The sequence below is a fragment of the Mytilus galloprovincialis genome, chromosome 14 (assembly GCF_965363235.1).
Source record: "Mytilus galloprovincialis chromosome 14, xbMytGall1.hap1.1, whole genome shotgun sequence".
In the NCBI taxonomy this organism is placed as follows: domain Eukaryota; kingdom Metazoa; phylum Mollusca; class Bivalvia; order Mytilida; family Mytilidae; genus Mytilus; species Mytilus galloprovincialis.
The window spans coordinates 38,281,448-38,342,395 of record NC_134851.1 but is presented as its reverse complement, the minus strand read 5'-3'; the positions used below and the strand labels follow the sequence as shown (position 1 = coordinate 38,342,395).

The window sequence follows — 60,948 nt, the reverse complement described above, 5'->3', positions numbered from 1 at the left end:
AAAGTGTGTCTCATTGGGGTCTAAGCGTGATGCGGGATTGCCGATTGTTTGTAAGCGTGACACGTGAAAGTCAAAGCATTGTGCCGTGAAAACGGGAAATGAAGTCTTGCGGGACACGGGAAATTACAAAAAAAAATGAGAATTGCTTATAGGTATATATAGTGTAAGCGGGATACGGGAATCTGTCAAAACAGTAAGCGGGATCCGTGATCAGAACCCCCCAATGAGACCCCCTTGAAATTGGAACCGTTTACTTAGCATGTCGATTGTTCATAATTAAGATTAGATTTTTGTATATATGCAAAGGATTTTAAGACAGTTTTGATGCTGGGCCTTTTCTGTCAATTTCTTTCTTTCCTTGGGATATTTTGTCAAAGTCTTAAAAAGTTTACTTGTTAAACGAAAACGGGAAACTTCGATACATTATAAAAAATAAAGTATTCTTAATATTATTTCTATTATTTTTTTTACATAACAATCAATATATACTTTGGATTTTACAAGTTGAAAATATTTCTCTCCTTTCTTACTCTTTACATCTTAAATATTCAAATCAATTATTCGAATGCATATAAAATTACCCAAGGTGAAACATATGGAACAATTCAATTGAAAAACATAGCGGCCTTATTTATAACGAAACTATTTACGAAAAACAAATATGTCAGACATGAACCAACGACAATCATTGTACTATATACACTTGACTTGGGACATGCACAAATAAAATTTTGCGGGATTAAACATGTGTGTGCATGGGCTCTCAACCCACCCTAGCCAACGTTAGGTGTGTAACAGTACATTTAAATTCGGGTAAAGTTGTTAACATTAAAATTGTCTGATCTAAGTGTTTCCAACTTTTGCGATTAATCCGTGCCGTACGACGGCCTAGCAATGGAAAATCCGACCAATAACTAACCATAAAAATCAGTTGAAAAGAGCTGGTTGTGATAGTTATTTTTTTTTTACTTAATCTGGGCCGTTGTAGTTTTTTAGCCTTTTATAGCTGAATGTGGGCATGGGATTTGCTCATTGCTGAAGGCTGTACAGTAACAGTTTTTAATTAAGTACTGTGTCAGTTTGGTCTCTTGTGAAGCCTGAGTTATCTAATTGTCAATCATATCACATATTCTTTTTTATATTAACTCATCAGATGAATACAATAAAAATGATATACTGATATAATATACCACTCATTATTTACCAATTGTTATCAATCCCCGTATTTAGTTTCAAAAAGATAGAAAACTGACTCGATCACTTGTGTCAGCTTATACTAGTTTTACCAATTAGTTGGAAATCCTAAAATGCGTTTATTTGAATGTTGCATGCTTTGTTTTATTTGTTATTGTATATGTTTTTATATTCTGTGAAAAGCATAAATGAACTTTACATGTTAAAGTAATCTAACTGTTAAAAGTTTTTTATTCATTTGTTAAAAAAAAATTTGGAGGAGATATTCCGGATACATTACAGGTCAGTTCCAAGAAAGTTCATGCGTTATGTACGATGCGTAATTTCCGGTATAAAAAAATGCCGCGAAATGAGGCATAGTTCTGCACACAAAAAAAGAATCTTACAAGTGGTAAATATAGGGATAAAGTTACATGAACACCTTTCAAAACCCACATTAACATCAAAGGTGTCTGATCGACACGTTTTAATCTTCATGATATACATGTACCAAAGTCGTACGACGGCCTAGCCCTGGGAAACCGGCCAGTAAAAATAGTGTTTAGAAATTTTTTCATGAAAAAATTGAACAGAACCGTATAAATTGAAAGCAATTTTATGAAGTACTGCTTTTGTTGCTTTCTATTCTAATTGTTTAACTCTGACATCACAATGACTTCTTGTCACAGTGTCCGAGATTACTAGCTAGTTCAACAATTTGCCAGACAAATGAAACTTGCATATTGTAGAGTCTAAGAGATAAATGATAAATGAACAAATTGAGGCTAGATTTATATGATCCAAGGCCGCCAGTCTGTGCTTGAAGCGGCACATTAGTTTTGGACGGGATAAATTATATATCCATTGGGTATGTTTGTTTAAATAAGGAGTCTGAAGGTATTCCAATCAGTTTATTCACTATATTGAATTTGAAGTGCAGTTAAATTAGCCATTTCTATTGAAATATACAATTTTGCTATTTTAAATAAAGATTTTTAATTAGCCGCTAAGGCTACGGTTTTTTTATTTGTTGGTTTACGGATCCGCCGACCCGATTTTGCCGATTTTCAGAATAAAAATAAAATTGACTTTTCATGCTTTTTTATTCCCGCCGACCCTTATCAATGCAGTATCCCTGAAAAATAATTAAAATTTCTTTTTTTATAAAATAAAATGCATTAATCATTAACAAAGTTGATAACACTTTCTGTTGTGAAAAATAAAACTTCCAATTTACGTTTCTAAAAATAGACAAATCAATTATAACTGACCTTGAAATGTCTTTTGCGCAAATAATTTTGCGGAACGAAACCTGTGTTGAAAACCTATTACAAAAATAAGTTCGTTTCCCTTATTTGTCATCAGTCCGTAAGATGCATCATCTCAGAGAAATAGACTTGTCCAAATGTTGACAGGTGGAATAACATCAATTAAAGTACTGAATATTAACAAATCATTTGAAATTTTCTTGTTTCATATTATCAATCATTGGGATAAAAACCGGATTGCATGACAACTGATTAACCCGATATTGTCGTTTTTCCAGTGGACGAGTCTATTACGTTTTTCGACACGTGTGTTGAAACTTATTTTTGTACGACGTTTTTACATTTTTTTTTCTTTATCAGTTTTTGTAACTGAAGATCATTATTTACCAAGTTTTCTGGAATTGATTGAGAGCTACGGGAATCTGTTTTTCTTGTTTGTGAAATGACGATTTAATTTCGTCTTTGTCCGTGCAACCCCTCTTTTTTACAGGAAGTTATTAAACGATGTCCTGTGATGTTCATGATCACTGATCAATAATATTTCATCGAACGAAATGTTAAGAAATGATTACAAAACAGCAAGTAAGACAAACATTTTGTTAAGTAAGGTGAAATATATATTTATTTTGCATATTTTTCTGTTTTGAAAGATATTTTTTTTCTTTTTTTTTCCGACCGACCGACCCGACTTTTTTATGAGAAAAATCCGTAAACCAACAAATTAAAAAACCGTGGCCTAAATATCATACATGTATTTTCTATTTTGCCAAAAAAAATAGTCACTGCCATTTTACTAATTAACTACCCCAGTTGACCTGGGTTTGTTCAGGGATGCTAACCATTATGCTTTTCCAGTAATTTTTACGATTTTCGATCAAAACTTTAAATTAATTTTGTAAAACACAGATTTTTATCTTTGCTTTTGTGGATTTTAGAAAAACAACAATGTAATGATTCTGGTTTCTCAGGAGTTATCTACCTATCGTTTGGTAACAAACTGACTTCCGAGGGGGCAAACACGCATTTTATGAAGTGGCTTTCCCCCTTTCTCCACTTCTCCTTGACAAAATGAAAATGTCCAATTCAGGGCCGTCTGCACCTAAAAATTAAGAACAACTAATGAATGGAATACATACTACAAATGTACATGTTATTGCACATCACTTTGCAACCATTCTTCAGTAATTTTTTGGTAAAAATGGTAAATGCACGTTTTTTGAAAAGTTTTCAAAATTACTGAAAATTTGATAGATTGTTACTGATTGTGTCAAAAGGGGGTTGGCATCTATGCAGACATATTAAAAATGCACCAGAACATGCATTCTATAAAATTGAGCATATCATGAATGGAAACATTTTATTGACATCGCATTGTCAGTAACTTCTTTACTGCTTTGATCAATAGTCTTTATGAGTACCTTTGTAGCTGAGGAATAAGTTGGGAAAGGGGGGGGGGGGGGGGGGGACTTCATGTTCAACCAACATGACAAACATTAATTCAGGGGATTTCCAAATATAGTTAATTACAGAGACCACATGTATAAGATTTGAAGTTGGGTGTATTCATCATTATTCTTTTGATTCCGGATTTCCTAGATTTCAAGGTTCAAAGAAATATGCATTTTCTGTAAATGGGCTTGTAGATAGATTTTGGCATATTACTGTACACAATCTAAAATATTTACAAACTTTTGCTAAATTCACAAATATTTGTTTCCATGAAGATAAATGAATCTAACATATTAAATGTTATTTGTATTTTACATTTACAGAAGTAATGCAGTTAACGGAGGCATCAAGGGTAGAGTGTAGTGGGAAAGTCAAGTATTCTGGAATTGATACAGGAAATGTTATGTGGAAAAATGGAACTCTTATTATCCAGCTTCATAATGGGCGATGGAGCATGAATTTAGAGTATGATGTTAGTCCAGGCAATTCACATAAATGTATAGCTGTAAGTGGAAGGGTTTAAATCAGTATGGGTCATATAGAAATAAAAAGATGTAGTATGCATGTCAAGGAGACAAATTTCCATCCAAGTTTCAATGTGTAAAAATTAAACAATTATAGGTCAAAGCACAGCCTTCAACACAGAGACTTTGAAACTTGTTCACATGGAACATCAAGCTTATTGCTATCAAGGGCCAAAAATTGACTAGGGTAAAACAATTGAAACCAGAAAACCAAGGATCTGATCTATTAAAAAAACGAAAAATGAGAAACACTTAGGCCAAATAAAAAAGTATGTGTGGTTCCAGTTACATCTGAAAATAAGTTAGGGTAGATAGGTAGGGATTTTTTTAATTTAATTTTATGTTTTTTTTTTTTTACATTGAGTCTATGGGAGCAACATTCTGACTTTTAACAGTGCTTAATGAAAAATGACAATAAAATCTTTAGGAAAAAGTAGGGACGGTAGGGTTACTGGAACCACACATATATTTTCATTTGCCCTTATGAACTGCATCAACAAATGACAACAACTGTTCAACAGACTCCTTACTTTGGAAAGGGATAAACAAATGCAGCAGGTTTAAACCTTAATACATTTGTCAGTTATTAATAACCATACTTGGTCAGTAACCTTTATTAAACTCCAAATTTTATATTATCATCTGATCATGTAACCTTCAATGATCTTTACAATTATTAATTTACATCTAACTATCTTATTAAACTCCTATCTTTCTTTCTTATTTTCATTTAAATGGAATGTTGTGATCTAATATTTGCCTCCCATTTCCCCTTCTTGTGTTTTATTTTACAATAGGCCTTATATATCATGTATACAGTACGCCCAAGGAGTTTGTAATCCCAAACTCCATACTCCGATATTTTTCCTGGTGTAACACCAGGAAACTCCGACATCCCTCCCAAAATTCTCGGAGAAATTTGGGAGTATTTCCTCCGACTTCCGCGTAAATCCGCTACCTTTTGTTTATTGTATTAGCGACATCTCTCCCAGTCTGGTGTGACGCGGTGTGACACCAGGTAAAAAGTAAAAACACAAAATTAATTGCCCTAATCCGTCTGATCTATGCCGGCACGCGACAGTCAAGGTATGTGAGATTTCTAATGTAATTAAACAATTGTATTTCCTGTCTATTGATTATCAGGTTATATCTGATTGCTTGAAACAAATGAAAGATTAAAATAAAAAGCAAAACATTGTTGTTAATTCTTTCAATTACACTGTACATTTTAATCAAGTTTTTAAACAACTTTATTTGATTTTGACTTCCGTTTTTTTTATCAGTGAATAAATATTTAATTTACTAAAAGAGATATAATTGTGCAACAATAAACGGAGACTAACGCTGAATAAATGAGGGCAGTTTAAAGAAAAATTACACGTCTCAAAGTTTTTTATACTACAAGTAAAAAAGAAAATATTATTCACTATCTGTTATGCTAATAATTCTCTATCTGTTATGCTAATAATTCTACGCCATTTCCATTTTAAGATTACAAAATAAAAGTTTTAAAATCCAAAACGTTGTTGTTAATGCTTTCAATTGCATTAAAGTTTTATAAAAAAAATCTATACTTGATTATGACCTCGTTTTTTATTTATCGGCAATTGATATAACTTACGAAAAGAGACATACTTGCGTGAAAATAAACGGAAACTAACGCTGAAGGTATAAAATGTGAGCAGTGAGTTTAAAGAAAATTACGTGTCTTAAAACTTGTATATGCAAGTAAAAAAGAAAATACTATTCACCATTCGTTATGCTTAATAAGTCTACAGCATTTTCTCTTCACGATTAGCATTACTTTAGGATATAATACATTTCGGCTACAACAGGAATACTTCTATAGCTGCATCAACTCGTCGTTGCATAATATTCATTTACGCACAATGAATGTAAACTTTTGTGTTGTATTTAGAACAGTGATCTTTAAATATTTTTAAAACAATTAATTGCCGTGGGAAGACGACACGCATCTCAGTGATCAACAGTGCGTGGTTGAACTTGAACTTGACTTCGCTCACAATATTGAATGCTAAAAATAGTGACATCTATTTTGTCCACGAGATTTTTATTTGGCGGGAAATAGTATCATGTAACAGTAAACTCAGGTGACCTTTCTGGATAACCGTGGGAAAATTCATTGAAGGTTTAAACTTGCTTTGTAATGATTGACATTTGTGTGTGTTAAGATTGAGGCTCTAGAAGGTCCTTTTACAATTGATTAACCGGATTCTAAATTTTATTCCTTTTCTGAATAAACGAACATCAGCCTTTTATTTATACGTTTCTCAGTCAACAGAGGACATAAACCTGGACATTATTTATACTTCCATAGTCAACACTATACATTAATGGTAGATGAAAACAGGATGCATGTCGTTCAGTTCCTGATGGGCGTTGGTAGAGATCCTCTGTGAAAATGTGTCGATCGTAAAAATCCGATCCACATTTTTTTTTACATATTTCTTTCTTGTACGATATAATTTCATTTTAATATTCTATAGTATAAATTGTTGAAATACTTCTTTTTATATTTCGCCGAGGACTTTTAACGAGCAGTAAAATACGGATTGCGCCAATCCAATTTTATTTTAAATAATAAAAGATCAATAACAGATCATAACAGATAAAAAACACATGATTTTATTTCTTCATATAATTAAATATGGTTGTGATTATTGTGTTGTGTCTGGGCGGGGAATTATCTCAGTATTTATGAATATAGGGCTGCCACATTGCATACAAAACTATTTGTCACTTTACAGTTTCTTTTTTTAAATTCAAATATTTCAAGTCGGTAATCTACCGAGGTAGTGAAACATAATATTTTACATTTCAAAATAAATTGAAAGTAACAGAGTTCACTTGTTGGTCCGATAAATTAACTCTAGGGTTTGATTTAGATTGGACAAATTACCGTAAAAACATCATTTTGTGTTAAGCCAGTTGATATTAATTATATAATATTGAACTATTAATGAACCGGATATTGCTCACTGAGTAGGTCATAAAAGGTTCTAATTGTGGTAAAATCATCTTTGTTGAAACTTTGTTGAAAAAACAAAAATTATGACCTGATCGGACTATAATGAAAATACTAAATAAGTGTTTTATTCGTATTTTTATACGTTTTTACGTTTTATTTCATATGACAATGACATGGGCATATACATACAAGAATAATTATCTTATTTTAAATAAAAATGTCACACTTTTATCTGACAATGAATGGACATTTAAATAACGTATTTTAAAGCACACAGGTGCAATCAAGATCAATTAAATGTACAAAGGTAATAAATCTGGCTAATCCGATTATGTTGTCACGCGTCATTAATTTTCAGTTCATCCGATGGGCAATAAACCAATTAACAGCCACGCGGTGTTGGGAGAGAATCTTTGGAGGAAATTGGGAGTAGAATCCGTGATTCGCGGTGTCACACCGCTACACTCGGAAATCGGTGATTAATGTTCGCGATTACAAACTCTCTGGGCGTACTGTATATCATTTCCATTTTTTCTCAGCTTTCTCCTGGTGTCATCAAGAAGTTGATTTGTAAGGCTCAGCTCGTTATTGAGTTACAGACTGGTAGTTCCTCCATGAATTTTCATTTGAAGCCACATACTCCTAAAGATGATCAGGATATGAAAAGAGTTCATGAAAAATTACTTAACATTCAGAAATTAAGGGATGGTTAGTAAATTAAAAGCATTTATTTATTACAGTATTGAATACAAGAATATTTTGATATACACCAATGAAACAGCTACCAAAAAAAAAACACATTATAACCCAAAAAAGACATTGTGATAGACAAGTATTTCAATCTCTGCAATGCTACAATTTCTACAAAGTTTGAATTAACCAAAAAGAGAATACTAAAAGTTTTAAATCAGTGCCAATTTCTATAGTTGTTTTAATTCATGTAATTTCCAATATTTAAATTGTATTTTAAATAAAATGCTGATTAATGGAAAAAAAGACTTCCATTTGATGAAAATCGACATTTGTCCTTCAGTAAAGGTTATTTTCTAACACAAAACATTTTCCCCTCAAACATCAGATTATTGTCCTAGGAAGGTTATCTTAACCTGACTGGAATAATTAAAATGAGAGTATAGATTGTTGGGTACTTGTCATTGAGATCAATAATTAAATGAATTAAAGGAGTTGCTAAGGATCAAGGTCACTGACTGCAACTCAACAACACAAAAAACATATAGATCAATATGACTGCAGCTAAACAGCAGAACACTGGCAACAAAAAGTTCACTATGACAGTCACTCAAAAATACAAAATAACAACAAAAATAAAGATCTAGAGGGCAAAAACAGCAATAAACAGGTATCCTTACAATATTTCAAGCTCTAAATCATATTGATAGTGAAAAAAGTATAAAAAATTTACCAGAAACACTAACAATATACACCTAGAAAAGTCAATGCATGGCTATCATGATTAAAGATGAATATTGTATAAAATTTTACAAGTATTTAAGATTTGTGATTTTAATTTGAAATATTATTTTATATTTATACGACCGCAAAAATTTTTTTTTTTTTAGAACCTGGTATAGTCAAAGCAGAAGTAAAGATGACACCAACCAAACAAGTCATTAGTAATTACCATACAGACCATCACATATCACCGGATACATTCACAAGGTACAGGTAAATTGTTTCCATATTAACTGTTGTACCTTATTACCGGATACATTCACAAGGTACAGGTAAATTGTTTCCATATTAACTTGTACCTTATTACCGGATACATTCACAAGGTACAGGTAAATTGTTTCCATATTAACTGTTGTACCTTATTACCGGATACATTCACAAGGTACAGGTAAATTGTTTCCATAGTAACTGTTGTACCTTATTACCGGATACATTCACAAGGTACAGGTAAATTGTTTCCATAGTAACTGTTGTACCTTATTACCGGATACATTCATAAGGTACAGGTAAATTGTAACCATAGCAATTATATATAACTACATGTTGTACCATGCTGATCAAGGTCTCCTGAATTATTCACAGGGTTCTGAATTTTCTATGAAATAATGGAATATAATTAATGAATTAAAGTTGTAATCTCTTTTTTCAAATCAATACACAGTGTTCTCCCCAGGGCCTTTTAGCATCATGGTAATGTGATGCTATAATCTTAAATGTGATGCTATCTGAAGTGGTTTTCTTATAAATTATGTTATGGATTTGATGCTATAATTTTTAGAAATCAGATGGTAATTCAATTTCTCCTGTTTACCAGGATGCTAAATGAAATATTTGGGGAAAACACTGATACATTGAGAATTATTTCAGATTTTTATGTTTTTATTCTTTAATTATATAACGTCAAAGGTATATTTAAAGTATGTTATAAGTTTTATCTGGAATTAACATTATTTGGCCATCAAAATAGTATGTGTTTTATAAGCATATATAATTAATGTCCTTACATCCGTGGGATGGAAATCAGTCTTAGTGATTCCGCTGTTTTTATTTTTTAACAGCAAACTGTGTAGCCAGCTGCTGGACGGACAGATTAGTTTGAAAAATATAGTTAGGTTGTTCATAATGAAAATGATTTTTTATTTATTTTCAGCGTGAAATCAAAAGACAGAAAAAGATCATTAGAAGATGATTTTGAAGAAGATGGGAAGGAAAATAGGTACAGTAGTCTGCCTCCACACTTTTACATGTATGAAGAGGTTACTCCTCATGTCTGGATGAAGAGATATAAATATTTCATTGTTTTTTGGAAAAATCTTTTTATGAGATACATAAATGTATTAAGTAAGATCCAACTTCATATTGCACATCCATTAAAAAGGGTCCAACCTTATAGGGTGTCTAGAAATTAAACATTATTGTTGAGGGGCCAGCTGAAGTCACCTTCCAGGTGAAGGATTATTCCACACATTCCTCATTTCCATTCTATCATTAGTTCTTTACCAAAAGGTTGTAACTCTGAAAGGAAACATGCAAAAAAAAATTTTACCTGTCAGAGAGTTCATGGCACTTAACAATCATTGTTTATATGATTTATGTACGTAGAGGCCATTAAATTGAGCAAATCTGACTGCATGTACAATTTTGTATTTATTCATTTGGATGCACTAAAAGACTAATTTCACAATCAATTAAAAGGATGTTTTAAATGTGAAATTAATCCGGTTAAAAAAAAGTTGTGTGAAGATACATAGCAAAAGATCTCAGTTCTAAAGTTTTCTGCTTTATTTAGATGAAAAAGTCAATGGAATAAAAGTAAAATTTTAGAATACAGGGTATGTGTCAAAAGAGACACTAACATGACCAAAGAACAGGCCACAGCCCATTGCCACCAAATTGTTTTCAACAAAGCGAGAAAATCCTGCAGTCAGAGGTGGGCTTTAGCTTGCCCCTAATCGAAAATGTTTACTAGTTCAGTAAAAATGGATGTCACACTAGACTCCTAAACCTATACATGAAAATATGCCAATTATTTTAAAAAAATTATGCAAGACAAACAAAGGCCAGCAGGGTCTCCTGACGTAGGATTTTACATGTTTTGTGAGATCTTAACCCTCCCCCTATACCTCTAGGCAATGGAGATTAACCCTTTGGCCGATGAGTCCCGGTTTACCAGCTTTCACCCTTAAGACAGCTATCGGTGAAAGGGTTAAGAAGACTACTTTAGGCATTATTTCATAAATAATTTATGCCGTGAAATGATTGTTAAAACAATTTTCTGCAGTATTTCTTAATTTCTTTCAGAGCAAGAAATAACAGTGAAAAGTTTTTAGAAAGAGCAGCTGAAAAGTCAAAAATGTGGCGGTCATCAGAAACCACTCCAATAAAGTTTTATGGTCACAGTTCAACACAATCAACTTATGGTACACCATTTAGGTATGTATTGGTAAAGCTGGGTAGAAGCAGGAAAACAATACTGTAAATTCAGAATTTTTTTCTGATGTTTTTTTGTCGAGCCTTCGACTTTAGTCGAAAAAGCGAGACTAAGCGATCCTACATTCCGTCGTCGTCGGCAGCGTCCACAAATATTCACTCTGTGGTTAAAGTTTTTGAAATTTTAATAACTTTAATAAACTATACTGAATTTCTACCAAACTTGGACAAAAGCTTGTTTATGATCATAAGAAAGTATCCAGAAGTAAATTTTGTAAAAATAAAATTCCATTTTTTCCGTATTTTACTTATAAATGGACTTAGTTTTTCTGCGAGGAAACATCACATTCACTCTGTGGTTAAAGTTTTTAAAATTTTAATAACTTTCATAAACTATCCTTGATTTGTACCAAACTTGGACAGAAGCTTGTTTATGATCATAAGATAGTATCAAGAAGAAAATTTTGTAAAAATAAATTTCCACTTTTCCGTATTTTACTTATAAATGGACTTAGTTTTTTTGCCAGAAACAAAACATTCACTCTGTGGTTTAAATTTTTAAAATTTTTATAATGTTCTTAAACTATCCTGGATTTCTACCAAACTTAGACAAAAGCTTGTTTCTGATCATAAGATATTATTCAGAAGTAAATTTTGTAAAAAAAAAAATCACTTTTTCCTTATTTTACTTATCATGCTTATAAATGGACTTAGTTTTTCTTCCAGTTAACATTACATACAGTCTACAGTTAAAGTTTATAAAACATTTATTAGATTCATAAACTATCCTGGATTTTTTACCAAACTTGGAAGCTTCTTTCAATCAAAAGACAGTATCGAGAGGGAAATTTTTATTGATGTTTTTCATCATTTTTGTTGAGTCTGCGATTAACAGCAAAAGTAGGCGAGACACTGGGTTCCGTGGAACCCTTACGAATTTTTTATAATTGCAATGCAATATATATATATATATATATATATAGGAATTGCAAAAATTGAAATCTCACAAAAACATTCTTTAAAACATAATTTGCAGTGGCGGATCCAGGGGGAGGATGATCAATGCATTTGAATGGGGACATATAGTTGGAACCCCCCCCCCCCCCCCTTTTTTTAAATGGCTGGATCCACCCCTGATTTGTATGCATCATTTTACTCTGATTGCAATACCTAGCTATATATATATATAGACTTGCTTTTGTTTCAATTGTCCCAACAAAAGCAGTAATGAATGCATGCATTGATTTAAAACATTTACACATGTTACAGTATTAAAATGTATTTACAGTGTATGTTTTATATGGGCTCTCTTCCTATATAATGGTTTACACAGACGTTAACAGAGGTAATAAATATTTCATTGAGTAGAAATTTATACATGTCAATTTTCATCTTCTGTTAAGTTGTTGTCAAACCTGTGTTTTGATCTTTTCCAATCAAATACTTTTTGGTGGTGATTATTTAGGAAAGACAAAAAAATGAAAGACAGATGGAACATAAACAAGTTTTTTGCATGCTGAGATAAAATAAAAATTGCCTTTAAACCCCCAATTTTATTGGTATCCTTTTTTTTCTGCAGTAGTGGTAGAAGACCTGGATTGATGCCAGATCCAACTCCATCAAAGATACCCAGACTCGGTAATGTTAATTACAGCTGGATGAAACCAAAGTTAACAGCGCCATCAGATACCACTCAACAACAACCAAACTTTCATGGGTATATTATTTATAATAATAAACATATATTGCTGAATAAGTCATTAAACTTATCCTCACCACTGTCCAGAATATACACTTTTATCATTTCTATAAATAGATAGGTTGAAAGTTCAATTTGTTAAAGAAGTCTATTTTTTAGTTGTTTTTAATATGAAAAAAAAACTTATCATCAAGAGGTTTCAATCGAATAATAAAGGCTTGCAAATTTTAATGGTAAGAGTTGACAAAGATTGTACATAAAAAAAAATCACAAATTTGAAGCAGCATCGATTTAAATTTAAGGTCTCCACCTCTAACAATATATTCTGATTCATAAATATCAAAATTCTGTTTAAAATGTCATTTCTAGTGTCAAATAATAGCTCATTGTATGCTGATTTTTATTTTGAAAATCATATGGTTTCCATACAATTTTGTTTGAAATAAGGGAGGTAATTTATGACTTCTGGTTAGAAATATTTCTCTTTTGTTCTATAAACTTTTACATGAAATAAGTATAAAATATAGATACTTCCTGTTTAAACATGATCACTTAAGGTTTGCTTTTTATACATATTGGTATCATGTTGTCATTGTCGGCATCGTCAGCGTCGTCGTCGTCCGAAGACGAATGGTTTCCGGATAATAAATTAAGTATAAGTAATAAGAAATATATAAAATTTTAACACAATGTTTGTAACCACAAAAGGAAGGTTAGGATTGATTTTGGGGGCTATGGTCCCAACGGTTTATAAATTAGGGACCAAAAACAAGCATTTATCTAGTTTCAGGACAATAAGTTGTGTATAAGTATTTCAATTGCTCTGATACTGTACCACAATGTTCATATCATAAAGTAGAAGATTGGGATGTATTTAAAGGGTTATGGGGCAAACAGTCTAGGAGTAAGGGGCCAAAAACAAGCATATTTGTAGTTTCGGGACAATAACTTAGTATGGATCTCTCTGACATTGTACCACAAGGTTCCATATAACGAAGGGAAGGCTTCGATTCAGTTTGGGGTTAATATCCCTGCACATTTAGGAATAAGGGGCCAAAAAGAAGCATTTTTCTAGTTTACAGACAATAACTTGGGTTTAAGTGTATGGATCTCTCTGAAATTATACTGAAAGGTTTCTTACTACAAAAGAATGGCTCGAATGGGTTTTGGGGTTCTTGCTTCTAGTGGGGAGGGGGTTTCAATAAGTGAGGGGCCAAAAAAGGGGCCCAAATAAGCATTTTTGTAGTTTTCAGTCAATAACTTGTGTTTAAGGGCATACGATACAGTTACAGGGGAGGTAATGATGTTGCTAACATAAATTTTTATTTTCGCAACATCAAACGGCGACTTATCGGGAAAGATGCAGTTTTCGGCTGATTTTTATGCCCCACTTACGATAGTAGAGGGGCATTATGTTTTCTGGTCTGTGCGTCCGTTCGTTCGTCCGTCTGTGCGTCTGTTCGCTTCAGGTTAAAGTTTTTGATCAAGGTAGTTTTTGATGAAGTTGAAGTCCAATCAACTTCAAACTTAGTACACATGTTCCCCATGATATGATCTTTGTAATTTTAATGCCAAATTATAGTCTTGACCCCAATTTCATGGTCCACTGAACATAGAAAATGATAGTGCGAAATTCAGGTTAAAGTTTTTGGTCAAGGTAGTTTTTGATGAAGTTAAACTTACATCAACTTGAAACTTAGTACACATGTTCCACATGATATGATATTTCTAATTTTTATTCCAAATTAAAGTTTTTACCCAATTTCACGGTCCACTGAACATAGAAAATGATAGTGCGAGTGGGGCATCCGTGTACTATGGACACATTCTTGTTATCATTCAAACTGATTTAACTTGAAAACAAGATCGTGGACCCCTCTTTTTTTAATTGACATTTGGTTTGATTACATAAGAAGATTATGTGTACCAATTTTCATGAAAACGTAAATAGTGCAAATTTTTTAAATTTGATTAATATACAGCAAAAAATGACCTTTTTTTCCCTACATTCATGAACATTTGATAAATTTGAGTTATTTGTAAAAATAAAATGTACAAATTCATGCAATATTTATATAACAAACAAATTACAAAAAATTTATCAAAAAACAGATCGTGTTTATCTTTTAAAACAAAAAAGTTCTGTATTTCTATCGAAAGGAAAAATACATCCACAAATCCGTATTTTGGGGAAATATCTGAAATTTGAACCTCAATTTACTCAAAAAGTAGCACATAAAGGTATATTTTTTATTACATATTTGATTTAATCAGGTAAAAAACAGACATGCAAATTTTCATCAAAATTTAAATATGAGATCAAAACTGTATCATATGCCCGTAAGTGTATAAGTCTCTCTGAAATTATACCGCAAGTTTATATACTACAAAGGGATGGTTATGAGGGGGTTATGGCTCAAATCATTAAGAAATTAGGGGCAAAAAAGGAGGAAAACAAGGGTTTTCTGGTTAAAGGACAATTTAGACAATTTAATAGCAGTGTAAGGGAGGTAATGCAATTAAAATTTAAAGAATACTGTTTAATAGATGTTTGATTACTTGATTACCTCCCTTACACTGCTTGTTTAAAAAGTTTCAAGAAGAAATCTTCAATTGCACAGTATTGTGCAATAGATTTGTTAGAACTTTGACCACATTTATATTGTGACAAAAACCTATATGATCCTATATTATGTCAAAATTTGATCACAGTCCAAATTCAGACAGTATCAAGCTTGAATATTGTGACCAAATTTGCCCCAACTGTTCAGAGTTTGACTACTGCAGTCGTATAAAGCTGCACCCTGCAGAGCACCTGGTTCAAGGTGAAATGGCTTGCAACCTAATGCTTAAAGTCCTATGACTTTATGATGCAAATATATGATTTGAAGGCAAAGGTCAAGATCTAGAACGTCAAATGTACCTATGATCTTTACCTTAATTTCAGGGTCATACAGGAAGTACCTCTAATAAAAATACCCTAGGTCTACTTTATATGGTTAATAATTTTTATCACCATACAGCTAGTTTTAAATATTAGAGAGGAGAAAACTCCCATTTTTTGTCAAAGTACCTGTTCAACCAAAAGTTATGTTGCATCTAACAATTTTTTTTAACTTTTTATGTCAATATCTTAGAAGTCTTCTGAAAATAGGAAATAACAAGCCAAAATCAAAAGATGATGAAATGATATATTGACTTTGTATTTTTCAGATTCTCTAACCTTGGTAATACTTGTTACATGAATGCAATACTCCAATCCCTTGTCAATCTGGATACATTCACCACAGATCTACTGTATGGAAACAAAAGAATTCTTAGGACGTTAGAATCTTCTTCCTTGTATAGGTAAGTCCAAAAATGTTCGGTCTTCAAATGAGATTGAACATATTTTAGCACTTGAAGAATGCTGTCCAAATTAAGAAAAAAAAATAGACAAAAATCTACACAAAGTACTTGCAATATGCTTCAGTGCATGTATGGAAAAGGTTGCAGGTTGCATCAACATGATTAAAAGTGAAAGTCAAGATAAAAGTAAAAAAAATAAAGAAAAGATCAAGGAATCAAGATTCTCACAGAAAGTTTACAAAAAACCTGTTTTTCGTCAAAACTGCATTTACAAGTCTTTGAACACATTTATACTGAGTTCAAAGGTTATGTCCCTCTCCAAAAAATGACCCCACCTTTAAACAAAATTTTTCTGAAATATATTTATGAAGATCATGGATTACATCATTAAACTTTACTCAGTTTTAAGTAAAGTTTTATGAGGTTGAAACACCAAATACTGTAGATTCATTTATTTTCCTGAGTACTAATTTTTTTGTGGATCAAGGAAAACTTACATGTTTAGGGATTTTTGATGGAATCGGCATACAAGGCTTTATAAAATTTGTTAGTGGTTAAATATTTATTTCTGTGATTTACCTGTATCCACAAATAATTAATATCCAACGAATAATAATGAATCCACACTACAGTATTTTGATTGGTTGATGTTTGAGTATGAAAATCATGCTCATTAATTTTATGATGCAAATCCAAATCTTTGTGTACACCAAAATGTTAAAAGGCAGCATGTTTATTTTGTCTTGAAATGATAAATTTGTATTTTACAGGTGTATGGTCCTCGTCTTCAATTCAAGATTGAAAAATGTTACCGATATCAGTAAAAGAGAATATCTGAGAAATTTAAAACAGGCCATTTCATCATCAGCTAAAAGGTTTTCTGGATATCAACAACATGTAAGTTCACCAATAAAAAAGACTAATTGTTTGTTTGTTGGTGAATAATTTTTGGGTAAATTATGGAAGTTAGTTTGTATTGGTGGAGGAAGCTGGAGTTTATTGAGAAATTCAAACCACTAGGGCAGGAAAACTGACAATCTTAGTCTATTAAGATAGAGTCAAAAGTGTGTGCCATGTACTGGGTCTGCAACCTCAATGGTAGTGTAATAAATTTTAGAAAAAAAGTAAATAGTATTAAAGTATAATACATTTACACTATTGAAGCAAATAATAGTTTTTTTACAAATTTTTTGAACAGGTTTAATGTGCTTACCATTTTGAATGATTTACCAGGAACACACATTTTTGAGGTTTTGACACAATATTATTCCTGTATTTTTCATTAACCTTTGATTACATTTTGCAGGATGCTCATGAATTCCTTGGTCAGTTGTTAGACCAGTTAAAAGAGGAAGTGACCAAGATATCCAAATCTACACCAAGTCCACATCGGGATAACGAGGAAACAGATAGGACTCCACATGAATGTGTTAACCCTACTGTACAGAACTTTGAATTTGAAGTACTTCATGGGATCAAATGTGAAAAGTATATATATACATATATTTAGTTTAGAGGGTTTGGATGGGGTACGGTGTACACAGTAAAAAATAATTTGCAAAAAATACTGAATAATGAGCAAAAAAGACGAGTAAATATAACCATGATAACTGGACCAAAAAGAATAAAATTTTAGAAAAATGGGCCTAAATTAGAGAAAATAAAATAAATAAGATAAATGAAGACCGCAATAGTTTATACATGAAAAAAACATAATTTGCTAAAGTTTGGGTTGTTTTGGGCTTTTAGTGATATTTAAGTTATTGCTCTATGTTATAGGTCTTTCTATGAAATGAACAAACAATTCAGTTATTATGTCAATTGTAATTGTGGTGTTAAATGTCATAAAAAATCTCCACTATGGATAGTTTTTCAAGGATAGTGAAAATGAAGAAGAAATTTAAAAATTGCCATGTGTCATTACTACTTTTTTTTTTAAATGTTTTCATGAATGGAACAAACCTATGATAATGAATAAGGCCATAAAAAAGAATAGGTTTGTTTGCCCAAATCCTACCTACCAAGAAAAAAGCTTCCTACTCAAATTCTTTTATTGTCCTGATTTGAAGAAGTTTTTTTTCAATCATAGATAGGCATGAGGACTAATGAACATCCGATATTTCAATTTCTTTAAAAAAAATTTTTTTTTAAAATGCCTACATACCTACCCACTGTCTCAACCTTGGGTAGGGTTTGGGCAAACCAAAATATTTTAAATTTTGGCCTAATTGATATTTTCAGATTTCAGTCTTTTCGAAATACCGATGAATAATGTAGTTTTCATTTTATTCCGGTTACATTTTGTTTATAAAGTATCAAGAATAGCAAATACCTAAAAATAATTACCTGATTTTATATGATGTGGTTTGTTGTAGCCAATATGTAAATGGTTATATAAGTCTTAACCATCATATTTAAACATTTCAGCTGTGGAGAGCAGGTGACCAAAGAAGAACAGTTTAATGATCTATCTGTAGATATGCCTAGAACCCGGTAGGTATTATCAAAAAACAAAAATTCTCTGCACTCTTCATTTCAAAACCTATAACAATATTTATCATTACATTCTAAAGTGTGATGATAATAAATGTTAAATATGAATGAAATATGGTTGGCATAATTTTTACTCAGAAACCATCATATTTGACATGTTTGATGTTTGATATAGGAATAAAGAATAAGAAACTTATCACACACTTTGTAAAGATTTTATTTGAAATTCATGTTCCTCTGTCAATATATTATTTATTTTTGTTGTACTAAGGAAACACATTTGATAGCTATGCATAAGTTTCTGAACAAACATTTATTGCAAAAGCATAAGACCAGGTTTGATAGCCAAAAGTTTAAATGTTTAAAGCATCAACACCAAATGGAACAGCCAAACTATTTAAAGTAACTTAAACTGATGTTGATTTACTTTAGTTCGAGTACAATTCATCATCTATGAACTAAAATTTACAGTAACAATGTATCTTTTAGATCATGGAAATCTAGAAATAAGCAATAGGCTTTTATTAATTTTACATTTCAAATCTTTATTCTTTACAATAACTATTTTGTTTTTTATTTTCCAGAGATTCAACCAATCCTAGATCTTTACAGGATGCCCTAGAATTATCTTTACGGAAAGAAAAAATAGAATATACCTGTGAAAAATGTAACTGCAACAAAGCTGAGGTCTCGCATAAATTTACCAAATTACCAAGGTAAGGGGTTAATATCGCTCAATTCATAAATGAGATAAATTTTTCTCATGGTCAGGGCTGTTTCATAAAACATACACTGAAGCCATGGAAGGCACTTCCAAATCCAAACTATGGGTTGTGTCATCTATGTTTTTATATAGTGGAAATGTAAGTGAAATTTTAATTTGCCTCTATAGGTGTTCAACCCATTTTTAAATTGCATTCTCTGGGTATGTATTTTTTTAATGGAACAGCCCTTATTTGGTCTTTTAGATGGATCATTATATATAGAGGCCAAAAAAGATGTGAAAATATAACCTTAAACTGGTATGACTATCAAATCTTCAAATTTAATTTCAGTGAAAATAGAACAAAACCCATGTTGTATAAGTCAGCTCTAACAGACCCTAATACAATGTAATATAACAAAATAAGAAAAAATTCAGATAAAAATAACAATGACCGGACATATGCTAAAACAATATTAAAGTGAAAGGATAGACAGCAACTAAAGACAATCGTGGTTGTTATTGTGTGTTTATTAAGTCTCCCAAACAAAGTTTGGAGACTTATTGTTTTTGCTCAGTTCTTATTATGTCACCCGATCGACAATGTCGGGTGACATATTGCTATTCCTCTGTTTCTTTTTCAGTATTATTATTTTTCTTCCACCTAATTTTGTCCGACCGCTTTCTCGGAACCAAAGGAACCAATCTAAATGATAGTTCACTATAACAAGGAACCCTGACTTTCGAGTTGCAGTGCAACTTTGGAACAAAAAAATGGCTGCTGTTACCATGGAAACAGCACAATTGTCAAAAAATCCAGTTTTTGGTTTTAATGAATTATTTGGATATGCTTAAACTCAGAATCATTATATTTTGATACAATGTAGGTGCCCACTATATACTGGTTTTGGAGGATTTTTGCAATCATTTGAACTACTATGTTGCCATGGAAACTACACCAAAAATTTCAAAAATGTCAAAATGCTCCAAATTTAACGAAACTTTACAGTAACGATGAGCAACATTGGTAGATGTGGAATTTGGCGTTAGAATTTCAAAAATGTCTGCCGTTACCATGGAAACAATGCAAAACAGGTCAAAATGGTTCAAAAACCTTCAAGTGGCATTTACTTTCTTAAAATGGTAGGTCAAATTGATCGAAACTCTGATGGTATGGTCCCTCCCATGTACCAATGTGGTATATGCCATTAACTTTTGGGAATGGTCTCTTTTGCCATAGGAACAAATCAAAATGTCAAAAATTTCAAAAGTTTCAAAATGCTCCAAAATTGATGAAACTTAATAGGATTGTTGACTGTCAAGTCTGCATGAGACTTTTGAAGTTGGAATTTCAAAAATGGCTACCGTTGCCATGGAAACTGGAAAAATGTCAAATATTTTTGAAATGCTCCAAACTTAATGAAACTTAATATTATTGTAAACTGGCATGTATAGATGAGACTTTTGACTTTGAAAATTTCAAAATGGCTGCCGTTGCCATGGAAACAGCAAAAATGTCATGTTTTTAAAAATGATCGAACGGTACTGAAAATTTACAGAAAAATGTATAGCCATGCAAATATGTGCATTCACTGTTAAAAGTTTTTGAAATGGCTGCCGTTTAGTGGCAATGGGGGGAAGGGTTTCGTTTGTGCATTGGGGTCTATTAAGGGGTATTTTGGGGGGTAGAAAGGAGGAAGGGGTTTACTATAGAACCCTATGGGATTTTATTTTCTAAAATTTTCAAATGAATATAACTTGAAAACTGTAAGTGATAGATACATGCAGACTTCAGAATTGATTATAGGACAACAAAACAAATCACATGAAATATAGGGAGAGTCCCTGGGAGTTCATCCCCACCCCCTTCAATTTGAGAATATGCTTATATTTTGTAAACGGTCCAGATCCCCACCCCGAAACCATATATATTCTTGAATGGGAAGATAAAACAAATCAAATGAAATTAATGGGAGGTCCCAGGGGGTCATCCCCACCCCAGTCAATTTAAGAATGTGCTATTATCTTGTAAACGGTCCAGATCCCCACCCCTAAACTACATATATTCTTGTAGGGGACAATAAAAAAAATGAAATGAAAGTAAAGGGAAGTCCCTAGGGGGTCATCCCCACCCCCTCTTGTTTGAAAACTTGTAAACGTTCAACATCCCCACCCCTTAACCATATATATTCTTGTAGGGGACAATAAAACAAATGAAATAAAATTAAAGGGAAGTTCCTAGGGGGTCACCCCACCCCCTCTTATTTGAAAACTTGTAAACGTTCAACATCCCCACCCCTTAACCATATATATTCTTGTAGGGGACAACAAAACAAATGAAATGAAATAAAAGGGAATTCCGTAGGGGGTCACCCCACCCCTCTTGTTTGAAAACTTGTAAACAGTCAACATCCCCACCCCTAAACCATATATATTCTTGTAGGGGACAATAAAACAAATGAAATGAAATAAGAGCAGTGTTCTCCCCAGGCCGTTTTAGCGTCGCGGTACCGCGACGCTATATGTTTTTACCGTGATGCTATAATAATTACCGCGACTCTATAATTATTTTGAAGATGCTTTTTTACTTGTCCTCAATTTTGAAATTTCATCTATTATCGATTATGATCATAAACATTATATCACCTTTAATTGTAATCCCTTTAAGTCGGACACTACAGGCAATTAAGAGATTAAATAGCTAGGTGTTAATTGCCTTCAGGGTGATAACTGTTTGGATGCGAATATCCCAAGCTGACACTTATGACATGACTAATACCACGGCACGTGTCTGCAATCACCAATTTCGACATGGAAAAATGCAATCACAAAACAATTCGAAATCTACGTTTTGTATTACGAAATTTGCAAAGATTGGAACGATTTTTATTTTTTTAATAAAAGGTCGTTTATTTGTGCAACTCTCCAAAAATTACTTTCTTTCTCTTCCGAGAGCGAGAATTTTGGTTTAGAGCTAAAATAAGTTTAATACTTCTTTCAAAAGTTATCATAATTGGCTTAAGTTTATGTTTAATCTATTTAATGCATTAAAAGCGTCTTATTCATTCAAAATCTCTTGTCAAACAATGTTTATTTTCGGACTCATTTTCGTAAATTTTTCCACGGCCACCATTGCACATTTTGGGGAAAACTACGGATCGGAACCGGACCAGATATGACAAAAATCCGCATTTTCACGATAATGACAACAGATCGAAAAAATATACCAAGAGAAAAAACTATGCATTAACAGACTTAGTATTTGTTAGATAACTTTGTTAAAAATACATATCATTTTGATGTAAAGATAAGAATCAACTGGGACTAATTGATTAATGCTATGAAACAATGAATTTCATAAACAAAACAAAAAAAGTTTTTAAAATTGATTTTTTTTTGCTACTTTTGTTGCTACTTTATCTTTACTTAATATAATATAAATAGTTAATTTTGTGTACTAGATATTTAGTTTTGTATATATACAGCTTGCACTATAATGAACCATTCATTCATTTGACTTATTGTTGGGTAACTGAAACCACATATTTATTTTTATTTGGCACAAGAGGAAAAAAATAATTCTGTAACTATAAATAAATAAAGAAAACATAAACTGAAACAACTGTTTTTGTGGTTATAGTTTAATTGTATTCTCAGTTATGAATATAAAACAATATAAACTAAAACATATAAAGGAAAAAGAGCATCGACGCGACGCGACAAATGACATTAAAAAAAATAGTTATTTTTTTTTTACGCAAAATGTGATGCTATCCAAAATTTCTGGGGAGAACACTGAAGAGGGAAGTCCCTAGGGGGGTCACCCCATCCCCTCTTGTTTGAAAACTTGTAAACGGTCAACATCCCCACCCCTAAACTATATATATTCTTGTATGGGACAATAAAGCTAATCAAATGAAATTAAAGTGAAGTTCCTTGGGGTTGCCCCACCCCGTTCAATTTGAGAATGTGCTATTATCTTGTAAACGGTCCAGATCCCCACCCTTAAACCATATACATTCTTGTAGGGGACATAAAACAAATGAAATGAAATGTAGGTAAATTCCCTTGGGGTCACCACCACCCCCTCCTGTTTGAATACTTGTAAATGGTGGAGATCCCTACTCGTAAGCCATATACATTCTTGTATGGGACAAAAAATCAAATCAAATGAACATGGGACCATATGAATGGCGAGTTATGGGAGCTTTGTTTGGGAGACTTCGTAACAGCATCCTGTTACAATTACTTCTTGTTTATTTTTTAAATGCTCAATTATTTTTGTTTTTCCTGGTTTCATTGCTGTTGATTTAAACAAATGCAAAAAAAAGTTATATTACTTTTACTAAATGATTATTCATGTTATTAAGTCAAACCAAATTTGAACAACAACAAAAAAAGAAATCTATATCTAAAAGTAAAAATCTAAATAAGCAAATATAAAATCTAACCCATTAAAAAAGGGAAATCTAAATGTTTGAAAGAAACTCAATAAACACACTAATAAGTGAGAATTATAAAGAAAAAGAAATCTAAGGCCAAATAAAAATATATGTGTGGTTCCAGTTACTCTACCGTCCCTACTTTTTTGTCTTAAAAATAGCCAACCCTAAAGATTTTATTGTCATTTTTCATCAAGCACTGTTAAAGTCAGAATGTTGTTCCCATAGACTCAATGTAAAAAAAAAAACATAAAATAAAAAAAAAATCCCTACCTACCTACCCTAACTTATTTTCAGATGTAACTAGAACCATACATACTATTTTTTTTTGGCCTAACCAAGGAGAAAATGAGTGACTCATCAATTCATCTTTTTTCTCAGAGTTTTAGTATTACATCTGAAGAGATACAGTTATAATATGAATATGTCTCGCCAAGCCAAAGCAGGTCAGAATATAACCATTCCACGATATCTCACTCTACAATCTCACTGTGAAGAGGAGACACGCCCACCTTACCCAACAATCCCTCCTCCAGAACCTAAAAGGTAAGATCACTGTGAAGAGGAGACACGCCCACCTTATCCAACTATCCCTCCTCCAGAACCTAAAAGGTAAGATCACTCTGAAGAGGAGACATGCCAACCTTACCAAACAATCCCTCCTCCAGAACCTAAAAGGTAAGATCACTGTGAAGAGGAGACACGTCCACCTTATCCAACTATCCCTCCTCCTGAACCTAAAAGGTAAGATCACTGTGAAGAGGAGACACGCCCTCCTTACCCAACCATCCCTCCTCCAGTACCTAAAGGTAAGATCACTGTGAAGAGGAGACATGCCCACCTTATCCAACTATCCCTCCTATAGAACCTAAAAGGTAAGATCACTGTGAAGAGGAGACACGCCCACCTTACCCAACAATCCCTTCTCCAGAACCTAAAAGGTAAGATCACTGTGAAGAGGAGACACGCCCACCTTATCCAACTATCCTCCTCCAGAACCTAAAAGGTAAGATCACTGTGAAGAGGAGACACGCCCACCTTATCCAACTATCCCTCCTCCAGAACCTAAAAGGTAAGATCACTGTGAAGAGGAGACACGCCCACCTTATTCAACTATCTCTCCTCCAGAACCTTAAAGGTAAGATCACTGTGAAGAGGAGACAACACGCCCACCTTATCCAACTATCCCTCCTCCAGAACCTAAAAGGTAAGATCACTGTGAAGAGGAGACACGCCCACCTTATCCAACTATCCCTCCTCCAGAACCTAAAAGGTAAGATCACTGTGAAGAGGAGACACACCCACCTTATCCAACTATCCCTCCTCCTGAACCTAAAAGGTAAGATCACTGTGAAGAGGAGATACTCCCACCTTACCCAACAATCCCTTCTCCAGAACCTTAAAGGTAAGATCACTGTGAAGAGGAGACAACACGCTTACCTTATCCAACTATCCCTCCTCCAGAACCTAAAAGGTAAGATCACTGTGAAGAGGAGACACGCCCACCTTATCCAACTGTCCCTCCTCCAGAACCTTAAAGGTAAGATCACTGTGAAGAGGAGACACGCCCACCTTATCCAACCATCCCTCCTCCAGAACATAAAAGGTAACATCACTGTGAAGAGGAGACACGCCCTCCTTACCCAACCATCCCTCCTCCAGTACCTAAAGGTAAGATCACTGTGAAGAGGAGACACGCCCACCTTACCCAACCATCCCTCCTCCAGAACATAAAAGGTAAGATCACTGTGAAGAGGAGACACGCCCTCCTTACCCAACCATCCCTCCTCCTGAACCTAAAAGGTAAGATGACTGTGAAGAGGAGACACGCCCACCTTACCCAACAATCCCTCCTCCAGAACCTAAAAGGTAAGAGGACTGTGAAGAGGAGACACGCCCACCTTACCCAACAATCCCTCCTCCAGAACCTAAAAGGTAAGATCACTGTGAAGAGGAGACACGCCCACCTTACCCAACAATCCCTCCTCCAGAACCTTAAAGGTAAGATCACTGTGAAGAGGAGACACGCCCACCTTACCCAACTATCCCTCCTCCAGAACCTTAAAGGTAAGATCACTGTGAAGAGGAGACACGCCCACCTTACCCAACTATCCCTCCTCCAGAACCTTAAAGGTAAGATCACTGTGAAGAGGAGACACGCCCACCTTATCCAACTATCCCTCCTCCAGAACCTAAAAGGTAAGATCACTGTGAAGAGGAGACACGCCCACCTTACCCAACCATCCCTCCTCCTGAACCTAAAAGGTAAGATATGTTATAAGTATAAAAAGAATGACACTTTTCACATAACCAATTGCAAACAAGAGAACAGAGTCCGTATTTAACCAATCATCCTCCAGAACTGACAAATACTTCTATGACATTAAAGTAAAACTTTTTAACACTCTTTTCAAAGAGTTATGTTTCAGTTGTTATAAAAAAAGAAGATGTGGTATGATTGCCAATGAGACAACTCTCCACAAGAGACGAAAAGGACGCAGAAAGAAACAACTATAGGTCACTGTACGGCCTACAACAATAAGCAAAGCCCATACCGCAGTCAGCTATAAAAGGCCCCGAAATGACAATGTAAAACAATTCAAACGAGAAAACTAACAGCTTTATTTATGTTGATGTGAATTTTAACAAATTCTATCACCTCTATCACTTAGAATGTAATGATTCTAGTATTTGATTAAGTAGGAAAGTCTTATTATTGAAGATTCATACCAGAAAAGATTAAACAAGAAAAATACAAACAAGAGAATGAAAATGTTCACTAAATCAATTTGGTATCACACAACAATTTTACCAACAAATTATAATAGATAAGTTTGAAAATCTGAGATGTCTATTTGTTTATTCATTTATTTATTTATTTCATTTTCTTTTCTTTTTTTCAGTCTAACTGTGCCAGATAGCCCACTCAGGGAAAAGAATGAAAATACACCTAGGAGAAAACTGGATGTAACAAACCCTTCAAACCCTTCAAGGTATGTATTGCACACAATAATATTTCAATATGAATCTCGAAGAAAAATATTTCATGATGAAAATCATAATCAATAAATTACTGTACAAGCAGAAATTTTCGTGGAGGATTTAATTACGCTTATTTGGTGGAAAGAATATATCCACAATATTAAAACCCCACGAAAATTTAACCACCATATAATACCACTTACATTTAAGGAAACCAAAAAATTAAATCCCCATGAAATCTTAAAGAGAGACAAAACCACAAAATTTTAACCCCACAAAATTAATGTTTCTTCTTCAGTATTGTTTTATTATTCAAAATGCTTTCTACTTTTGTATTTGTTTAATTGTTGGTGGATAGCATAATTTGAAGTTGTCTTGACTATATTATGATGGCCATCTGTTACTGGTCATGCTGGTGGGAGAAGTAAGAAATCCTAGAAAGAACCACAAACCATATGCTGGAAAAATGGCAACCCTTGTCAATAAAGATAAAAGAGTCTAGGGCAATTGCCACGCTCAGGTTCAAAGTCACAATTTCAGAGTTGACAGGCAAGCAATCACTACAGATGAGCTTCCTAGGCCCATGGGGTTTTATCTAACAAGACCATTTATCATCACTGAAGAGACATGTATTGTCGAAATGCGCATCTGGTGCAGGAAAATTGGTACCGTTAATGTTATAATGAAGGGCTTAATGACCCAAATTACTATGGGACATGTTATTCTACTACTGGCCAATAGAATCTTAAAAAATAGATAAAAAAAAATAGAAAAAGTATTGGACTGGTTAAACTCAAAAGTTTGGAGGTCCAATGAAAAATAAACCCAGTTGTTGCCCAAATCAGAAAGGACTGTTAATAGCAGAACATCATATTATTTTATGTATTTGCCTTACCATATGAGGGTCATGTCAAGTTAATGCTTATCCTTGTCAATATTCTCTCATAAAACCTTAATTTCTTTGGAAACTTTATAGCAAGACTACGATATTCAATAATAATCAAGCTTATACCTCTGTGTAACAGTTTCAGATTTAAGAAGAGTCGAGCATTATCAGATTTTAATACTGATGAGGATCCCAGTAAAGCATCTATACAACAAACCAGTACACCATTTAAAAAACTCAAAGAGGAACCAGAAATTGTAAGTAATCTGAAGAAAGGAAAATGTAAATTAACTTAAATTTCAGAATCTCAGTATGCAGGTCTACGAACAATTTATGAATAATGTGCATTCAAAGCTATTTTCTGGATAACCTTCATCAGCATACGCCTAAAACATTTGAAAGCCAAGGATGTATTTATACCTTCAAACCTGATGAGCTATGGAAACCTAAAATAAGTAAAGCTTGAATTTACATACTGTACATGTGGATTCATTTATTTTCGTGGATAAAGGAAAACTTGCATCATCGTGGACATTTAATTTCGTGGTTTTTCCATAGTCTGCATAATAATGAATACACGGTAGTCAGCTTTGTCTGAATGAGTTAGAACCTAAGTGTCTTAATAATTTTAAAAATTAAAAAAAAAGTGTGCTATAAATCATGAAAGTTCCTAAAACAAAGACTACTTAGCTGATGATTACTGCTGAAACTACCAACCCACCAGCAGAAATACACAAAGACATTTCCATTAAAGTGGATGCGGAAAGGGTAGGAAGGAAAACTTTATTTTACTTTCTTTATTTTGAAAAAGTTTAAAAAAATTAATATTGAACTGAAGTTTTTGAACACACCTATAGGAAATGACGTGAATTATAATTTATCATTTAAAAATTTCCATTTTCCAGATAACAGACAGAAAACTTACACTGGATGATGATTTTGATGACCCTGAACTAGCCAAGGCTTTAGAACTCAGTCTTAAAGAAGCTAATGATAGGAACCAGGTTAAATTTTACATCCCTCTCCTCCTTCACCCTTCCCTAATGAAAAATAGAAGGAACCAGTTTAACAGTTCTTGCTCTCTATCTTCATCTTATTTATTATTGGACAGGGGTTGATAATCTATTTAGGTCACCAATATACTCTAGAAACATAAATATTCGTGGGGTTCTTTCCATAAAACATTTCATGGGGAGTTAATTTCGTGGTTTCCAGTAAATGGAAGTGATATTATATGTAGGTTAAATTTTCATCGAGGTTTGAAATTCATGGATATATTCTTTCCACGAAATAAATGAAATTAAATCCTCCACGAAAATTTCCATTTTACAGTATAAAATTGAGAATGGAAATGGGGAATGTGCCAAAGAGACAACAACCCGACCATAGAAAAAAACAACAGCAGAAGGTCACCAACAGGTCTTCAATGTAGGCGTCCTTCAACTGGCCCCTAAACAAATATATACTAGTTCAGTGATAATGAACGCCATACTAATTTCCAAATTGTACACAAGAAACTAAAATTAAAATAATACAAGGACTAACAAAGGCCAGAGGCTCCTGACTTGGGACAGGCGCAAAAATGCTGCGGGGGTAAACCTGTTTGTGAGATCTCAACCCTCCCCCTATACCTCTAGCCAATGTAGAAAAGTAAAGGCATAACAATACGCACATTAAAATTCAGTTCAAGAGAAGTCCGAGTCTGATGTCAGAAGATGTAACCAAAGAAAATAAACAAAATGACAATAATACATAAATAACAACAGACTATTAGCAGTTAACTGACATGCCAGCTCCAGACTTCAATTAAACTGACTGAAAGATTATGATTTCATCATATGAACATCAGGCACAATCCTTCCCATTAGGGGTTTTGTATCATACCATCATAACATATATATGAGAAGAACATAACCCATGTCATGCCAACAACTGGTTTTTGAATAAATGTGTTTAGTTCCGATGCAAAGACCCTATAAGTGAATCAATATTAACGCCAAAATATGCAATCTTTAATGACCTGACAACAGTATCGTAACTATATCCCTTCTTAATAAGTCTATTCAAAGGTTTTGTTAGTTTTTGAGGTGAATACTGACACCTTTGTGCTTTATAAAGAATATTTCCATAAAAAATTGGATGCGAAATACCTGAACGTATAAGAAGTTTGCATGTTGAGCTATATTTACGAATGATGTCCTTATACCGATGATAAAATTTAGTAAATGTTTTGACTAGTTTGTGATATCGAAAACCCTGGTGTAATAATTTTTCAGTAATACATAAATTTCTCGTTAAAATCTAAAACATTGTTACATACACGAGCGAATCGTACAAGTTGAGATATATAAACACCGTAAGATGGTGACAAGGGAACGTCACCATCTAAAAATGGATAATTAACGATAGGAAATGAAAAATCATCTCTTTTATCATAAATTTTAGTATTCAGCTTTCCGTTAGTGATATAGATATCAAGATCGAGGAAAGGGCAGTGGTCATTGTTAGTATTAGCTTTATTTAAAGTAAGTTCGACAGGATAAATTTCTTTAATATACATACTGAAGTCGTCATTATTGAGAGCCAAAATATCATCCAAATATCTAAAAGTATTATTAAATTTGTTTATCAGAAGTTGTTTCGATGGGTCTTTGCTTATTTTTGTCATAAATTGTAACTCATAGCAATACAAAAACAGGTCCGCAATAAGTGGTGCACAGTTAGTCCCATTGGAATTCCGATAATCTGACGATATACGGAATCCCCAAAGCGAACAAAAATGTTATCTAGTAAAAATTCAAGGGCATATATAGTATCAAAGCATGTCCAATTGACATAGTTTTTTTGTTTATTGCTACTAAAAAATGACCTAAAAGAGTTTGAACATATATATTCACATTCTGACTTTTTAAATGCCCATTTAATTAGGTGTGTGAATTTTTTCTTAATGAGAATGTGAGGCAATGTGGTATACAAGGTAGAAAAATCAAAACTTTGAACAGACAGTACCTGTTTTAAGATAATGCTCACTTGAACTTCGTCGTTATACAGGGATTGACAATACTAGATTCACTCTTGACCAAAAAAATATATAATTAATTGATGGTTTAGGTAAGAAAACTAAAACCAGGAAGGATTCAAACAAAGAAAACTGTCATCTTATAATCAGCATGCCTTTATCAAATTAAAAATTCAAGGATGAAATAAGGTGTAGGTACTTTAATTCAGTCACATCAAATAATGTTGCAGTATCTAGAAAAGCTTATGGTCAGATAATTCATATATATGTAGGACTGTTTTAATGATAACCTTAGGGCTTTCTTGGTGAATACCTGTATCATACATGAAGATTTTCTTGATAAAGATCTTTATTGTATCTTGGTCCAACATAACTATATGAAGAAATTAATATGAGATCCCTGTTTTGTCTGTAGGGTTTTCTTGATGAAGTAGATGGAATGGCAGAAGATGGAGATCTTAAAAAAGTATTGGAAATGAGTAGAAATGATCCAGAAAGTGCAGCCACTGATCATGGTATGTCTATAAACCTATTTATAAAGTAACAATGCAATAAACACAAAGGTTAATGGTCATACTGCCAATCAACAGGGTATGTCTATAAACTGAATAAAAAAGTTACAATGAGCACAAATCATAAAGATCCTAGTATGACTTATATATCATAAATAACAAGAATGAGGTGAGTTGCGGGAATCATGGTATGTCTATAATCCACAAATATCAAAAGTACAGGAATCAACAAACGAGGTATATTTTGAACCCAAATACTGTGAAGTAGTTGGGTGCAAATTAAACTACTAATTATAGTCCACCATTCCCATGCATGGAAACGAGCAGTGATTATTGATTATTTCTGGAAATTTATGTCTGACAAAACTCATTAAAAGTCCACTTAATATAAGATGATAAGAAAACCTCAATGAGACAGCAATCAATAAGCTCAATATGAATTGGTTATGTTCACTTAAGAAGCAACTCCCTTGTTGCAATGATATATATTTATATAACCCATTTTAAATCATTCAGTTATCATATTTCAGATTATGACAAGCAATTAGGATCCATGACAGAAGAGGAACAAATAGAATTGGCTATGAGGAGAAGTATGATGGAATTTGAAATGATGCATGATTCCTACACACCAGAGGATATCCGAAAGGAATGTAGCTCTGAAATGATACAAGATTCATATGAATCCCAAGAGATCCGAAAGAAATATAGGTCTGCAGTGGCTGAGGAACTTTTTAGGGACGAGGGTGTTAGAACAAATGGTGTAGAGGATAATAGCGTTACTTCAAAATATTTTAGAACCGCACAAGGAAGTAATACAGGAGATAATAAAATGATGGAAAGTAATTCAGGGATAAAATTGAATAATGGTTGCTCACCTCATAAGACATGTGAAAATGAATCAACTTACGAATTAACAGAAAATTCTTATTTCCATTCAAATTCATCAGACGCAAAATGTTCTCGAGACAAACAAATCTCGCAAAACTTTGATTCAAATTTGTCAGATGGTACAATTGTTGAGGAAAATATTCAATGTAATGGAATTAGGGTTGATGCAAATATGAAATCAGAGGATGAAGCCAGTAATGAAAATGAAGTCATGCTTATTTCTGATAACACAGACAGTGAGACTGATAAATGCTCAAAAATCAAGTCTAAAAATTGTACGCAATCAAATTCAAATTTAAATGTTTCTGATCAGTGCATGGAGATTAGTGATAGTGATTCTGAAAAACTGAATTCAAATAATTCAAACTCTCAGGAAGGAAGTCAGTTGACCAACATGGAATCAAAACCCAAATTATCAAAGGATATAGAGAATATTTTAATGGTAGATGAAATGACATCGTCAGACATTAAACCTTTGAAGACTGTAGATCGTCCACAGCTAGGGAAAGGATTATCGCAGGATGGCACAGATATTGTAGACCTGTTCTGTAAAGAAGAGGATGGTAATGTTTTATTGCAAATTTGTTTTAATTTTACCTCAGATTCATCTTGGCATAATACTATGATTCATTTAGGTACCAGTTTTAGTGGATTAAAGAAAAATTGTACTTGTGTCGATCTTCTATTTCATGGTTTTGTCAAAAGTATAAAGAAAAGTTTTACAACCTTGAAAATTTATGTTCATGGATCACCGGTACCCACGAAGTCCACAAAATATTGATATCTCATGAATAATAATAAATCCACAGTGACATGAATAACTAAAGTTTGCTTATACCAATATTCTATTTTTACACAATTGTTTATCTCATACATAAAAAAAAAAACAGAAAATTAATACCCACAACAAAAAAAGTTTAAGCATCGTTAAGGAATGACAGAAGGTGGAACAAACATTTTGTATTTTAGCTCACCTAGCCAATAGATCACATGAGCTATATACATATCACTTGGCATCCAATATTATAAACTTTTTTTAAAGATTTTCTCCTCTGATGCTTCTGAATCAGTTAAACCTAATTTGAAGTGGATGATCCTTAGGATATGTAGTATAAAGTTTGATATATGCCTCTTGGAGCATCTTGTTAATTTGTTTTATATTTATTATTTAAATTATTGTCTTATAACAGTTTGAATTATAATTTATGTAAAATTCTGCTTTCCAGATTTTCTAATGGAACAATGGGATAAAGAGAACTACAATCCGGATGGCAGCTTAATGAAAGAAATGGAAGAAATTTTACCTAGAATTGATAACGAGGTATAAAAGTAATTATAAGATACCATATGCATTGAATCTGATTCTATCATTATAATTTGATGAAGTAAATGAAGTAATTATTAAATATATGTATAATTCAGTCTTCACTCTTAACCACAAACCCAACAGCCGAGGCTTGTATAATTGCTTTCATATAATTGAATGTGAAATTCATCTCTACTGGCCAACAGAATCTAATATTTGTTCTAAAAAAATCAATGATGTCATTGTTTAAGTCATCTTTAAAAATTTGGAGTTATCTTTCTTTTGTCTAGAATTGTTGTTAAATGCTTTAAAAAGTTATACAATGCAATATTTTATTTGACTTCCCACTGATAAATGAAAGCAGTCTTTTTCCTCAAAGCTTACAATCACTTTGATTGTAATTTTTAAATGCTGAACCTCTTTTTTTAACAGAAAGGAGAACTACCATATTCCTATCGTCTAGTCAGTGTTGTTAATCACATTGGTAGCAGCTCTGTGGTTGGTAAGTACGATAGTTATCAAAAATTTGTAGTAGGATATATTTGATATTTTAGAAAAAATGATAACTACACATATATAGGAAGAGTGAAAAATGCAAAAGAGAGGGGGAAAAAAAGGAATTATTCAATCCCTGAATATATATTTTTTTTTCAAAATGAAGACATCTTTTTCACAAAAATAACCATTCAAAATGGATTCCAACATGAGTCATCTTCTGCTCTTTTTTTTATAAAAATTACTGTGAGACATGTGAGTCAATGATATGAAACATAACCTATACATGCCGCTGATCTGGGCTATTATGCTAGTGATGCATACTCTTTTTACCTATACATGTGTATATTGTAGGGCATTATGTCAGTGATGTGTATGATATTAAGAAGGCCAGTTGGTTCAGCTGTGATGATTCACATGTGTCTAGAACAACTGAAACAGATGTCAGAACCAAACGGGAGAGAAGTGGATACATATTCTTCTATCTGAACAAGTAAGTTATTTAGAGGTCAAAATAATGATTGAAAATAGGCATTGAGGTTTAAAGCAGCCATGAAATTGACAGGTATGTGGTGTAGTCTTCTTGCTGCATCATGAAATTTCTGTGTTGTGTTTTGTGAACTGATGTTGGTCTTGATGCCCACACCGTAACAGGAGGGGGCCTTAAGTGTTACCCCTCTCTGTATCTACGTAGCAGGAGGGGGCCTGAAGTGTTACCCCTCTCTGTATCTATGTATCAGGAGGGGGCCTTAAGTGTTACCCCTCTCTGTATCTACGTATCAGGAGGGGGCCTTAAGTGTTACCCCTCTCTGTATCTACGTAGCAGGAGGGGGCCTTAAGTGTTTCCCCTCTCTGTATCTACATAGCAGGAGGGGGCCTTAAGTGTTACCCCTCTCTGTATCTACATACATCCCAAAATTTGTTTTCATTCCCTAGCATAAGCTTGCCTCAACCAAATGTTATGAAACTCATACACATTGCAATGCTTATTACCACCAAACACAATTTGGTGGCATCACTTACAGTGTTCTTGAGTTATGTCCCTTTTTAAATGGTAAAATTGCTAAATTTGACATCATTTCTGCACTCTTACTTTAGTTTGCCTCATCCAAATGATATCAATGTTATACACAGTGCTCATTTCCACCAAGCACAGACCCAGGTTGAATATGGGTGGCTTTACTTTCACTGTTCTCGAGGTTGTGTATAGATGGAAAAAAAGCTTAACAGTGGCGGATCCAAGAGGGGGGTTGGAACCCCCCCTTTTTTTTTGGAAGATCAATGCATTTGAATGGGAGCATATAGTTGGAACCCCCCTTTACTCAGGATTAGGACCCCCCTTTTTAAAATGGCTGGATCCGCCCCTGCTGAATATGTTTTTTTGGCACTTTAAATTTTCAACATTTTTGCATATTAACAAGCAGGCCATTTGTGTCCTGTGGACACATTATTCTTTTATCTAACTTGAAAATAACATGAAAATAAAAAACAGTTAAATGAACATGATAAATGGGAAGTTTGTTATTGAAAAACAACTATTTAGTGAAAAGGGAAAATGTCATAATTTCTGGTTCATTTATTTTATTTTTCAGAGATATATTTGACGACTTGAAGGACCACTATACCATTCATGCTAACAAGAAGAAATGAAGTACTCTGTAATACTTCCAGACTTTTAAGATGCCTGTAACAGAGAACAGAATATGAATATTGAACAAACATTGAGATGATCAAATTAATTGATGGTTAATATCAAAGGCCAATTAAATGCTATAAGAACAAATTAATTATGTTATTTCTAACATGTCTTGGGGACAAATATGTTTTTGTCCTGTCTTACACAAGATTGTACAAAGGAATAGAACCAACCTCAGTGGCGGATCCAGGGAGGGGGTTCCGGGGGTTGGAACCCCCCTTTTTTTTGGCCGATCAATGCATTTGAATGGGAGCACATAGTTGGAACCCCCCCCTTTACTCTGGGTTGGGAACCCCCCCTTTTTAAAATGGCTGGGTCCGCCACTGAAACTTGACAGAATTTGTTAACACTGTATACCATGTGTATGTTAAATCATATATTTCGGGGGTAAAATGTTTCCCATAGTAGAACAAAGACTCAAAACTAATACAAATGAAGAGGTTTATGTTATATTCCTTCAGTTTGCATAGGAACAAAAGTTGACAGAATCGAGCGATGAACAAATATTTAACTAACTTCCATCTCAGCACACAGAAATAAAGTGATGAGTTGGAACGAAATATTGATAATCAATGGTCTGCTACTTACATGAGGGTCTGGAGAGGGTTACTGAATGTAAAATAATGGACACACAAAAATAAAGAACTGAAAAAAATGGGGTAAAAATAAAGAGTAGAGAATAAAACATGTGGAGCAAAAATATAATAACTAGAAAATAATTGGCCAAAAAGGTAAAATAAAAAATGACATGAAATTTAAGAAAAGAGAATAATGCATGAGGAGGAAAAATATAATGAGTATTGAATAATGTGCCAAAAAATGTAAATAGAGGGAAAATTACCCCAAAAATAAAGGAAATACAATTAAGACCCTCATCTTACATTTATTGTGATTTGTTAAATGTTCTTTTTTTATTAAGAATGAAATTAACCACTCAAATTAAATAGAACAAATATTGGTGGTTTTTTTTAGTCAAAGACTTATATATTTACCATATATCATGTATAAATGAAATTAAAAACAAAATGTATATCTGTAAATTTGCATGAATTTTCAATAAAATGAAATTTTGATATTAAAGGCCAGTTTATTTCTCTATTACTATAGCATTGTATGCTATAGAGGACGTCTTAACTTTAATAATAGTGTTAACTGTCTAAAATGTGTTTCATGTGTTATTTAGTTGCATTGAATTCATTTCTACGTAAAATTTGTTAAGTATATTTTTATCTATTTATGATTTGTTTTGATTATTATTGTTAATATAAAATATTTAAAATGCATTGATGTATATGTTTTGATTATTGTTAATATAGAGATTTAAATGCATTTCATATGTTTTTCAGTGGTATTAAAACAAAATGTTTATATTGACAGATCTTTTTATTAATAGTTTAGCATGATTTTTGTCGACATAGGGATAGGGATCTTAAAAGCTTGATATGTTGCAGGGGCGGATCCAGCCATTTTAAAAAGGGGGGGGGGGGTTCCTAACCCAGGACAAAGGGGGGGTTCCAATTACATGTCCCCATTCAAATGCATTGATCGTCCAAAAAAAAGGGGGGTTCCAACCCCCGGAACCCCCCCCCTCTGGATCCGCGCCTGTGTTGGAAGGAAGACCTTGATCCTTCATACTTCGTATATACATGCCTTGTGTTTATGAAGTTTCCGTCTGTCATATGTCCATTGTCCTTCACCTCATTTTCATGGTTCAGTGACTTCTTGAAAAAAATAATTTATTATCTTAATTTCTCTCTAATTATGAGTAATAGGATAATTAAATTTGGTATGTGCTACCTTGCAAGATCCTGATGCCAATCAGACAGTTTTCATTGGACCTTGACCTCAATTCAAAGATCAGTGAACAAGGTTAAGTTTTTGTGGTCAAGTCCATATCTCAGATAATGAATGCAATAGGTCAACTATATTTAAAGCATGTAACTGTACTTGTTTTTCTTGTAGGGCTCATCTGACCTTAACTTCAATTTCATGGTTCATTGATCAATGTTAAATTTACCTGGTTAAGTTTGTTTTTTAAATAATTTTTGCAATAGGTCATCTTTATTTAGAGCATATTTGGTGTATAGAATGATTGTAAGGTATACATGTATTTGTAGCTTGGTTATCTGACCTTGACCTCATTTTCTTGATCATGTAAAGTTTGTGTGATAGTTGTAGTTAAGCTTTAAATTTTGGTGTATCAACATAAAATCAATGATCTGTAAGGAAGGCATGAAATTTCAGGTTGTGCTTTCTTTTTTACAGCTTTGTCTTGGCAAGATAATGAAAAGGAGATGTGGGGTATACCTCAATGAGACAGCAACCCAATGGTGAAAATAACAAAAAGACATCAACACAGCACCATACAGTCTTCAACAACCAATTGACTTTCTTTTATATAATGTGTGAAGCTCTAATTAAATGATCAAGAGTCTACAAAAGTTAAGAAAAATTTAACAAACAACAAAAGAAGAGCTATCTAAAGTCAATTCTCTTAATATTGCAAACAGTAAACAACATGTGTAACCCTGCTGCTTTTTTTTTGGCTCATCCCAAGTCTGGATCCTTTGTTAACCCTTTTACCCCCAATCCCGCCTGTAGGTGTGATGGCGACAACCATTCTTCGATGGCCCGTATGACCCTCCATACCTTTTTTGAACTGCCCAACCTGAACTGTCATGAGAGCAGGGACTTCAACCAATCAGTTCATGGTCCATAAACTCTTCTCAGACGTCTGTTTATGAAAATATGGCACTTTGAAAGCGGTTTAAGAGTTCAAAATCGGAAAAACGTGAAAAGTAGCCATAATCAGGTGGGGGTGGACATCTTTTGATGGCCACTACATAACTGGTAGTCATTGTAAGTATAAACTATTATCGTAAATTCATGCATAGGTGGTATAGGAATACAAAGAGGTATCATATGGCAAATAGGAAACTGGTCTGTAAAATCTAGGTCACCGTTTTGCCAAATATCCGTAAAAACAGACATTTAGGCAGACCTGACTTAACAATAATAATTCGCCAGCAAGACACTTAAGTCCCATAAACTCCCAGTTAGCATGAATGGACTGCTGTATCTATATGGTAAGACTTGAATGACAAAGAAACAGTCTGGTGAATGTTCACCTTTCCAGGTCGTTTTAAAATCGGAAAATAGACGGTAAATGACCATTTTTCAGTGGGGGTGGGTTCAAACCCGTGAGAAAATCTTCCACCTCCCACCCATGCCATCCGCCCCCAAATCTCAATATATAGTTTAATAGATGATCATCAGTTACAGCATCAAGAGTCTGCTAATTTGCATATAATTTGCATATGATTGCAAATTTTCAAAAATGCCTGATTTTCCAGAAACCTCTTGGGGGTGAATGAGTTCAGGGACCAGCTGAAGCAAGCCTCCAAGTGCAGTTTTTTATGCCCCACCTACGATAGTAGAGGGTCATTATGTTTTCTGGTCTGTGCTTCCGTTCGTGCGTTCGTTCGTCTGTGCGTCCGTTCAGGTTAAAGTTTTTGGTCAAGGTCGTTTTTGATGAAGCTGAAGTCCAATCAACTTGAAACTTAGTACAGTTATTGCTTATGATATGATCTTTCTAATTTTAATGCCAAATAAGAGTTTTGACCCCAATTTCACAGTCCACTAAACATAGAAAATGATAGTGCGAGTGGGGCATCCGTGTACTGGGGACACATTCTTGTTCTTGCAGTGTTGAAGACCCATTGGTGGCCATGGAGTGTTTCTGCACTTCTATAGTTGTAGTCTTTTTGACACATTCCCCTTTCAGTACTCAATTTTATGACATACAAATAACAACATCACCAAGCAAGGAACATTTACGTCACAGAAAAAACATCATTATAAACTTCAAAAGAGAAAAGAAATTGTCTGATTTTTATTTTATAAAGCTTTAAATATATAGTTTTAAATTTTGTATTTTCATGAAAAGAGATCACCCATGATTTTTTGTTGGGTTTGTGTTGCTCAGTCTTTGGTATTCTTTGTGTTGTGTTGTTGCTTTTAATTTTTTCCATGGGGTTATCGGTTTCTCTTTAACTTAACCATTTTATATACAAGGTAAACCAGAATGATCAGTAGTTTGCGAAGATGTGGTATAATTGTCAAGGATACAACTTTCCACTGGAGAACATACTGATCTGGTAGTTATCAACTACAACTTACAAGTCATCATGCAGCCTTCAACAATGAGCAAAACCAATATCTCATAAGCTATAAAAGCACCATTAAATGACAAATGTAAGACAATTTTAAGAGAGAAAATAAACAACCTGACTTATGTTCAAAACCACGAGAGAAGAATAATTTAAATATGATATACAGCAATAAACTACATTATAAAATCCTGGAATTGCAAGCTGGCACCTGACTTTACAGGGCAGGCTTTACAGAATGAGGTGGGTTAAACATGTAAGAGGGCAAAAAAAAACATCTTTTGTTACTCAATCTTTAGTGGGTTTTTTTTGCACTGGTATCTACTTACTTTTTTAACATTTTTAACTTGCAATCTAAATAACTCTTGTCTAATAAATATTGATAACTTTTAATTCTATTACTTAATATTATTGAGTCTTATAAAATTGTCTATGAGAACATTACGATCATCTCTCAAAAGAATATCCAAAGGGGTAGAATAATATATAATGGCTTTATCTTCCTCTTCTAATTCAATATTCTCTTTAAGTTTCTTGTAATGAGTGCTTGAGATTTCCAGGACAGTAAAAAATATCTAAACGAAAAAAAGAAAATGTTCATCAGTTAAATTAAAATAATTACAACAAAAACAGCCAAGAGTTCTCACATTTTAAATCTTTGAAGTCAAAAGCACTATAAAATTAAAGAATATATTATACATATCATGTTTATACCATTATTAAAGTCATAAGAAATCTAAAATTAAATAAAATAATGCATATGTTTTTAACCGGATTTTTGTGACAAAAATGTCGGTTATTGATTTGGGGATGTACGGCGGGCGGGCGGTCGGTCGGGCGGGAATCAAATGTTGTCCGTGCATTAACTCATGAACCGTTCAACCAAAGCTTTTAAAATTTTAATATGTTGTTACTGACAACTAAATGAAGGTCAAGTTCAATAATTGCGATTTTGACTTTTACCGTTCAGGAGTTGTGGTTCTTGAAAGATTGAAAAATGGAGTTTCCAGTCGTGTCCCTGCATTTATGCATGAACTGTTCTACCTAAGCTTTCCAAATTTTAATATGTTGTTACTGATGACAAAATGGAGATCAAGTCCAATAATGGCGATTTCGACTTTTACCGTTCAGGAGTTATGGTTCTTGAAAGATTGAAAAATGGAGTTTCCAGTCATGTCCGTGCATTTACTCATGAACTGTTCTACTTAAGCTTCCCAAATTTTAATATGTTGTTACTGATGACAAAATGGAGGTCAAGTTTAACCAGGTGCTCCGCAGGGCGCAGCTTTATACGACCGCAGAGGTCGAACCCTGAACAGTTGGGGCAAGTATGGACAAAACATTCAAGCGTGATACAGCTCTGAATTTGGATTGTGATCAAATTTTTGACATTACATGGTTTTTTTTACACAAAACAAATGTCAAGATTTTACAAATCAATTAAAGATTTCTTCTTCAAACTTATTTAAATCTAAAATTAAATAGTTGACACAGCATAGGTTTCTGACACAGAATGAATGTGGTCTAATGAACTTAAAAGTCTTGTTTTGCCTTTGAGCAATTCACTATGCTGTTGAATATTAATCCTCTCAAAAAAATGTTTGAAGAAATTTTTTTTTATTTATGAAATCTGAAATGAGAAAAATTTAAACCCCCCCCCCCCCTTTTTCACATCCCCGTTTCCCTTTTTCCAAAACTGATATCAATTCAAATTTCTAATCGAGTTTGCTACAATAACTACTCTTTTAAATACATCATAAAATATTAAAATGTAAAATAAAGTGCTTGTTATCACTGAATGGTAAAGATTGGTTGGTAGTAAAAGTGAATATACATTGTTTATTGTATAAAACAATAAAAAAAACTTCATCAGCAACATTTTATATTGGCAAATTTCCAATGAAGTTATTTACATAAAGTTATTGGCAAATAAAAATAGAAAATGACATCATAGTCATGTCTGGCAAATTTCCAACATACATTATCTAAAAACATTTTAGATAAGATAAGGAAAAAAAGCTTCATCAGCAACATTTTATATTGGCAAATTTCCAATGAAGTTATTTACATAAAGTTATTGGCAAATAAAAATAGAAAATGACATCATAGTCATGTCTGGCAAATTTCCAACATATATTATCAACTACTATTCTATACAAAGAAAGATAACTCCAATTGAAAATTAATTGCTATTGCACAATATTGTGCAATTAGATATTTCTTGCTATTGTGCAATACTGTGCAATTGAAAATTTCTTGCTATTGCACAATACTTGATATGGAATCCTGATTTGGACCAACTTGAAAACTGGGCCCATAATCAAAAATCAAAGTACATATTTAGATAAAGCATATCAAATAAGCCCAAGAATTTAATTTTTGTTAAAATCAAACTTAGTTTAATTTTGGACCCTTTGGACCTTAATGTAGACCAATTTGAAAACTGGACCAAAAATTAAGAATCTACATACACAGTTAGATTTGGCATATCAAAGAACCCATTTATTCAATTTTTGATGAAATCAAACAAAGTTTAATTTTGGACCCCCATTTGGACCAACTTGAAAACTAGGCCAATAATTAAAAATCTAAGTACATTTTTAAATTCAGCATATCAAAGAACCCCAAGGATTCAATTTTTGTTAAAATCAAACTAAGTTTAATTTTGGACCCTTTGGACCTTAATGTAGACCAATTTGAAAACGGGACCAAAAATTAAGAATCTACATACATAGTTAGATTCGGCATATCAAAGAACCCCAATTATTCAATTTTTGATGAAATCACACAAAGTTCAATTTTGGACCCTTTGGGCCCCTTATTCCTAAACTGTTAGGACCAAAACTCCCAAAATCAGACCCAACCTTCCTTTTATGGTCATAAACCTTGTGTTTAAGTTTCATAGATTTCTATTTACTTATACTAAAGTTATGGTGCAAAAACCAAAAATAATGCTTATTTGGGCCCCTTTTTGGCCCCTAATTCATAAACTGTTGTGACCTCAACTCCAAAAATCAATCCCAACCTTCCTTTTGTGGTCATAAACCTTGTGTTTAAATTTCATTGATTTCTATTTACTTATACTAAAGTTATGGTGCAAAAACCAAAAATAATGCTTATTTGGGCCCCTTTTTGGCCCCTAATTCATAAACTGTTGTGACCTCAACTCCAAAAATCAATCCCAACCTTCCTTTTGTGGTCATAAACCTTGTGTTTAAATTTCATTGATTTCTATTTACTTATACTAAAGTTATTGTGCGAAAACCAAGAATAATGCTTATTTGGGCCCTTTTTTGGCCCCTAATTCCTAAACTGTTGGAACCAAAACCCCCAAAATCAATCCCAACCTTCCTTTTGTGGTCATAAACCTTGTGTTTAAATTTCATTGATTTCTATTCACCTAAACTAAAGTTATAGTGCGAAAACCAAGAAAATGCTTATTTGGGCCCTTTTTGGCCCCTAATTCCTAAAATGTTGGGACCAAAACTCCCAAAATCAATCCCAACCTTCCTTTTGTGGTCATAAACCTTGTGTTAAAATTTCATAGATTTCTATTCACTTTTACTAAAGTTAGAGTGCGAAAACTAAAAGTATTCGGACGACGACGACGCCGACGCCAACGTGATAGCAATATACGACGAAAAATTTTTCAAATTTTGCGGTCGTATAAAAATGACGATTTTGACTTTTACCGTTCAGGAGTTATGGTTCTTGAAAGATTGAAAAATGGTGTTTCCAGTTGTGTCCGTGCATTTACGCATGAACTGTTTTACCAAAGCTTCCCAAATTTTAATATGTTGTTACTGATGACAAAATAGAGGTCAAGTTCAATAATGACGATTTCGACTTTTACCGTTCAGGAGTTATGGTTCTTGAAAGATTGAAAAATGGTGTTTCCAGTCGTGTCCGTGCAATTTCTCATGAACCATTCAACCGAAGCTTTTGAAATTTTTATATGTTGTTACTGATGGCAAATTAGAGGTCAAGTTCAATAATGACGATTTTGACTTTTACCGTTCAGGAGTTATGGTTCTTGAAAGATTGTGAAATGGCGTTTCCATTCACGTTGTTGCATTTACTCATGAACCATTCAATCTAAGCTTTTCAAATTTTAAGATGTTGATACTGATGACAAAATGGAGGTCAAATTTGATATTGACGATTTTCACTTTCACCATTCATCAGTAATGGTTCTTGTGATATTGCCAGGACACAAATAAATATTAATAAATCCGGTTTGCTGTCGTTGTGACAGCCTCTTGTTTTATAACTCAATGGATAGTTTTCATTATAAATCTTATGTACATATATACTTTTTTCTGAAGAAAATTCTTTAATATATTCATATTTAGAAGAAGTTTACTTCACTTTAATTGCTTCCTTCCAAGAAGCAATTTGCCGACATATTTTCCGTATGCAAAGTGACCTCAGTGTGACCCATCTCGTAAAAATCCGGTGATCGAAATACGCATGGATGTCCTTAAAATAATCTGAATTTACATGTTAAACACGTGCTCAATTTCCATGCTTTTTTGTTGATTTTTTGTTGACTGTTGACAAACAGGTGACAATCGTTAAACTTCTGCTTCAAAACTCGAATTTTAATTACCTGCCATATTTTTACAATAGCACTGACCAAATGAAAAAAAAATTGATGATTATACGAAATTTATGCAAAAAAAATGATAAATTCGTGCACAGAAGACTAAGTTTATGATGTTTGTATGCATTGGTTCAAGAATTGGAAGAACATTATTTTACACTGGTCACTCGTTTCTTATGACTTTAAATGTAAAGGGACATAACTCAAGAAGGGTGAAATTAAAGCCACCTAAATTCTAACTCGATATGTGTTATGTGCCCAAAAGCATTGTTGTGTATAACATTTGGTTTAAGTAAACCAAAGTTTAAAGAGAATGTAAACTAATTTGAGACGTATGTACATGATGTAAGGATGGACAATGATAATACTTGATGACACCTTCACCTAACAGCAGGTGCATAAAAAAATAATTAATAGCATAAACATGATAAACATGATGAATTGTATCAAAATTTAATAAAAAAAAAGATATTTACCTTTGTACCATCAACAATCATACCAGGCATTGTTAGTTTTGGTTTTTTGTCATCTGTACAATGTCTTCTCAGATCTAATAAAAGTTCTGCTGCATGTTGTCCAAGCACCATACTATTCAAACGAACTTCTAAATGGGTACGTTCTCTAACTTTGTCTTTATATTTTTTAAATTCAGAATTTCTTTGATTTGATGAAGATGATAATGGATTGTCGCTTATTTTTCTTCTTTTTCTCCATGAAGGTGAATGTGTCAAATCATAAGTACTCTTCACCTATCAAAAAGATGTGTAATGTAAATTATAGCAAGAATTTGTGGGTAGTGGTGCTCATGTAAAGTAAGAAGATTCCAATCAGATAACTAGTGAACTACCAACCAAAGTCCAAAGTTCAAAATTCAAATGTCATTAATTATAGGCAATGGTATGTGGCCTTCAACAATGAGAAACTTCCATACCTATAAAAAGCCCTTACATGAAAAATACAAAACAATTCAATTGAGAAAACCTGACTTGTAATTAAAAGTATCAGAAAACAGTAAGTCTTAGGTGTCTGACAGATCCAACATGGGCACACACCTTTCAATATATCACTTCTCAGCTGCTGACCAAAAATGAAGTCATACTGAAAAATAATTTCTGAGAAAATTCAAACAAAAAATATAAAGTTCATTCAGCATAGTAAGTTTATTGTAGATCTGACACGTGTTCAGAAGTTCACAAGTTCCAACTCATCACTTTTAAGCTACTGACAAAATATAAGGCAGTATCTAAAAATAATATGAAACTGTTTTGTGGACATGCAGCTGATATGACAACAGACAAGGTGATTAAAATTTAGCCTGTACTTCTCAAGACAGGTTGTGAGTTCAAAACCCTGCATGTGGCAAGTGCATTAAACTCCAATCTTAATTGACTAGGATAATGATTATAGTGTTCCTGCTGATGGTTGCAATTCTCTCCAGCCACTTCTGCTTGCTCCACCAATAAACATGATAAACACTGCCCACTGTGAAATACTAGTAGTCAATGTATTAAAATTTGAAAGTGGAGTTAAACACCAAATAATCAATCAATCAAAGATGCACACTTACCTGAACCACAGGAACTACCATCCCATCACATTCATCATCATCATTAGAATCACCAATCCCATCTTTGAGAAAGCGTATCGCTGGTTTTGAAATAACTTTGGGAATTCCTATCAAATTCTCCCATACAGTTTCATCACTCTCTGACAATGAAAAACTGAAATAGAGTGATATCATAATGCTTAAAACTCATTCCTCAGGGTTCTCATTAATATGAATAAGGCAATTATATGATTCCTGAACTCATGGAAATCTTTTGATATCAACTATGGCCATATGTTAACATTTTTGTTTAAAACAAGATTAAAACAAAAACAATAATCTACATTTGAAGTCATTTCAATGTTCTATTTTTACCTGGGGACTTAAAAAATGTATTTAAGAAATAATTCATGGGGGCTTGAATATATTGTGATTTTACCACAGGTTGGCCTTTAGATTGTGACAAATATTTTACGCTGAGTGATAGTGAGGGGTAAAATATCGGCATAAAGGGACAACCTGTGGTAAAATCACAATATATTCAAGCCCCCATGAATTATTTCAATTCTAATAGGACAAATACAATAATTGTTTTGGATTGAAGAGCTCTAAGTGAAGGCATTATTTGCTGTTCCCATAAATAAACGCATTTTTGCGCCTGTCCCAAGTCAGGAGCCTCTGACCTTTGTTAGTCTTGTATTATTTTAATTTTAGTTTCTTGTGTACAATTTGGAAATTAGTATGGCGTTCATTATCACTGAACTAGTATATATTTTTTTAGGGGCCAGCTGAAGGACGACTCCGAGTGCGAGAATTTCTCGCTACATTGAAGACCTATTGGTGACCTTCTGCTGTTGTTTTTTTCTATGGTCGGGCTGTTGTCTCTTTGGCACATTCCCCATTTCCATTCTCAATTTTATGCACTATTTACAAATTTGTAATTGATGTAAAAGAACAGAACAAACTGAATATTAAAGTGACATGCTCAAACTATTTACAATAATTATTTAGATAGATTTCGATGAATCTAAATGACAATTGTACTTATATGTCTTATAAGTATACAAAAAATGGCTTATATAACACATTTTATCATCATTTGTTTAAGTTTCCTTGTTTGTGATGATTTTCGGTTTCACAAACATGTATTTTCCCTAAAAGGCATATATTCTGATGTCATACATCTATGACTTTGAGTATATGTAGCTCATTCATAAAAAACATATGAAGTGGGAGTACAATCGGAACAGCCCAAACAATATATTCATATTTTTACCACAGGTGTGTACTCAAAGCATTTGAAGGAAGTCATGTTAGAATATATTAAACAAAATTCTTATTCTATCAGTTATATGTCCTACAACTGTATGAATAAATTAGTGAGTCCCAGTGTATTATGTGATTGTTGTTGATTGTTTTTGTTTGTATAATGTGCATAATGTAAGTCAAAGCAGTCTGGTGTTAATGACTACGACCATCTGTTGTGACTCTGAGGTCTATAATTTTGGTTGCATTTGTTCTCTTTTTTAGTGTTAAAAGAAAAGTTTTGTTTCCCTGGAGCAGCATACAACATAATGTACAAGTACATGAACTTTAAACATTTATACAAAATCTTTTCAGAGGTTAAGTGTAACTGTTAACTCCGAAATTTGAACAATGTATGTGCATTAATTTTTGCCACTGTTGAACATTGGACAAACATTTTTGTAATTGTCTGGAAATACTTCAACAAATGCTGCTATCAAAATTGCAAATTTTTATTTTTGTGACCTAAATTTCATAATTTTGGCAATATAATAAAATATCTTGAAAATTTCTTAATTTAACGTATGTACCCACCCCCAAGTCTTGAATACTTACTCAACCTCTAGACAACAGAGTTCAGCAAACGTTGCAACAAATTTAGTGTAGTTTCCTTCATAAGCTTGTTTATGTATTCTTGTTGATTCAATATCCTGAACAAGCTTTTTAAAAGCTTTAGTAAATTTAACCACTCTCTTCCTGACATTGCTACAAAAAAAATATACAAAAAGTGAATGGAGGAAACATATAATTGTACACTTAGTCCGAGATTATTCTGACTTCCATGCAACAACTGTTTTGCCAGACAAGCTGTCAGTCAGCTTGTCTGGCAAAACAGCAGTTGGACGTCAGAGTAATCTCAGACTAATTGCTAATTAATCCAGCTATAAATCATTTTGAATAACATGGACTTAGGAAGGAAAAGGTCAGCAAAATAATCTTTACGGTGTATATAGCAGAACAATATTTGTTTGTCTCATAGCAAAAATATTGAAAAATGCAATGATTAAGGTAACAGTAGCAACTTTGGAGCTATTTCTAAAAATGTTTAAAATAAACACAATAATGACAGGGCAGCTATTTCAGTCCCCAACGATGAAAATGTAAGGAAGAGAAAGTATGACGCTACACGTTCGCGTCAGTTCCTTTCTAGTTGGTTAGAAGGTGGTTGATGTACATGTATGATGTGTTGAAACACAAAATGTTCTGTTATTGGTGCACAGAACATAAATTTTTCTACAGAGAATAAAATTATATAACAGCTACTTTTAACTTTTTTCTCCAATTGTTAATGTACATGTTATTCCTACATCTTCAAAACATGACACTCAACATGCTCAAAGCTCTCAGAATGCAGGATTTTGCATCTAATTTTTCAAAAAATTTAGGGGGAGGGGGGGGGGGCGCATGCCCCCAGACTCTCCTAGCTGGGTCTCATCGCTTCGCACTGCTCACCAGTGATACTAATTTGTGTGGTCTTATAGAAAATTCTGGGGACTTGTAAAAATTTATGAACCACAAGTCCAACTGTCTTGTGGGTTCAGTTGTAAAGTTAAGCATGTTAAGTGTGAAGACTGTTATCATACATTACAGTGAAAATATTTGAATGTAGGTCTGATATAAGTGAAAATGAACGAATTAAGTGGGGAATAATAATAATGGGTCACTCACTCTACATGTAGCTATAAAAATTTAAACAGAGAAATTTAAGGAATAAGTCTTAGAGTATAAGTTAAGTATTTTGTTTTGAATGAACTATCAAAACAATACACATGATACATAAAATCATGATGATTTTCATGACTTTATAGCACCACAAATAAATATTAATGATATAATTGGTTTATTAACACTGTCACAGAGTGGTGACCGCGGCTCCAATTAAACATGTTAAAAGACGGACAAAAATTACCAGCATGACCATAGGGACAGATAGAAAATAAACGGACACCACCATCATTTGACCATGGCTAAAAGAGAAAAAAGACAAACAGAAAACAATAATACACAAGACACAACTGTGACACACCATAGAAAACTAAAGACTTATAAGCAACACAAACCCCACCAAAAACTGGGGGCAATTTCAGGTGCTCCAGAAGGTTTCAGCACATCATGCACCACATGTGGGACCTGTTGTAAAAATTGCAGTATTGATAGTGAATGCCAAACATAGATTATACATATACTTACATCTTTGTCTCAGTTTTCAATTCTTTCAGTGTTTGACCAACATTTTCTTTTAGACTATCACTATTAAATAAGAATTTATCATAATTTTCAACATTAAATGTTACATATTTCTTTACTTTTTGAACATAAGAAGTTTCTTCTTTCGTGAGTTCTTCAGACAAAGATTCTATCTTTCTTAAAACATCCAAAGGATTGGATAAATAATCTTCATGATAATAAATATTCAGGTATTTTTCAACCTGCGAAATCGTCCATTTTGAGACACATTTGTTTAAACATTTTGCCATTACTTTTTCTCCTGATATTGATGAATCTGTTGCTAAATCAGATGACTGGTATGATGTTGAGCAAGTCATTTTAGTTGTTGGTGATTGATCCGGTGTTGAACGCATTGGACAAGCCATTTGCAATGTTATGACAAGGGATGGTATGAACTGGGGAGCGGAACTTGTTAAACTGTGTTTATTATTTTCTCCTTATTAAATTCATGAATATCAAAGATCATCGTATAATCATATACATGTAGTCAATAGAAATGTTTGCTCATATGAAATTCCTATATATGGGTCATTTTAAAAAAATGTCAAATTTTTAGTACACCCATGCAATTTTTTTTTTATTTCTAATGGAAATTTCAGTTGTAATGATTCTGGGAACAGTATAGACATTAGACATTATTTTATTATATACCAATCATGGGCCCTTGTCGGGCAAGATACAAAAACATCATAATACAATGATTATATAAACATTAGTGAAATACACAATAAGTAATAATACAAAAATAATAAATTGATAATATGAGCAATGTAAGATATAATTATGGTAAGAGGCATTGAGTATATATATTTATCTACGTTAATATATATGTTCCTGAATGATTCAAATGAAAGCTTGTCGGACTTATGATTCAGAACATTAATAATAAACACATCTTATAAGTTACATCTGTTTTGATAAGATTAAACTGTATTTAAGTCCGATTTTGTGGGTATAAATTTGTGTGCGTACAGTGTCAGAAAAACTCATTTCAAATGATTTTTTCCGATTTTCTGATCGCCTTGATATCTGCAAAAGGGACTTTTTAAGAATGTTTTATATTACTCTAACGAAAAATCGTAGCTTCTTTATCATTGTATGTAACATATTATCTACAAACTAAATTCAATCAGCGTACGGGAGGTTCATGTCCATCCTGTTACCGCTACTTAAATCAGTCGTTAAATTGTTCTCCCTAAAAATATTTAATCAGTCAGTGTTGATTTCAAAAGTGCAAAGTAATCTTTACATTTAAAACGCCACGTTTCTTGAACGACGGTTTAAAGAAAAGAAATTTCAAGACATTTAGTGAAAAAAAATAGTGTACTTTTTTTTTATGTCTATACTGTTACCAACAATTTTGATTAATCACACCAACAGTATGCTTGTAAAAAGTGCAATAACGTGTAGGAAACCAAATTCACAATATAAAACCATAATTAATTTACTTCACCAAAGGGAGTATTTATTTCACAACAGCAATCAAAAAAGAAGAAATTTGTCTATCCTGTTATGTCTATCCTGTTACTATGGTTGCTATGGTTACAGTAACAGGATAGACAATTGTAGACAAAAACGTCTTTAAAATTTTTATCTTAACATATATAGACTGCAAAACGGATGAACTGTTTTGTTGTTTGAACTCATCTTAAGTTTATAACGTCTTAATCTTCCCAATTAAGCATTTGCAGGTGCAATACTGATATCGGTAACAGGATAGACAAAAAGGTAACAGGATAAACTTTTATATAGTGTTATATCATAAACGTACGTTCCTGTTACCAATGAAATAGAGAGAAAAGTAAACTTACTTATGAGGGATTTACTTGATGTTGGGTTTATTTGAAAGGTTGAAAAAATGTCAAACAATTTAAATTGCTATCTTAGACTTGCATTACTGTTGGTAATTTTTACAACCTTTGAAAACCAATTTTTAGAGGCATTTTTCAGTACAACCTGGAAAATTGGCAAATAATCTTTTATTTTACAGAATGAATCTATAGAGAAGTTTATTCTCTTGAAAACCATCTAATTGGCTACGAAAAACAAGCTTAACATTTGATCTAAACCTTTTCTTAATAACCCAAAATTTCTTTTGAAAATGGTAACAGGAGAAACAAAATATGGTACCACCGATCAAAAAATGTTTCAAGACATTCTTGTATGACATCATAAAGATTGCATCTTATAATATGTTGTTCTTAAAGTACTGTTTGTTCTGATTTGTTTATGTAGAGGGTTGTTTGAATATATAAGTAACTTTTAATAATTTTTTCAATTTCAAAATTCAACATTTTTTGAAAAAGACCCATATAAGGATCTATTTTATTTTTGTAGTAATATGGCATCACTCAAAATATTACTTTCCATGACTGGCTGAATACCATGATACCCATAGCCAGGGTGGGGGGGGGGGGGGTTCGGACGACCCCCCTTAAAACCATATAGGCACTGTCAAAGTCAACGTTCTGTTTAAATTGCGACTGTTAAAGTCGAGTTCATGAGTCCAAATAACCCCCCTTGGAAATTCCTGGCTACGGGCCTGCCGCATCTATTTTATTTTGTAATTGTATCTGAGACTACTATAACTGTTTATCCTTAACTGGGGTCTTAGAATTTGTATACCCTCAATATATATATACCCACAGGCGCATACGAACCAGTGCAGTAACGCATATTTGAAGCGGTTTTGATGGACTCGTGTTTCTCAGTCTTTATTTTTCTATGTTGTGTTTTGTGTACTGTTGTTAGTCTCACGGTTTGTCTGTTTTTGTTTTTTTTTATATGTATATATAAATGTTTAAATAACAAGCTACAAACGGACTATGTGTCTTTGGATTGAGTTAAACCATTTCAATGTGTTTTTCTATGTTGTGATGTTACACTTTTGTTTCAGGTAAGGGTGTATATAAACCCGCTGCATTTGTGTGCAGTTGTCCTTAGCTAGGAACCTGTACAGTGTTTGTCATTTGTTGATATGCGGTTCATAAGTGTTTCTCGTTTCTCGATTTTATACAGATTAGACCGTTGGTTTTCCCGTTTGAATGGTTTTACAGTAGTTATTTTTGGGCCCTTTATAGCTTTTATAGCTTGCTGTTCGGTGTGAACCCAGGCTCCATGTTGAAGACCGTACTTTGACCTATATATATAGTGGTTTACTTTTACAATTTGTGACTTGGATGGATAGTTGTCTATTTGACCTTCACCACATCTTCTTATATCTAAGTATAAGTATTTTATTTCAGTAAATCTTTTGGCAGACTCCTTCACAACCAAAGCCCAATGTGAAGTCAGAGGAAACATCCATTTATAAGGGCGTGGATCGGGTTTTACAGAATTAAGAATAATGTGTTTTAATATAAAAATCAGAGAATAATTGACAAAAAGTACAACGAATAGAGGAAATGGCATAAAAAAAAGATTACAGAAATGCAGGACAACGCCAGAAAGTATCAATAGACGGAGACGATTTCCATATAAAATATAAAACTCCACTAGTTCTTCTTCATTTCAAAGTATAAACAAGGCAATTAATCAATAGCAAAATACTACACAAAGGCCATAAGAAAAACAACATACAAGTCAAAATAAAAGAAAATCAGATATTCTGCCGGTACATCTGAGATTACTACCGTTTTGTTGTGTGATTTGTGTTGCTGATTTTTCAAGTGTATGTTGACCATTTTTAATTTTTTTTTTTTTTGCAATGCATGGCGTTGACATGCAAATTGTCTTCGACTGAACACGTTTGGGTATCCTTTTGATTTTCAACCCCTGTTTGAGAAAAATATCAACCCTGTCGACAAATAAGGGGTTATGTTATTTTTTCCCCACTCATATAACCATCTCTGAAACCAATTAGAAAATTTTCAAACATAAATAGACATGCTAAAAATAACCTGTTAGCGAGCTACCATTTAACTTCAAGGGGGGATTTGGAGGGTTAATGTTTTTTTTTCGTTTTCTAATTTTAATTTTCGACGCTATCAATCATATTATTTTTTGGTAAATTTTAACACTCTAAGGTTTAGGGGAGATCTGGATCCACTTCATTCCAACGAATATGAACATTTTGTTTACGTACTATCCCCCTTGTGTTTGTAGCACAAACGCAAGTTTTACCATCAATTACCCGTTTTCGCTTTTTCTTATGTATTGTTATTTCCTCATAAAACTTGTAAATAATAGCTAGGAGCTTCATTGTAATTGTGGTTCTATCAGTTGATATAGTCGGCCGTTTCGTTTTGTCTGTTCTTATGGATTCCCCTTATTTGAATTTTTCATGTATTTCGGATTTTTTGTTATTTATTCACAGGTGCGCTACGTTTGCATACGATGAAGTATGTTATGTATACAGGTGTTAAAACAAATCCTGGTTACACACTAAAACAGAGGGAAAAACACAATTTAACTATAAGAAGAAAACAAAGGAACAACAGAAACATTGAAATGCAACAAAAACAAACGCCAACATACATAGAAACGAACTATTTGATAACAAATGCCATATTCCTGACTTGATAGAGGACATTTAAGAACAAATGGTGAGGGCTTAGTTTCGAGTGTATCAAGTAAAATCACAAAAATACTGATCTCCAAGGAAAATTTGGTGCTTTGGTTAGTATCTTAGATTTTCTGTGGCATTGGTTTTCGAGTTGTCTTAGAAGTCGAGCTAGTTGATTCAAAAAATCTCATGATTGAAAATTATAGTTCTTCTGGTGAAAAAAATAAATCAAAGTCATGGTCAAATTGTTGATTTGAACTTAAACTTCCTTTATTTTGATATCAACATGATCAATAAATGTTAGTAACATCCGGATTTTTGTCAATATAAAGTCTCTTCGTTACTCAAATGGCCATTTAAATGTTATTAACATCCGGGTCGTTGTCAATACAAAGTCTCTTATTACTGAAATCGTCTATGATATATTAAATTAAATCCAACGGAACGACAAGATATTAAACGCATTTAAATTGGTCTACTTATTTTAAATTCGTCAACCTCCATTATATTGCTGACACCATTTACAAGTCACATAATATATTCCGTGAGATATGGCAATCGCAAATTCTGGTATTTTATATCCGTTTTAAAATTCCCCGTTGAAATAATCATTTTATGTGCACATTGAATCGTTTCTTTTCTTATATGACTTATATATATGTTTTTATGTATAATCCAAGTTGGTCTCCTTAAACAACATAATTGTGTATTTGATAAAGTTGTTTGGAATTTTGGATCCTCAATGCTCTTTTGTACTACTCTTTAGAAATGAGCGTCACCGATGAGTCTTATGTAGACGAAACGCGCATCTGGCTTACTAAATTATAATCCAGGTACCTTTGATAACTATTTGTTGATTGTCAAATACAGGAAACTTGCTTAAATAATATTTAAATTCTTAATTTAATTAGGGACCTTCTGTTTTGATTTTTTCTCGGAGTTCGGTATTTTTGTGATCTTATTTTTTACCACTGGCATATATTTTGTGCATGTTTAAACTGTCAAACTTTCATATAAATTTGGAGCATTTTGGTCTTTTTCAATTAAAAATATAAAAATATCAGAAATAGATTTGTCTGTATAAACATGATAAAGGTAGAATTATTTTATTGAAGTATGTGTACATCTATTCAGCATCCTTTCAATCAAGACATCAATTTCGGTAAAGGAAAATATTTATTGAATTGAACAACCGTCTGGCAACAGTCAAATAGACGTTGAGATATTATTGGCATGCATATTAAATATATATTCTACATTTTGGGATATTATTAATATTTACGTTTTGTGGTTCACATTTTGCTTTTTTGTCAATATTCAGAATTTGTTTCTTGAATTTGTTAGTATATTGCGTTTTCTTTCTGAATTCATCACACCTGTTTGTTATTTTTGTTTAATCGTCGAAATGCGCATCGGGTCAACAATCTGTACTATGATGTTATTATCAGTTATACGTAAAACAAATATATCTAAAAAATACCGAACTTCGAAGAAAATTATAAATGGTAATTCTCTACACAAGTGGCAAAATAAAAAGCACAAACACATCAAACAAATGGATAACAACTGTCATAATCCTGACGTGGTACAGGCATAAACGATAAAGACGTTTGATCCTGACAATTGCTGTTAACCATCGGTCCTTCAAATATAAATCAAAAACAAGATGACATCTGCTTATAACAATACACATAGGCTTATAACATGTTTAAGGCTAGAAAAAACTTCGACATATCATTAAAGCACATACAAACAATGGCATATAATTATTACTAAAACTCTATGACATATGATTATAACAAAAACACAATGATAAAAAAAACTACAGTGACATAGCAATTTAACAAAAACACAAGTCACGGTACTTTTCTATCCATAATTCATGTATTTAGTTTTGATATTATATTTGAGGTGGGATATGACCTTTATCGGGACTTCGGTATCGGGTGTTTTAAACTCGTGATTTCGGGATTGACCCTTTCGGGATCCGGGAATTCTTTTTTCGAATTTTGGGATATCGGTATTTTTTTTTTACATACATTGTCATCCTGCCTTTAACATTTACTCAAAACTCTTGTCCAGTCTGCAATGACAGTCTTTTATAATAAAAAAAAAATCTTTTTAAAATGCAGTGTACCTGCAATACATAAAGGTAGTTAAAAAAAGGATTTAAAAAAATAAAATTGATTAATTCACTATTATGGGTATATACCAGTGTACGTCATTCAATACTAGTAATATGTTATATATTAAAATATCTCGATATATGTAGTTATTTTTATTCTTTTATACATCTATCTAAAGATATTCTTTTCTATAAAACAATGAAAGGAACATACACACGCAAGCTTTTACGCAATCCTGCATTTCCTGTCCTAAAATTTACAAAAGCAGAATAAAATTAACGGTTAAACTTTAAGTGTTCGGCATTTCTACTGTTGAGAGAACTGTCATTGTTAAGGATGAGTTTTTACCGAGACAGGGTATAATAGATGTAAACTAAACAGAAAAGGTCAACATTGGTCAATGTGTGAAAAATGTTTTATGATATGTTTTCGTCTACTAGAATTTGCCTAGATTGAAGCTTTTGCTTTATCAATTTTTTACAAATTATCGAAGTCATCTTCAACCTTAATCAATAATATACATGAACTAATATTTGACACTGCCTAAGAAATAGCACAACATTTTCAGGAGAGAAAAAATATTCCCTTTCAGCCCAAGTCCTAGAGCATATGATTATAAATGATCATGGTCTGTATGTTTTTTTATTGATATTCATTTTTAGTGCAAAACAGTATCAATAATGTTAGATGCCTCCTCTAAATGGTTTCATACATTGCCGTTTTAGAACATTTCATAGCTTACTGTATTGTATGAGTACTCATTGGTAGAGGGCTTTATACGCCTTTTCTCTTTGGCAACATTATATCTGACAGTTGTTATCCATTCGTTTGATGGATTTGAGCTTTTGATTACGGTCTTTCCGTTTTGAATTCAGATCGGAATTCGGATTTTTTGTTATTTTTTTTCATATTTGTTATATTGATACGTAACGAAATTGAATTAAAACAAATTACCTTTCAAACTCATTAGACAATCCATTCTGCACCATTTCGCATTCATACCTTTAATATAGAAAGAAATTGTATAAATAAAGGGAACAATACGAATATTTTACATTAAACAGTAAACGTAGAAGTTTTATGTATTTATTTTAGATCATTTGAAAATAATGCCATATCTTTATATTTTCTTAACAATGCGTACAGTAAAAAAATAAAATGCTTATAAAAAAGATAAGCAGATCAATTACTTTTACGAAAAATACAGCAATATACCATTGAATAAATATCATGACCCAAAAAGTCGTCAAAACATGACGATCAACGGAGGAAAACCCAGTCAGGTTAAATATCGAATGATAAGGACGCAGACATTAATCCAATGTTTCCGTAAATACTATGTATGCATAAGCACCAGCAGTATACTTTTAAAGGTCATCAATCGATTGAGTGAAACTAAATCCCGGTTGCAAACGTAAACCGAGGGAAACACATCAAATATAAGAGGAAAAATAGGAACAACAAAAACACTGAAATGCAGCAAAAACAAACGCAAACAACTGCCATAATCCAAACTTGGTACAGGACATTTAAGAACAAATGGTGAGGATTGAGTCTTATACTTAGGTGATAACTGTATTGTATTCTAAGCTCCGACGGCATCAATTGGGGATTTGATAGTCGCAAATTAAGTTTACTGGCGACGCGTTAGCGGCCATTTGCGACCATCAAATCCCCAATTGATGCAGTCGGAGCTTAAAATACAATATTGTTTTCTCCATTCGAATGAAACTGACAGAAAACAATGTTAAAACTTGTATTTCAAATCTGTCATATGCCGTCTGCGCTTGCGCGTACGTCCCATAGCATCAATTGTCAATTGATACCATGTAAATAAGTGACGTTATCCAATCAAAATGAACGTTACAAACATTGTTGCATTAGAATTATTTTTATTTTCACTCTGACATATTGATATACGGTTGTTTTGTCTAACACCAACATACGACTGCGATTTAAGCATGGGATCTAAAAAAAAAATGGTCACCAAATATAAAAGGAAAATATATTTTATATATTTTTCTGATATTTAAAATCAAAAGAAAAAAAAGAAAAAATATAGTCACTCCCATCCCCTTCATTGATTTATTAGGTAAATGATGTTTTTTATGCATTTACTTTAATGAGGTACATTTGTATGCTCAAACCTAAAAATTTCAAATCAAATGATTACCCTCAGGAAAATCTAACCAAATCCATCTGAGTGTAACATAGGCTGGTGAAGTAGATATCGAATATCATCCTGGAAATTACTAAAGGTAAGTGAAACTATGTGTAATGTTTTTTGTGTGTCGTCAAAGACCCCAACACAGATAATAATCGATACAAATCAAGGTTGATAAAATTAGGCCATTAGTTTTCTCGTTTGATTTGTTGGATATCTGTCATTCCGGGCCTATGTAGCTGACTATGCAGTATGTGCTTTGCCCATTGTTAAATGCCGTAAGATGACCATCGTTTGATGCGACTGTGATACAAGTGAGAGGTTAAGCTAGCTATAAAACCAGGTTAAAAAAGTAAAATCACAAAAATACTGAACTCAGAGGAAAATCTAATCGGAAAGTCCATAATCACATGGCAAAATCAAAAGACAAAACATATGAAAAACGAATGGACAAGAACTGTCATATTCCTGACTTGGTACAGGCATTTTCAAATGTAGAAAATGGTGGGTTAAACCTGGTTTTAAAGCGCTCACCCTCTCACTTTGATGACAGACTCATCAAATTCCGTTATATTTACAATCATGCGTGAACTAAACAGACGTAATAAATAAAATATTCAAAATAAGGGTTAAAAACACCATTTTCTACACGCCTGTACCAAGTCAGAAATATGATAGTTGTTGTCCATTCGTTAGATGTGTTTGAGCTTTTTATTTTGACATTTTATTAGGGAATTTTCAATGGAGTTCAGTGTTTTTGTGATGTTTACTTTTTTTCTATAGTTGTGAATTTCAGTGACATAATTTTTTATACATAACAATATTCTGTATTTTTTGGTGACAATCTTTAAGTTAATATACTGTGTTGTTTTCCGCGTTGTAAAACATGATAAATACTGTTCTATATGTTTAATTAAATATGTTGCAGTTCATAATGACATTTAAACTCGCTGCCATTGTTTGTACCTGTCCTAAGTCAGAAATCTGATGTTCAGTAGTTGTCGTTTGTTGATTATGGTTCAAACGTGTTTCTCGTTCCTCTTCTTTTGTATAGAATAAACCGTTGGTTTTCCCGTTCGAATTGTTTTACACTACTAGTAGTAATGTTTGGGACCTTTTATAGCTTACTGTTCGGTGTGAGCCAAGGCGCCGTGTTGAAGACCGTACTTTGGCCTATAATGGTTTACTTTTTATAAATTGCTACTTGGATAGAGTGTTGTCTCATTTGCACTCATACCACATCTTCTTGTATCTTTTTTTTTGATTTTTTTTTATTGTCGTTTATTATAAAGTAAGTTTTTTAAAATGTTTTAATAACCAAACGTATCTGTCGTTGCCACTCGTTATCAATATTTTAAGAATAAGTTGACTTTCGGTTAGGTTTAGTTTTGTAGTCGTTATCCTAGATTCTCTGTGGCCTTGGTTTTCTTGTGGACTTAGTAGTCGAGTTAGTTAACAAATCTATTCATACTTATATTATAGTTATTTTCTTCTAAGGTCAAGGTAAATTTTGACGACTTTAACTGAAACTTCCTTTATTTTGATATCAACATAATCAATAAATGTTAGTAACATCCGGATTAGTGTGAACATAAAGTCTCTTCTCTACTCAAATGGCCTTTTAAATGCTATCAATATCCGTTCGTTGTCAATACAAAGTATCTTGTTACTCAAATTGTCGATGATATATTAATTCTCAGGGACAACAGCTATAAATAGTCTTTAAAATGGCATACCTATTTAAATTCATTAACGCCCATTATATTGCTGACAGCATTGACATAAAAAGTTCCGTGAGATAAAGCAATCACATATTTTGGAATTTTATATCCGTTCTAAAATTCCCATTCGTAAACAAATCAATTAAGTGCATTCTTATTTGACTTATATATATATATATATTGATGTATAATCCAAGTTGTTCTCCTCAAACAACATAATTGTGTATTCGATTCAGGTGTTGGCTGATTTGTCAAATAAAGGAAACTTATTTAAATAAAATTTCAATTCTTAATTTGATAAGGGACTTTCTGTTTTGAATTTTTCTCATAGTTCGGTATTTTTGTTATCTTGCTTTTTACCACTGGGATATATTTTGTACATGTTCAAACTGTCAACATTTCATATACATATTGAGCATTTTGGTCTTTTTCAATTCAAAATATAAAAATATGAAAAATAGATTAGTCTGTATAAACATGATAAAGGTAGACTTATTTTAATGAAGTATGTGTACCCTTTCAATCAAGACATCAATTTCGGTAAAGGAAAATATTTATGGAATTGATCAACCTTCTGGCAACAGTCATATAGACATGTTACGAAAAGGTATATTCTCGACGCTAAGGTTGACAAATTACACTATAAACGTGGGGATGGTATCAAAACACAAAAGAGATTACCTGTATATACATTGGATTTTATTTAAAAACTACATTGATCCTTTCGCGGGCAATTCCGTACGGAACGAATATTCAATAACATTTATACCATAAGAAATAAAAGAAATAAATATTAAAAATTT

At 32.8% G+C, this 60,948-nt stretch overlaps 2 protein-coding genes across 5 annotated transcripts; one reads left to right on the top strand and one right to left on the bottom strand.

Moving 5' to 3' along the window:
- Positions 1–1,500: 1,500 nt before the first annotated feature.
- On the top strand, positions 1,501–37,152 carry LOC143059343 (ubiquitin carboxyl-terminal hydrolase 37-like). 4 transcript variants are annotated; one of them, XM_076232823.1, is made up of 22 exons: positions 1,501–1,585; positions 4,214–4,395; positions 7,943–8,111; positions 8,984–9,083; positions 10,027–10,092; positions 11,178–11,309; positions 12,889–13,023; positions 16,219–16,353; positions 17,124–17,250; positions 17,660–17,841; positions 18,781–18,846; positions 19,431–19,562; positions 24,373–24,537; positions 26,895–26,984; positions 27,999–28,116; positions 28,765–28,863; positions 31,294–31,393; positions 31,921–32,844; positions 33,508–33,602; positions 34,020–34,089; positions 34,437–34,575; positions 35,675–37,152. In XM_076232823.1, exons 2-22 carry the CDS (start codon positions 4,219–4,221, stop codon positions 35,730–35,732), a joined length of 3,279 nt encoding a protein of 1,092 aa, XP_076088938.1. In that variant the 5' UTR covers positions 1,501–1,585; positions 4,214–4,218; the 3' UTR covers positions 35,733–37,152. The 4 variants fall into 4 exon arrangements, with proteins under 4 accessions (XP_076088938.1, XP_076088937.1, XP_076088936.1 ...); XM_076232822.1 differs by having other exon boundaries at positions 12,886–13,023; XM_076232821.1 differs by having other exon boundaries at positions 8,984–9,089.
- Positions 37,153–40,320: 3,168 nt separating this feature from the next.
- LOC143059829 (uncharacterized) lies at positions 40,321–50,020 on the bottom strand. Its single transcript, XM_076233401.1, has 5 exons — positions 49,592–50,020; positions 47,957–48,106; positions 46,118–46,271; positions 45,027–45,299; positions 40,321–40,522 (listed from the first exon to the last, which is right to left on the bottom strand). The coding sequence occupies exons 1-5, from the start codon at positions 49,993–49,995 to the stop codon at positions 40,346–40,348; spliced, it is 1,158 nt and encodes a 385-aa protein (XP_076089516.1). The 5' UTR covers positions 49,996–50,020; the 3' UTR covers positions 40,321–40,345.
- Between the last annotated feature and the right edge of the window lie 10,928 nt (positions 50,021–60,948).

Excerpts from the sequence above, each read along its gene's own strand:
- LOC143059343 (XM_076232820.1), top strand. The coding sequence starts at position 4,219 with ATGCAGTTAACGGAGGCATCAAGGGTAGAGTGTAGTGGGAAAGTCAAG. Across the intron at positions 17,251-17,659 it reads TTTCTGGATATCAACAACAT|GATGCTCATGAATTCCTTGG; the intron begins GTAAGTTCACCA and ends TACATTTTGCAG. Across the intron at positions 19,563-24,372 it reads AAATTTACCAAATTACCAAG|AGTTTTAGTATTACATCTGA; the intron begins GTAAGGGGTTAA and ends CTTTTTTCTCAG.
- LOC143059829 (XM_076233401.1), bottom strand. The coding sequence starts at position 49,995 with ATGGCTTGTCCAATGCGTTCAACACCGGATCAATCACCAACAACTAAA. Across the intron at positions 48,107-49,591 it reads TTGAAAACTGAGACAAAGAT|CAATGTCAGGAAGAGAGTGG; the intron begins GTAAGTATATGT and ends TTTTTTTTGTAG. Across the intron at positions 45,300-46,117 it reads TGGTAGTTCCTGTGGTTCAG|GTGAAGAGTACTTATGATTT; the intron begins GTAAGTGTGCAT and ends TCTTTTTGATAG.